This window comes from Lacerta agilis, chromosome 9 (assembly GCF_009819535.1).
Source record: "Lacerta agilis isolate rLacAgi1 chromosome 9, rLacAgi1.pri, whole genome shotgun sequence".
In the NCBI taxonomy this organism is placed as follows: Eukaryota; Metazoa; Chordata; class Lepidosauria; order Squamata; family Lacertidae; genus Lacerta; species Lacerta agilis.
In genome coordinates, this window is record NC_046320.1 from 61364444 (window position 1) to 61425391 (window position 60948).

Here is a 60948-nt window from a genome sequence, read left to right on the forward strand (position 1 = left end):
AGGGTACGTGGGTCTAGTCTGGTGACTTGAACAATGATGCTGAGTTTCTTCAACTGCTGAGCTAGGGGCAATACGGGAGTGGTGGCTGCAGGAATGGGAATTGCTGATGGGCCACATTCAGGCGACACTCCCACCCCCTTCTTAAAGCAGGCCAGCCAGGTGCTGACCTGGGCTCTTGCCCTGAGCTTTGGCCAAGGTGGTTGCTGCGTCAACCTGATCGACTTTTGCAAACGTAGCTTCATCCTCCTCGGAAAGATGTTCGCTGTGTCTCCCAGGTGCCAGTCACAAACCGCAGCATGTTTGCGAATTTACAGAAGAGTCATGTATGGTTGGAGGGGTGGGGCGGAAGGGTGGAAAGAGACGGGAGAAGGAGAAGGTTGAGAACTGCCTGCTTGGGAGTCTATACAAACTAAATCAAAGGTATTGTTCAAAATTTACAGCAGGTCACCTCTTCTTTTTCCCTCCCTCTATTTCTTTTCAATATCGAATGAAGGGCTGACCAGCAAGGTCATCCTTCCCTTATTAATGAGGCATCGCTGGAGCTTTGTCTCATTAGGGCACTCAGAACTGTGCATTTACTGCAATTTCTAGCACTTAATAGAGAGGGGTCAGAGCAGGTCATATTCAATTTCCACTTGGCAGAGGGAGGAAAAATGGAAGCGATTCATTTGCACAAATTTGAATAATTCTTCTCCGTCTCCTTTTCCCGGGCCCGCTCTGCAGATAATTCTTGCATTTGAGCATCACGTCCAAAGCTTTCCCGGAGGCCAACAGCAGGTCCTCTGCAAAAAAGCTGTATTGCAGCTGACAGGTTCCAAGAATCCAAGTGTCAAAATACAACTGTTCCTTATCTCCCTAATGCCACCTTTGCTATTCCTTCCCTCAAAGAACTCCCCCCCTCCTCTCCCCTCACAACTGGGAATAGCGACTGCCTCCAGCGAGCTCTTAAACTTATCATAAATGTATCAAGATTGCTGTGGGCCATGAAACAGCTGTAGACAATTAATCTTTCCACAATTCTCCGGCATAAGAATTGCTCTCCCCGCAAAGTAACATCTGCTGCGCCGAGGTGATTATTCATGGGCAGCGGGTGACACCATAGTTTTATGCATAGAGCCATCAGTGGCAATGAAGCAAAATTTATAGTTTTCCCTGGTTCAGTAAGAATAACATTTCGGCTGCATTAAAACATCATCCATCAGCATTGTCCCAAAGCTCAGGGCCTCATCTCATCTGGAGAAATTAAAAAGTATTCATTTTAATGCTAAGTTGTGAAGTCTACAGTGACATTGCTTTTTATTATTTTGTATTTTTTTTTTTAAAAAAAGCAATATTAGTGAGGATGTTGGAAAGGTGGAGGGGAGGGGAGGTTACACGGTGCAGCGAAGCTGAGGATTAAATGTGCTAGCAGGTAGTAATGATATCCCAATTATTGGGCTGCTTCTTCTTATTTATTCATAACCCTTGAATGCTTAATCAAAAATTCTTGAATCAAATGCAACAGCTAAAGAGGGAAAGTTATTTCACCGAGGCAATGTAATTCTTTGCCTTGGATGAACACAAACAGAGACGGGGAAGCAGAGCCTCTCTGCTCCAACCAGTGAGACAAATTCAGTATTTTAAACATGAAACCAAAACCCGGTAAGAAAAGATATTAGATGGTAGGATAAGATAATGATTTGCTAAGGGTGGGGGGGAGGGCCCGTTCCAATTTACTTATTTTAAGCTGATTAACCTCCTCTTTGGCAAGGATCTGGCTTAGGGGAAAACCTGGAAATTGCTTCTTATGTGCATTTAAAATAGCTTTAGGCGCAGCTGTATTAAGTGCAAGATTGTGAAACGTTTATGCTTTGGTAACAGCCATTTTTAGTCCATGAGCAAAGTTCAAAGCAACACAAGGAAGGTTTCCATGTCATAGGGAAAATTCACTTATTAGTGCCTTTTCACTGTCGCCCTGGTTTAATGCATTTGTCTCCCCCACCAGCCCTGCAGCCATGCAGAGTCAGTTTAATATCTTACCCATAGTGATTGGAAATGTTCATCCTGAATCATCAAAATTTGGGCAGGTGACACATCTGTAATCTTCAGTGGGAAGGTCATGACTGATGCTCTGCTCTATAGGAGCCACTTCTCATCATAGTTTTGGGTGCCAGCCCAGAATCTGCACTGGCAGATTGTCAGATATTACCATTCATTGATGTCAAAGCTTCCTAAATCACATCTACAAAATGATGGTGTATTGGAGCTTCAGGTTGGCCTATTGTTGCACATCTCAACATAACACATGCCCATCTTGCATTCTGTGTGCACGCCCAAACTAATATCCCATCATCTCTGTTTGAGAAGGGCCTGGTTTCTTGACAGATTAGCTCAAGCAAGGAAAATTCCAGGGGTGCTTTATGAAAAGCAAGAATGAATGCTATTGATTTTCTCCTTGAGATGACTAGAGGTGGCCTATATTGTATTGGGGGCGATACCATTCTGTCTAGGGAGAAAAATAGCTCTGAGGTGAAGTGTTTGTCTTCAGTTGCTTGGAGAACGGTCTCTAGGCAAGTGTTATAGAGATGCCCAGAGATGTCTATAATCTCTGTTTGATCAGCCAGGAAAAGAAAGCAACAATAATGATACAAAGCCAGGAATGGAACAAGAAATGGAAGGTGGTGGCCCTGATCCAATTAAGATACAATTAGCTGTGACTAAGCCCCATTGGAACAGGTTAGTCACAACTCACATTAGCAGGGCTGGGGCCAATACGTCTAATCTTTAAAGTTCAACTACAAGTGGTGTGCTCAAATGACTTGCTTTTTTGTTTAACGAAACTTATATACCACTGGATTGTAGTGAGATCTCTAAGCAGCTTTCTAGACATTCTAAAATCTGTTAAAATAAAATTGTCATTGATCTATGCAATTTTTAGGTAACAAGAAAACTCCAAGTGGTTTACATAAAAGCAATAAAAATACAGCAGCATTTCAGTAACGTTTCCTAATAACTTGTGCCTCAGCTCTCCCCAGGTGTGTTTTATTGCCTAGAGCTCCCCAGAAAATGAGATATTTCTTCAGGTTCCACAGTGCCAGAGAGGACACTCAGATGCAATATTGGCATATTGTTACAACTGCTGAGTGACCATTGCTGGTTAAGAATCCAGTACACGTGGCAACCATTTTAGGCTTGTCCAGTTGACCCATGCTTGCTGATGCGCAGGTCCTTTTGGGTTTGGAAGAAGGCAGAACATGGGCAGAATAGGAGTGGAGTGGAACAGGGCGGGCACACATATACATGGGGGCTTGGAAGGAACCCCTATGTGAAATGGTAGCTGCCTATATAGTCAATTGACGTATATCAATGGAAACTGAGAGTTCAAAAATTGTTTCCTGATAGCTGGGTGTCTCTTTGTGGTTTTTAATGAGATACATATCAGAAGCTGAATTGGGGGTTAAAAAATCCTGGGAAATGATATACGAATTGGAAAAAAAATGTTTAAAATAACATTTGTTTTTTTAAAAAAAAAACCAGAAGCTTTTTGGTTGGGTATTTTAGGACAAGAGCTGCCGAAAGAAAAATGGACATCATTTGTGTGTGCTACAACAGCAGCAAGAATCTTAATAGCACAAAACGGGAAGACTGAAGAAATACCATCAAAAGAACAATGGCAAGAAAAGTTGATGAACTATGCAGAGTTAGCAAAACTAACAGACAAGCTGCGTGAAAAGGACAACAGGGACTTTGAAAAAGAATGGGAACCTTTTATAACATATTTGCAGAAACAAACAAACAAACAAGGACTCATTGGCAGGATTTAAATAAACATTTACAACTTTATTGAAAGAGAACAAGAAATATATAACAATGGGACAACATAGTACTAAATACAAACAGCAGATTGTGCCATTTGATGTAACAAACCAGAAATGGAAGCTGGGGGAAGTCAACAGGGAGGGGGGAAATGGAAAATGAATGTTTAGTCATGATGATGGATATTTGCTGAAAGAAAGAAAGAAAATCAATTTTAAAAAATTATTTAAAAAAAACAGAAGAAGAAGAAGCTGAACTGGGTAGCAGCTTTCCAGGTGAGGAGATGGTGCTGAGAGAGATCAGAAATAGCAGCTGACATCTTCGGAAGACAGCAATACAAGAGACAGAGTACTGTGTGTTGATTAGGGATGGAGGAGAAATTCCATTCAGTGCTCATTCAAAGCCAAAACTATCAAATTTGCACTTTCAGAAATAATATGAAAACTGAAACATGGCTACCCCTCAAATTTTACACTTTTCTGAATTTTGCATTGCAGTTCTCCAACCGAACAGTCTTTACAAAATTCATATAATTGGGGGGGCACATGCATAAAAATGAAGGTACTGGTGAAAATAACATACAAACATGCATTATGGATGGGGAAATTGCTTGCAACAATGTGTACATTCGTCAAAATTGCATATAAAAATATGTTTATCGGGAGAAATTTGCAGTAAAATGTTGGTGAATTTTCATGAGGATATGAAACAAATCACAAATTGATGCAGAATGTGAAGAACTGAATTTAAGACTGGAATAAGTAGAAGCTAAGAAAACAGAAATGGGTGGCTCCTTTCCTCCCTAGAGTTTTTATTATTATTATTTATGATTTTCAGGTTTCTACATTTCAATCATTTTACAGTCATTTTAGCATTTCAAAACTTGACTCCCTTCCCCCTCCTTCTGTGGTTCCTTAAAGTTATTTTTGATATATTCTGCATATCCAAATTAACTTAATTTGTTCATTTATTCATCTACTTTAAATATATACTCTTATGAAACTGCAGGTTGCTACAATAATCCTGCCAATGTTCTTATCTGTTTACAATTTGTCTTTCCTCTCTAGCGTTGACTGACAGTGAAACACCATGGGGTTCTGGGTGTCTCTCTAAGGATGTTCTGCCATTGAAGCCTCTCCTTTGTACTGCTAAGGCCATCACATAAACAGAATAGTGGCATGCTCATAGCAATCAAGATTAACTGTGGTAGAGGAAGAAACTGAGCTTAGAAAGCCTTGCATTGCCCACTCCCACCCTTCACCAGTTCTCCTAAAAGACACTCATCATTGTGCTGCTCCTCAAAATCACAGTTTCTCAGCAGGATGACCTCATCTTGCTTAAGCAAGTAAGTTGTGAGGTAATGCTACTATTCCCCATCTCTTTAACCCTGTTGGGAAGAACTGCCCGATGTGCTGAACTGGAGAAAGCAGACTGTTCCTTCTCAGTTGTTTGCCACTCTGCAGCCAGCAGAGAAGTCACTCTGTGCAAACTGTATTCAGCATAGTGATCATTTTCCATGAGAAGAAAACATTTCCGCAGCAGCCAACTGGGGAGGAGTCGTAGCTCAGTGGCAGAGCATATTGTTTGTGTGCAAAAGGTCTCAGTTCAATCCCGGAATATCCAGGTGAGGCCAGGAAGGAGCCCTGATTGAAATACAGTCGTACCTCGGGTTACGTACGCTCCGGGTTATGTACTTTTCGGGTTACGAACTCCGCTAACCCGGAAGCACAACCCGACACGCGCACGATTTGCTCATGCACAGAGCGTTTTTCGCTGGGTTTTTACGGTTTTTTCAGGGGGTTTCGGTCTGTGCATGTGCAGAACGAATTGTTCGGGTTACATCCTTTTCAGGTTACGTACTGTAACCCGGAACAGATTAAGTAAGTAACCTGGAAAGCTGTGTAGGCAGGCCAGCTTCTTCTGACCAGATAGCAACTTTGGACTACATCTGAAACTGGGGGAGGCTAGTGTAGACTATACCAAGCTAGGTGGACCAACAGCCTAACTTGGAAGGAGAAAGTTTTATTAACTTTTTTCATCCGTGACATTTTCGATCCATTCAGTCGGGGATGGGAACTTGTGGCCCTCCAGACATTGCTGAACTATAACTTCCATCATGCCTGGTTTTTAGCCATGCTGGCTAGAGATGATGGGAGTTGTAGTTTAGCAACATCTGGAGGTTCTCCACCTCTGAATCAAATCTCCCTTGTGGGACCAGGTCTCTAAACTAGCTGTTTCCAGGGAGTGCAACCAGCAGAGAGACACAGCTAGTCAACACATATTATAGAAGTATAAATATTTTCATTCATTCATGTGTATTAGAAATTGAATTCACATTTGAAGTCAAAATTATCTGATTTGGACTTTAGGGGGGATATGTTATCTGAAGCACAATCACCCTTCAAAATCTGTACATGTACAAATTTTGTAATGCGGTCCTCCAAATTATGTGCACGAAAAAGCATAAGTGTGCATTAAAATGCATATATCAGTGAAAATAACATACAAAAATGTGCTATATTGGTGGGATTTGGTTTGCAACAATGTTTATATTGGGCAAAAATTGCATACAAAAGTTATATATTAGGAGAAATTCTCACTAAGATGCTGATATAGTTACCTGAGGATTTTTAAATTAAATTGGCAAACTGATACGGCAATGTAGAGAACTGAATTTAAGATTACAAAAATGAGAAACTAAGAGAAACAAAACAGATGCATTCACCCATTCCTTAGTGTAGATGCAGGGTGGTGCCCAGCTACATTCCACTCAGAGAAGACCTATTGAAATCAATGAATATGACTAACTTGGGTCTGTTCCATTACTTTCAACGGGTCTGTGCTAGGTGGATCTTAGATACATTCGACAGTGTTGTTGTTTCTCAGGTTGGAAGGACGAGGCTTTTAATATATGTAGCTAAGGTGAGGAAAGAAATAGATGGCCAAATTTTCAAGCATATTATACCCTTCCTTCTATTTGATTTTTTTTTTTTAATGGTGAAGCACAAATTACCCGAGCCTTAGCACTCCTGGTGTCTTTCCCAGGCCTCTGAAGTCAACAGTTATGGTGCTAAACTTTAATCAATCCCATAAAATGTTACTCAGAAAGTGACCCTGATGTTATGGCTGAAGTACATCTCCTACATTAAAAAGCACTTTTGTTTCAGCATGGCCAATATTATTGAGAGAGAGAGAGAGAGAGAGAGAGAGAGAGAGAGAGAGAGAGAGAGATGCTAATAAGGGGTGCCTAAGATAAGCGTGAGAGAGGGAAAGAGAGCCAGGGCGAAAGGGTGAAAAGAAACAGAACAAAAGCAGGGGGGGTCCCCATTAGGCTAGAGCAGGGGTAGCCAACATGGTGCCCCCAGGTGCTATTGGACTACAACTCCCATCAGCTACAGCTGGTATGGTCAATGGCGAGGGAGGATGGGGGTTGTAGTTCAGCAATATCTGGAAGCAGGGCCAGCCCAAGACATTTTGGCACGTGAGGCAAACCACCAAATGATGCCTCTCTCCCTGCCAGGGAAGAAGCGGTGAGTGAAGATCTCTATCAGGAACAAGGGGGAAAATCCAAAGGTCTGCATTGGTATCTGATGTCCCTATGGATACTGCCGCCTGAGGCAGTTGCCTCACCTCGCCTCATGGGCGAGCCGGCCTTGTCTGGAGGGCACCATCTTGGGTGGAGTCTATCAAATTGTTTTGGCAGGGTTGGATATATGTCGTTCTTCCCTGAAAAAGTGGGAATAATGTAAATGTGGTAAGTGGGGAGCCCAGAAAGCACCCAAAACTGGGCACTCAAAGACAGAGGCTCTGAAAACGCTGAAGCCATATTAGACACCGCAGTTTTCCTTTTTCAAAGCCAATGTTTCTGCAGTGAGAATAAAGAGCCACAGGGGAGACTCTCTGTTTGGGATTATTAAAGAGAAATGTGAGTCATGTTCATTAAAGGCAAGCTTGCAGAATGTTTTATATTAGTGGCTGTGTAATGATTAGAGCTTCCTGTAATAATGATAATGAGGATTCAACTATATGAATTGAACATTGTAAGTTAATTCACATCCTTTCAACTAATAAGCCCTTAAGGAATCAGCAGGAGGAAGTGATGGTTTTAGCTCATCATTTGAGTGGGCTGGAGAGAACTGAGTTGACACCTATATCAGATCTGGAATGGCTCCTAAACTGTGGGGTTCTCTGAGATCACACTCTTCATTTTGAAGGGGAATTAAAAAAAAAACCTATTCATTTTGTTGTGTCTGTCACAGATTTATTCAAAGGCTGTTTTATCCCTTTTATTTAGCCAAAGAAAGGCTCCTAGAGAGGCTTGCAGATCACCAAGGAGGACAGTCCCTCTTCTCAGGTTTACAATCTAAAAACAGATGATGCAAAAGGAAAATGGACTAGGAGGTAAGAGGAAATCAGCACACTTAAATACAAGTTCATACAGCGCAATCTAGCTCCATCAACACCCAACAGTGAAATCAGTGGAGGAGGAGCCTGTGGGTTCTCGGTTGTAGTTTGCTTGCAACCAAGATGTTACTTGCAGCAAACTTTCTGAAAAGTTTGCTGCTGGGGTTTTCATCTGTGTGACGTCTCCTTAATTGTGTTTGAGAGGGTACGGGAGACTGAAACTGCTCCATGGTGAGAGGAAAGCACTTAGTGTATGCTCAGAGGCACCTTCTTTTTCTTTACATTTCCAACATGTATTTGACCTGGTTTTGTACATTTTTGCCATTTTTACTGGTGTAATATACCATCTATACATCATTTTCATATAATTTTCCTTCAGAAGTGAGCAGTCTGTAAAATTTAAATCTGCCTTCCACAATTTTTCCCAGTCCTCAAATTGTATATTATGTCTATTAATAGAAACATTTATGCGCCCCCTTTCAGGTCAAACGATTGACCCTAAGGCAGGTCACAAACCCTGATACGCTAAATACTGAGAACAGTGAAAAACCTTTCTAGAAACCAACAAAAATGCCTTGATCGCCCGACCTGCCCATCAACAAAGGAGCCAGTTGGACCTCTCTTGGGAGAGAGTTCCACACCCAGGATGCTGCCACCTCTAGCTGTCAAGCTTCGGGGAATCAGTTTCCTCCCCCCATGGCAGTAGATAGGCAGAACAAAGGAAAAGGAGTCTTCTTACCAGTTAGAAACTTTAATAATCACAGCAAGAGAACAAAGAACACATCTCCTAGAATGGTGGTGCTCCCAATTAAGTATCCCACCCCATTCTGTCCCTATTAGTCTACATCACTTCCATGTCTTGTAATCTGAGCTTGTACCCTCTGTGCTTTCTGTTCTGCAACTTTCTGAGCTCTCCGTGACTTTAGGGGTTGAATGCTGTCCAGAGACTGTGAATCTGTTAACTCTCTCTCTCTTCTAGTGTTTCTTCTTCTTCTAGCTGTTCCCCATCCAGTATTTCCCAGCTTCTGCCTTCTGAACTATGTCCCTCTGCAAACCACTGTTCCAAATCTATCTATACTGTCCTCCTGCTCCTGGGAAGATTCAGGATGAGGGGGAGGGGGAGGCTCCCACCATTCCTCTTCAGTACAGCCCTCCTCAGCACGGTCCCTGACACTAGCCAATATCCCTTTGATGGTGGAACATAGAGCAGGACCCATGAGACCCCATTGGAGGAAGGAAGGTCCATGCAGGAGGAGGTGGGGAAAGCCTTGCTCCAAACACTGTCACTTTGCATCCATTTTTATAAGTAACGGGCCGAAACTTTAATATCAGACTTTTTATGTGGGTGTACGCCCCTTAACATTTGTTTCCATTATCGTGCCTTTCTTACGTGTTTCTAGGAAGAAGCGGGAACTCATCATGATTTTCAGCTGCAGGAGCAGAATGAAAATGAGCTTTGATAAGGTTTTCTGTAAACAAAAATATTGCATCTCTTGAAGTCAGTTACCTGACAGAAGACATTAGAGCAGAGGAACCTGAGATTGTGTTTAGACCTGGACATGTATTGTTAAATGTGACATGCTCAATTTATCATTAGTTATGAAGTGAAAACGGATGAATACACATTCAATTTAGTTCAGCTGCTTTCTTCATTTATCACACTCTTTCATCATCCATCATTCCCCCCCTTCGCACCCCTTTTGATTTAAACAAATAACACACTTTCATAAGTTTAATCTAATTAATCATAATTGTAATGTAATGTTCCCTTAATGAACCATACATTGGGCTTTATAAAGTTTGCTGCAGATTTTAATAAAATCAGCTCCAGATAGAATCTACAACTCATCTTGTTTCCCCCCAAAACTACCAACCTCCTTTCCTGTTATTGTTTCGGCTGATAATGGTGATGACAGATCGGTCACTCGAGCGTATTGTCCTCATAGAGAGAACAACAGTTCCAATATATTGGAAAGTGTTCATCATTATATGAGACAAGATATATATTTAAGGACAGGTTAATTGAAGCAGAAGCAAATCAGAAAACCAACCCAATGGATTTTTCCACTTTATCGCGGCAGAAGAGGCAATACTTCCTATCTCGCTGGGCCATCACAAACACCACTGGCTGGGGACAGGAAGTGTTAGCTCACTTAAGAAACAGGAGAAGACTGTTCAGATATTCTTCATCATATTTACCTCTTAATTTCTCACATTTCTATTGAATGGGTAGAACTTACCTCCTCAGAGCACAACTCTGTTGAGTTTATTTAAAGTCACTTCCTAACTCGAAAGGGAAGTAGCATGGCGGTTCTGAGGTCCTAATAGTGCAGCATATGGCTGTTTTGGATCAGGTGGCCAATCTTGTGGCCAATCGCAGCAAGCTTTTGCAAAGAGAACATGGCAAGTTGCATTCTCTGGCTGTATACACACATTTTCTTCTAGAATCAGTGGAAGGTGGGTACTTGTTTTTTTCCTACACCGTTCACACACAATCCGGATCAGCTGCATTTTTTTGGACACCCCCCCCCAAAAAAAAAACACTTCTGGAGAAATTGGTTTCATTCTGAAAATAAAAGCTGAGTGATTCCGCAGCTCCTCACTTGAAAGGTGGTCATAGCAATAAAAGGTGTGGCCACACCTGTCTAATGATGTTGCAGGTGAGCATATAACAAAATTGCAAACACCACTTTGAGGTGCATTTTGGCAGTGGGGAGCCCAAGCCCATAGCCAGGATGAGACGAAGGGCCAATTAAAATGATCAAAACAAGAAGTTGGAATGAGATACTGCAAATTAGCCAATTGCATTGAGAATGATGTCAGAGGGAGTCTGGCCAATAAGTGTAAGGCGGCTAAGCCCAATGGGTGGCTTCAGAACTAGAGGTACAAGAGGTCCATTGAAAAAGAAATTAATAATACAGTGGTACCTTGGTACTCGAACAACTTGGTTCCCAAACCTATCAGCTCCCAAACGCCGCAAAACCAGAAGCAGCCAATCGGAACCCGCGCTTTGGTTTTCGAATGATTTCAGGAGTCAAACCGACTCCTAGAATGGATTAAGTTCGAGAACCAAGGTACCGCTGTAAAATGAACTAAACCAAGTCCTCAGGGTCTGGTCACCATTGATTTTGCAAGGGTGCCTTGCTAGTGAGGAGCTCTTTGCTGCAAAGGGACATGTGACCTTTGCTGCTTCTTGTGTAGCTGGTGCTGTTTGCCCCCAACTTCATAAGCTCACTTAGCTCTTTCCCTCCCTATTCCCTACTCTCCTGTTTCTGGCCTTCCTTTTGCAGCAGAGAGAGATGTACGTGGTTTGTCTGTGCCTCAATCCTCTCCCGAGTCAGATGCAATCGTGGTTACATGGAGGGGAAGAGAAAAATCACCCCTTCGAAGGTTTCGCGCATCAAGTAGATGATCAGTCAAAGTCCTCCAAACGCTTCAGCAGAGGTTGCTGTCACTCTTCCCATTATCCTGGCTCTGTGGGCTCCAGTCCCCCTGTCTCCCCCGTGCTGCTCTCCGGATCACTTCCGTAATGCCCCTGACAAGCTTTGGCTCTGCAATCTTCTCGGTGACACTTTGCCCCTCTGCTCGTCCTCCGTTTCTCCTTGCGTTTCCTCCGGCACAGCTCCGCTAATGCCCCGAAAGCCGTTACTTGCCATTAGAAAATGGCCAGAAGCACGGCTATCAATTAACGTTAAGTGTAAAGCATGAGCTCTGTTAATCATTCATTATCCTCGCGGTGCAATAGCACAAGTTGCAGGAGTAGCCTGTCCAATAATCCTTACAGCCCCCAAGGTGCCCATCAACCGCAATACTGATTACTAAGCTCCTGCATTATCCGGAGGAGATATATATGAACAGAGTCCCGTACAATTTATAGGATGTCACGAGCAGCCAGAGAGTTCGGCCCCAGCGTCCCCTGTGACATTGCAAAGGATCCTGGAGCACACCTCTCAAATCAGGCTGTGTGGCCTCCATCCAGCCTTAGAAAATCGAGATGCTACAGCATCTGCGTTGCATGCAGACCCCAGCTACCATCCCTGGCATCTCAAGGCAGAGACGGGAATGTTCCCTGAAATGCTGCTGGCAGCCACTGTTGACCATACACAGCTGGAGGGACCAGCTGGAGGGAAGGCTGTAGTTCAGTGGTATCAGCATCTGCCTTGCTTGCATGTACAAGGTTCCAGGTTCAATCCCTGGAGTCTCCAGATAGAGCTGGGAGAGAATTGTGCCGGAAACCCAGGAGAGCACCTGTCGGTCAATGTAAACGACACTTAGTTAGATGGAGCAACAGTCTGACTTATTCAAAGCTAGCTCCCTATGTCCCTAACAGCAAAACTTGGGCCTGGCCCCCTGGGTGTCATGGCAGGACTAAAAGTCTGATGAACTGAAGGGCTGTTTCTGAAAATGGCAGCACCGTGCTATCATCTTACCCCACATAATATCTACCTGTAGTGTCACATATTCTCAACATTGAGAATGTTACAGGTTTCCTGCTGGCAGTGGAGGCTGGTCTGTTAAGGATAGTACAAAAGGATATATTGAATAAATATTATCCTAATGAGTGATGTAGCAGAGCAAATTCCCCTCAATGTAGCTGGAAGCTAGTTTGCATATTCGTTTGAATCTCTTAGTTAAGATTATTTCCTGGTAAGTCCCCTTTAATCCCTCTTAAAAGAATAAAGACGAGAGATTCTTTCTGAGTAAAGTAACAAAAGGTTTACTCACATTTCAGTTGACGATTAGATCCCTGAAAGAGACTCTTGTAAGGAGACTGAACTCATGTGCTGAGAGTCAGCAGAGAGCAAAATTACATTAAGATAACAAAATGGCTGCAGGAGAGCAGCAACAAGACAGCAAGACAACTCAAAATCAAGACTTAGAAGATGGCTGCATGACATGGCTCTTTTATGGAGTCAGCCAGAGACAAGCCCATCTCCCAGCCAGGTCACATGCAGGGAGAGGAAGCTCCAGACCAGTGGAACGGGAAGTTAAGCTGTGCCCACTCTTGGGAAATAAGGAATGTTGCATTTGACTGTACCAATGGATTACATCCCACATCATCCAGCCCCCACCTGCTTGCCTCCTTATTCAGTGAGCCTAGGGAGTGGTACTCTCCGTCAGGTTCCTCCTCCGTGGTCTCATTGTTGGCCTTGTAGAACTGAGCAGGGAGGGCGACTAAGACAAAAATTGGCTCTGCCTGTCGCTGGCTCTGGTTTCCCCTAATGTTGGTCTTCTGCCCTACCATTCTCAATGGGTGCCAGCCACAACCGCCTATTGGGTTTTTGCAAGTAGTGAAATCAGTGAGGGTTGCTCTGAGACAATGCCTTGGACTTGAGAAAATGTAAGGTGTAAAGGTAAGATGTATTCAGGTGATGTGTCTGTTGGGGTGTGAATAGATGCTGGGAGAGGATATATTTATTAGATATTATCCTTCCTTCCTCACGTTGTGAGTTCAGCACTGTGCCATCCCTTTGCAGCTTAAAAGGGGAAGCCCTTTAGTTTATGTAACCCAGGATGCTGTAAGGCAGACTAATATTTTCCCGTTTTCTGCCCTGTAAAACAATAATCACACAGGCAGTCTTGTAAAAGGTAAAAATAGCATTGACTCACTCAGAATATTTGTTGAAGAGTAATAGATGCAGCAGCTTTGTTCAGGCCGGCTTAAAACGGTAATTCAGTTACAAAGGCATGCTTAAGTCTAGCTTTAAATGGTGGCTGAGCTTGGAGCTCAGACAAAGCAGATGTTCGCACATTGCTGGCAGAGCAGAAAGAGATGGAAAGAGGAAAGTGATGTGCCCAGGCAGGTAGGAGAATATATAGCTATGCCCTCCCCCTGTCAGGGCACAGTGGGAGTGTCTCTCACAGAGTTCTCTCTAGGAAACTTAAGGAGGAAATCTGTGAGCTTCAGCTCCTATCATGTGCCCATCTAGCAAAACATGAATTGTTGGTTTGGCCACATTTTAAATATCCTACAGTGCCTCCATGGCAACTATGGTGGCCAAAGAAGGCTAGGTGATGGCTGACACTCTCAATGGCACAGATGTGGTGCAAGGCCTTTTCTGCAGTGGCCCCATGCATGTAAAATCCTTGGACAACTGACTCTGTGGTCATTATGGGATCAGTCATTTGAAAAGGAGCTTTTACCTCCTTTTCAAATGACTGTAGGTTGTTGTTTTGACTTCGCTTGGTTCAGTTCCTGTGAACAGTATTGTGTTTTGCGTTACCGTTTCCTCCTCTTCCTCCGCATTGCGTAAGCCACACCGTGGGGAATAAATTTGGAAGGGTGGACAAGATGGGGCTTTGGCCAAATCCAGAAGTGTTGTTGTTAAAATTTGTATACAGCCCTTCATCTGAAGATCACAGGGTGGTTCCCAACCTAAAAATACAAAATGAGGACACACAAAGTACCTAACAAAAGAACAAAAACAAACCAATAACCCTTGTCCCACAAACACATTGTTCCTGTGTTCTTATTGTCCCTGACTCTTGGCCATGCTGGCTGGGGCTGATGGGAGTTGGAATCCCAACAACATTTGGTAGTCCACAGGTTCCCGACCTTTGGTTTATAGCAAGCAGAGGCGCATTCTAAAACGCACATGTGGCAAAGCATCCTAGGATAGTAAAGAAAATCCGCTTGGCCACTGCCAATTGCTAAATAAGAGCATAATTAATTATTTTTTTCCACCAAATCACCCTGAATCCTACCACAAATCAATGGGCTCTCCTAGCCGAAGATGCACTGACTCTATTTTAGCTCAATGAAAACAAAATCAATGAAGGCCAATTATAGCCCATCTCATTAGAGTATGCAAATAATGGGCCATACAAATCAGAATTCAAATCCCTACTCCCTGTAGCAGCAAAGAGGAGAGAATCACATTGGAGGTGATTCAGAGAAATGTGCATGGTGATGCTGGCCTCTAGCTGTTACATGCTGCAGAATGCCGGCTTGTGTTGTGGGATTTCCTTCTAGCGCATTCAAAAGGAACAGGCAATAGGTTTTCCTTTTGAAGAACATCCATTCTCTGCTTGCAGTTCACTCTGCATTCTGCCTCCCGATAATCAGGTACCTTGGTCTCCCGAACATATTTCAGCATAGAAATTTCACAGATGGCCTACGCTGCTGTAAAATGCTAATGCATGCATCCGAGGAAATAGGAGATACCTCTTTTTGAAAAAGCTCAACGCTTCCTTAATCTTCATGCTAATACCTGGCGAGAAGCCACTTTCTGGAACATGAGATTGTTCGGCAAGATAGACCAATGACAATTACCTAAATTTCTTGGGAAGCAGCATTATCATTTTCGGCCACAGATTGCAGCAAAATCTTGTCCAACAAGGCACAGGGCAGGGGTGGACCTTGGTAATATGCCACCCTGTGCTAGGCCCTCCCACCAACCCTCATGGTGCCAGCTTAAGCCAGGCTTTGGGGGTGAGTTAGGAGGGCTCTAGGAACCTGCCAGAGCCCTCATGCCCCCTAGAATCATAGAATCATAGAGTTGGAAGAGACCACAAGGGCCATCCACCCCTGCCCGGAGCCAGGCAAGTGCTTACCGGACTTTGAGAATGAGCCCTTCTCAGCTGTGCACCCGGTGCAACCGCGCAGCTCACACTCCCATAAATTCGCCCCTGCACAGAGGTGTGCATAGAAGTGTTGTGAGTTTGGAGAGCAAAAGTAGGCTGTAGGCCAAGACCCTTCTAATGCCTGGATCCAGCAAGTGTAAGCCAGGGTAGCATCCTAATGAGGTGATCACCTGGGTGATGGGCCATTAAAGGGGCTCTGTGCGAGACGGCCAATGGATGGGCCCTCAACCTGCAAATCGTTAGAAAGACACAGCTAGAGTTGAGAGCAGAGAGTTGCAGTGCTGTGAGCTAGAAGCAAATCAGCAAGCTGGAGAGAGAGTCGGAGCGATGTTTGATTTTTATTTGAATCAAAGGCTGCAAGATGGCCCTCTTGGAGGGCTAATGCTGTGAACCTCTCCATCATAGGCTCAGGTTGTATATATTTGTAAATAAACCATAGACCATAAAGACATCATAGTCTCCACTGTGCCTCATTTCCAAAAGGAAACATTAACCTTGAGTAAGCGCCTGGGACCCCTGCAATCTCACACCACTTGGAGATTGGGGTGGCATGCAACAGTAGTATATGTAGCTAAATCTTAGAATCATAGAATCATAGAGTTGGAAGGGACCCCAAGAATCATCAGGTCCAACCCCCTGCAATACAGAAATCTCATCTAAAGTATCCATGGCAGGTGGCCACCCAACCTTTGCTTAAAAACCACCAAAGACAGGATTCCAATGTCGGAAGCAAAGCAACAACACTTGGAACATGTTACTGAATCAGTGGGGAGAGATAGCAAGGCAAAGCCTCTCCTCCTTCCAGAGGGGAGGAGTTGTGAGCGGGAGCCGGTTCCCACGTTGGCAGTGGGGCATCTCAGCCCCCTGCCTCAGCTGTCCCAGCTGCCACGCCCCCTTCAGCCAGCCAATAGGGCTGGCTCGGGGGCGGGTTTTAGCCGCACTTAAGCGGCTGCGTGGCCGATATCATCAAAAGTCTTAGGGATTGGTTGCAGTTGTGAGGGTATTTGGCAGCGAGCCCTTTGGCTCGGGTGGCGGTTAGGCATTGGAATATGTGTGGCGTATTGGAAGGCAAGGTTCTGGTCATTGCCTACCCCTCCATTTTGTGGGTATTCAGTTAAAGGAATTCGGCAGTCATGGCTCCTGTCCGACGCCCTGCTGGTGCCTAGGGCCTTGGCACGACCCCCGGTAACATCAGGGGGAGCTTCCAGTTGTATTTGCATCAACAAGCTCCACCTTCTGGTTGTTAACCCTTGAGTGACTCCCTGCTGAGCGGGGTGGAGTCATGTATAGCTTGTTTGATCCAATGCCTAAGCCAATACCACTCACATGCTGTAACCAATAAAAGTTGTGGCCTTTTTTTCGCCCATTAACCTAAATACATCGTGTCCTTGTGTCTTTCTTTCTTCAAGCAGATGGCGGGTCCTCGACTCACAGCTTATTCTTCCCTTGCTGATTCCTTCCTGTGTGGCCGCATGCTGCTCCTTCAGTTAGCTAGTGTTAGACCCAAGGCTGGCCTGCTCATGAGGTGGGCTCAGGCACCTGCCTCGGATAGAAACCCAAGAAGCTATGCCCTCACACGCACCCCACCCCACTGCTTCCGCTGGGGAAGGGTCATCTGCAATGACAGTGGTTTCCAGTGAGATCTCGCAAGACCTTGTTTGCTCTGCAAGAGCCAATGAAATCTCACCATAACTCCCCACTGTGGCTGCCATTTTGCAGGAGCCGCTACACAGCGTAGGTAAAGGAGGCTTCTGGAGGTTCCCTCACTGCAAGAAGTGAAGTTACAGGGAACCCGGGCAGAGGGCCTTTTCGGTAGTGGCGCACGCCCCGTGGAACGCCCTCACATCAGATGTCAAAGAGATAAATAATTATCCGACCTTCTGTAAATATCTGAAGGTGGGCCTGTATCAGGAAGCTTTTAGTGTGTGATGTTCTGTTGTGTTTTTGTATATTCTTTTGGAAGCCCCCCAGAGTGGCTGGGGCAACCCGGTCAGATGTGTACACACAAAAAATAATATTATTGTTATTATTGGTGGCAGTTGGGAGGCAGCAGCAGGGCAAGGAGGCACCTTCCCATATTGCCTCGGACGGCAAAATATGATGTGCTGCCCCTGGTTTGACCTTCCTCTTGTTAACTTCTGGTCCCATGTTGGCCACATGTAAGCTTGTGCTCGTAATAGTATAATTTGCCGGGAGTGATAAACCCGGAAAGATGGAGGGCCCAAGAAGAAGGGGACGACAGAGGATAAGATGGTTGGACAGTGTTCTCGAAGCTACTAACATGAGTTTGGCCAAACTGCGGGAGGCAGTGAAGGATAGGTGTGCCTGGCGTGCTCTGGTCCATGGGGTCACAAAGAGTCGGACACGACTGAAAGACTGAACAACAACAACAATGAGGGGTAAACTGCAGTACCCAGAATTCTTTGAGAGAAAGAAAATGCTTTGAATGTACTCTAAGTGTATATATGCAAACACAAGCAAATTTATCCAAGGGTGAAAACCTCTAAGGGACCAAGCTGGGGATGATACAAACTTTCAGGTACAGTATTTGGAATCCATTCTATACTATACAGTTAAGAGTCGCTGGCCCTTCCTGTGTCCTACTTTCCAAGTCTTTCAAGGTGCTTCTAAAAAAATATTTTTTTATTGCTGTTAGATTAATGGATCCACTTTGACAAGTTCACCATGACCCAGGAAATGGAAGCAGCTAAACATTGGAGTAAGAGTGAAGTTGGTGGAAAACCTAAAAGGAATTTTATGTTCCTTGGGTGGTAATTACTGTATAGCACTATGATATTTTTTTTAAAATGTAAAAATCGTGCTGAGAGTAGGAAAGCTCATAGAAGAGAAGATATTTTATATGCATATGTGAAATCTCAGAGCTGACGCTCTGAATCCGAAAAGCCCCTTCTTTATCCTGGTTCGCTTTCGCCCTTTATGTCTGCCCATTTATGTCTGTCCTCTAATGCATAAATATATGTATACATATATAAAGGTCCTGATTGGAACGATCCCCTCTGGTCTGATCGTAAGCTCTACTGTATAAAGGGGAAGAGAAGGTGGAAGCTGGAAAGGGCTTTGGATGTGGGGTCAGGAAAATATTGTGCTTCCAAATAACCCCCACGGATGGAGAGGTGCTGCAGCGAGGGGTTTTGCAAAACTAGACTTTGAGTTTCTGTGAGATGATCTTCATAGCAAACAACTGCAGCTGTGTAGCCAATGTGGTACTCTCCAAAGGCAAAATAAAATAAAAAAAAATCCTTCCAGTAGCACCTTAGAGACCAACTAAGTATGTTCTTGGTATGAGCTTTCGTGTGCATGCACACTTCTTCAGATACCAAGAACATACTTAGTTGGTCTCTTAAGGTGCTACTGGAAGGAATTTTTATTTTATTTTGACTATGGCACCAAAACGGCTACCTACCTGTCTCCAAAGGCAGTTGGACTACAGCTCCCATCATACCTGACCATAGGCCATGCTGGCTGAGGCTGACGGGAGCTGGAGTCTGAAAACATCATTAGAAGAACCTGCTGAATCAGGCCAATGGTCCATCTAATCCAGCATCCTTTTCCCACAATGTGCAGCAGCCAGATGCCTATGGGAAGCTGCCAAAGCAGGACCTGAGCGCAACCGTGCTCTCCCTACTTGCAATTTTCAGGGCTGTACATTGGCTCACCCTGAGCTGTGTTACCTGTCAGCAGCCAAAGGCCCCCATACTAAATCTGCCAACTGAGATGTGGTACCCGTTGAGGCAAAAGAGCTACAGAGAAAGTAGCAGCTGTGGGAAGGAGGTTAGTTGTCAAATGAGGGTGCTCAGTGCCATCCTCAACAGCCCTCACTCCCTTTTCAAAGTGTTCCTTCAGGAACAAAGTAGTGTTTTGGTTTGGTTTGGTTTGGTTTGGTTTGGTTTGGTTTGGTTTGGTTTGGTTTGGTTTGGTTTGGTTTTCAGGTCCTCTGCTGGGTACTGCTGGGTTCACCATTGCCATTTCAGCTTCCCACAATGCCCCAGGACAAGTTTCTGTCAAGGGCATTGTGGGAAATTAAAAGAGTGGCTTCCCCCCAGCAGAGCACCACAGACAGGCATCTGCACAGAGATGCCACTGAGCCTCTTGGGCTTGCCGATCGGAAGGTCGGCGGTTCGAATCCCCGCGACGTTGCTCTGTCCCAGCTCCTGCCAACCTAGCAGTTCGAAAGCACGCCAGTGCAAGTAGATAAATAGGTACCGCTGTGGTGGGAATGTAAATGGCCTTTCCATGTGCTCTGGCTTCTGTCACAATGCCCCTTGAACCAGATGCGGTTTAGTCATGTTGACCACATGACCCGGAAAGGTGTCTGTGGACAAATGCCAGCTCCCTTGGCCTGACAGCAACATGAGCGCAGCAACCCCATAGTCACCTTTGACTGGACTTAACCATCCAGGGGTCCTTTACCTTTTACCTTACCTAATGCCAGCTCTGTCGGATTGCTTTGAAACTATCCTCATATTTAAAGTCTCTCTGGCGGCTTCTTTGAAATGCCAAACGGAAAACAGCTATAAATGTGCTCAGTCTTAACAGAAAACACTCTCAAGAGGTTTGGAGTGGATTTTTTTCCTAAAGAAAGCTTGGTTTAAAACAAAAAACAAAAGAACCACATACTGAATGCGGAACATGGACAGAACAACTTGAGAAAACGTTTTATTTTTGGCAACTTCCTCCAAAAAGGAAGAACAAGGAAATTGCAGGGCTAGATCTCTCATTAGATCCTATTAGAATTTTATTAGGGATAAAGAGATAATTATTGCATCACCTCCTGATGGCAGCAAAAATGTTAGCAGTGCAACAGGGGGAAAACAGTTGAAGTACCAAGAGTTTATATATATATATATATATATATATATATATATATATATATATATATATATTCACTTTTACAAAAAACACAACAACATTCATCTAAATATAATATACACATTTCGAAGTACCAAGAGTTATTTATTGGGAATACTGTAAAGAGTTGGAAATGAATTAAATCTGCAAAATCAACTTGTAAAAAATAAGGAGTGAGGATGAAAAGGTTGAATACATTATTTTGATTTCGTTTTTAGATATTATATTAAGGATTCTATTGTAGGTGTGATGAGTTGGATAAAATTATTGACTAAAGCATTTTTAACTAAACCACTTGATTTTTTCTTTTTAATCGCTAAGTGCTGTACAGAAATGCAACATAAAAACAATTCAGCAGTTTTCACAAAAACAGAGAGAGAAAAGAGGAAAAACCAGCAAAATAGTGCTATAAAAACAGGAGCTCAGTAATAGAGTCCAATCCTATGGCTCAGGGGAAATCTTGGCAAAAAGAATTAGGAAACTAATTGAAATGTATATAACATGTTAAACCGAGGATTAGAGGCTTAATATATGTAATTACTGATTTAGTATAGGTGGAAAAGAAATTATAAAGAAAAGTAATTGGGTATGTGTGATTAAGAGGTTGGCATTGTATTCCACCATGTTGATACCTATGCTTTTATTTATGAGTGTACACTATTTAAATATGAAATAAATTTTACTAATTTTTTTAAAGTGGCATTTATTTTATTTTATTTTTTGCAGCTTTCGGGGGAGGCAGAAGAGCTAGAGGTGACCAGCTTCTGTGCACAGCAAATCAGCCGATGACATCAAGAAAGGCAGGGCAAAGAGAAGATAGCTCTGCCACACCCAGGGGGCCAAACGTCTCCCACACTTGGTATAACTATTTGACTGGAGAGCAAGAAGGCAAAATGTCAAAGGCAAACTTAGCATAGGTGGCAGCAGGAGGAGAATGAGAAGACCAAGGCCAGCTTAGGCCAGCTTTGCCAAACTGTTGCACTCCAGATGTTTTGGACTTCAAGACTGCCCACCCAACTTCCATATCTTTCGTTCTTCCTTCCTTCCTTCCTTCCTTCCTTCCTTCCTTCCTTCCTTCCTTCCTTCCTTCCTTCCTCTTTCTTTCTTTCTTTCTTTCTTTCTTTCTTTCTTTCTTTCTTTCTTTCTTTCTTTTAATATAGGACAAATACAGGACAAAACTTTCTCCCTCCCCCCCCCGGCTAAAAACAGACCCTCCAAGTGTCCCTTTTTCCAGGGACACCCCTGATTTGGAGAAGACGTCCCAGTTCCTGATTGGATCCCCGAATGTCCCGCTTTTCCTTAGGACATCCCTATTTTCATTGGAGAAATGTTGGAGGGTATGGAATTATCCAACCCCTGAGTTGTCTGAAGGCAATCCTGTATAGGGAAGTTTTTTTAAAAAATGTTTTATGCAGTGCTTTTTTCTGGGGGGACGCAGGGGGACGCTTACCCCTAAACATTTTGTGAATCTTTGTACTTTTGCCCATTTACTGTGTTTATTTTTCCCGATTTGAACTATAAAATGGTGATTATCTTGAGTCAAAATGAGAGTATCCCTAAACATTTTTTTATAGAAAAAAGCACTGGTTTAATGTTTTATTATGTTTTTATTTATGGTAGAAGCTGCCCAGAGCGGCTGGATCAACACAGTAAGGTGTGTGTGGGTATAAATAGCAAGAAATATCATTATGGAATGGGACGTCGCTATTTGCACCGGGGAAATGTTGGAGGGTATGCAAGAAACACACTTCTCCCATTCTGTGCTCCCCCCCCCCCAATATTTCTTTTTCAGACACCACCCCTGAAACTGGAGACAAAATGGGCCTCAGCAGCCCGCAGTCTCCCTCCGAAAAGAAATGTACAGTGAATTAAACCGCTTCTACGTCTTGTTGGCCACGTGTGCTTCAGCTCCCTTCTCTTCTTTTTAAACCAATTTTTCTTAAGAACCCATTTAAAGAGAGGTCACGCTCACGACGACAGAACATTGAAGGCTGATATGATGTCTGTTTGTGAGGGAGACGGAGGGAGGGAGGGAGACCGTCTGACTGACTGAATTAGCTGGGTGAGCAGGGAAGTTAGTGTCATTCAAAAACGAGGCCTTACAAGCACCGGCTTCTTCATAAAGTAAATTTACCTTTTCGTTATTATTTACTGAGTACGCCTGGATTTCATTTGTATGGATTTTTATTCGACAAATAATAAAAAAATGAAATAAAAACAGTGCAGGCGATCTAATAAGATGAGGATGGCAAACATTATTTGGAGTCTGTATTATGATCCTGAGGTCATGATTATTTCTTTTCTCCCCCTCCCCCCTTCAGTTTAAAGCTTGCAGTAGGTTATGGGTGCAATTCTGCAGGGAAGTTCTCTTACGCAAACCCCACAGAAGTGAGTGGGAGCTCCTGAGACCTGCACCATACTCTTACCTGGGAGTAAACTTGCATCCACGCTTACTCATACTTGTTGTTTAGTCGTTCAGTCGTGTCCGACTCTTCGTGAACCCATGGACCAGAGCACACGAGGCACCCCTATCCTTCACTGCCTCTCGCAGTTTGGCCAAACTCATGTTAGTAGCTTCGAGAACACTGTCCAAACATTTCATCCTCTGTCGTCCCTTTCTCCTTGTGCCGTCCATCTTTCCCAAAATCAGGGTCTTTTCCAGGGAGTCTTCCCTTCTCATGAGGTGGCCAAAGTACTGGAGCCTCAACTTCAGGATCTGTCCTTCCAGTGAGCACTCAGGGATGATTTCTTTAAGAATGGATAGGTTTGATCTTCTTGCAGTCCATGGGACTCTCAAGAGTCTCCTCCAGCACCACAATTCAAAAGCATCAATTCTTTGGCGATCAGCCTTCTTTATGATCCAGCTCTCACTTCCATACATTACTACTGGGAAAACCATAGCTCATACTAGAAATTAATGAACGTTACTACTCTGAGTAGAATTTAGCTGTCAATTTAAATCATTCTTAAACCACTTTTAACCCTCATAGTTCCTCCACAAAGAATTATGGGAACTGTTGTGTGTTTAGGGTGCTGGGAGTTGTGGCTCTGTAAGGAGTCTCCTAACTAATCACAATAATAACAAAATGACATCCAATTGCATCCAAACATTGACCGAAATCTGCTCCTTGTTTTCCTGAGCCACCATGCAAAATTCCATTGTAGTATCTTAAGAGGCGTTAAATGCTTAGCAAATAACTTCCCAAAAATATATAGGAGATGCTGGTAGATGCTTCTTCTTGTCCATTCATTATTATTTTTTGAAAAAAATTAGCTGATGGTTTATCATTTTCTTTGCATTTTTATTCTCTGCTTAGAAAACATGTAGCACAGAGAAGTAGATTATGTAAACCTTTGTACACTGTAGGATCGCTGGAACATTTTTAAAACGTTTGAGGTGTTAAAATGCCTTTGCATTTGTGCTTTTACGTGAATTCAATTTATTACGCCAAATTCGTGGTTCTAACTGAAAAGGTGTGCAAAGGTTGTGACAAAGACGAGAAAGAAAAGTAGATTATGGCTTTTCTCTGGTCCACAGGGTCACGAAGAGTCGGACACGACTGAACGACTGAACAACTAACAACAACAAATATAGGGAAGGAAGGACATTTTGAAGTAAAATATGATGTAAGAATGGTTGGGACATTTGGGACATGAGATGGTAGTTAGAATCAAGAGGTTCGGTGCATTCATTTCAGTAAGAGTGTGAATAAAGACTGTGCCATTGAAATTAGTGGGACTGCAAAGCCCTGGCTGATATCTGTATCCTCCTAAATTTTTAACCGTAGATCATTTTAACCGTTGCTTTGTAACATTTGCAATGCAGACAGGAGTGTGAGAAACAAATGGAGGAAACAAAATGGATTTTTCCATAAAATTCCATCGTTTTGTTATTTTCTCTGGGTATATACAAAACCACACACTCTGCTTTTGGCTTGGCTGTTGGATAAAACAATTTACAACACTGCCACCTTGTGGCAAAAGAACTGCATTTGTTTATTCTGAGTTTATCTTGGATCTTCCAATGTTTGCATTCAAAGGCGTTTGCTAAACTCGGTCAGCTTTTTTTACACTTGCTCTATCTAGTGCCGTGGTTCCTAATGTGGGGCACATGCCCCACAGCGGGGCAATTTGATTTTTAAGGGGGGCAATTCGTGAATGTGTTATTAACCGTTAATGGCCTTTTAGGCTTCCTCCACATGAATGTTGTTTAGTCGTGTCCGACTCTTCGTGACCCCATGGACCAGAGCACGCCAGGCACTCCTGTCTTCCACTGCCTCCTGCAGTTTGGTCAGACTCATGTTGGTAGCTTCGAGAACACTGTCCAACCATCTCGTCCTCTGTCGTCCCCTTCTCCTTGTGCCCTCCATCTTTCCCAACATCAGGGTCTTTTCCAGGGAGTCTTCTCTTCTTATGAGGTGGCCAAAGTAATGGAGCCTCAGCTTCAGGATCTGTCCTTCCAGTGAGCACTCAGGGCCGATTTCCTTAAGAATGGATAGGTCTGATCTTCTTGCAGTCCGTGGGACTCTCAAGAGTCTCCTATTCCACATGAATAGGAGTTCACTTTTTGAATAATAAGAATTATATGTCACTGGGGGGGGGGGGCATCAGGATTTTAGAGATGCTTAGGTGGGGCTTGGCCAAAAGAAGGTTGGGAACCACTGATCTATTGCAGTTGATGCCTCAGCTGGTCACCATTCTGTGCAAATGAAACTTAACTAATTTCACAATGGCAACAGGCGTCTGAGAGATCTGTCTTCGTTAAAAGTCTGCAGCGTCAGAGCTGGCTAAAGTTTCAGAAAAATAGCTCAATTACAATCAGTGGGTCATTTTAGAGCAGACTCTAAAATGACCCACTGATTGTACTTAAGCTATTTTTGTTATTTTTGTTAATATTGTTACTAGAGGTGGGGTGTGCTCTTTCAGGCCCGTCTTACCCATTAAGCCTAGTGGCGTGGGGCGCCGGAGCGCCAAGTTCTGGAGGGCGTCAGGCGAGAGTCCGGGGAACACCGAATGAGTGCGCTGAGTGAGCGAGGGTGCGTGTGCCGCTCCTACCGAGTGTCGGCTCACTTTTTTCCCTTTTAGCCTGCAGGTGCCGAATTCTGTGGGGCGCCAGAAGGCTAAAAGGGGGGAAACCGAGCCGACACTTGGTGGGAGTGGCACACGTGCCCTCTTACCCATTTAAATTCTAGATTATTATACAACATTTAAATGTGGTTCCCTCCCTAGGTTTTAAGGGGTCGTATAAGTTTGAAGAAATCGTAGAAGAAGAAGAAGAAGAGGAGGAGGAGGAGGAGGAGGAGGAGGAGGAGGAGGAGGAGTTTGGATTTGATATCCCGCTTTTCACTAACCGAAGGAGACTCAAAGCGGCTAACATTCTCCTTTCCCTTCCTCCCCCACAACAAACACTCTGTGAGGTGAGTGGGGCTGAGAGACTTCAAAGAAGTGTGACTAGCCCAAGGTCACCCAGCAGCTGCATGTGGAGTAGCGGAGACACGAACCCGGTTCCCCAGATTACGAGTCTACCACTCTTAACCACTACACCACACTGGCTGTCAACCTTTTCCTTTTTTTGCGGGAAATTCCCTTATTGGGAAACAGCAGGGAGGGTTGACAGCTATGTATAAGTACATCCTGTTATCTTCTACGTTTCTCAGAGATAACAACTGAAACTAATGAATTATAATTACATGCGTTGAATTGAATTGAAAACTCTAAGGCAGCATATAATCATATATGAGGAATCATATGATTATATGCTGTCTTAGAGTTTTCAATTCAATTCAACGCATGTAATTATTATTTTCAGTTGTTATCTCTGAGAAATGTAGAAAATAACAGGATATACTTAGGTAAGGAACCACATGTTTAAATGTTGTATAATAATCTAGAATTTAAATTTTAATCTATGCAACCAATACAAAATGTATTTTCATTCACGAAGGTAAATACATCCAAACAGGGCCCTGTCCTGGTTTCTGATCTGTAACTGGCTTCTGACTTCTGCTCAATGATTGAAACTAAGATCTTCACATCACACCTGACTATGGATTAACATGAACCTGTCTCTATTCAAAGACTCTCATTTCCAATACTGTAACGGATTATTGTGTTGTACATACCCCTGTGAGTTTGAATTTGTAATCTCTGTCTGAATATATGTATTTTAATGGATTAGCTTTTGTTATAATTTACTATTGATTTGCGAGTAGGGACTGCTCCCACTATTGACACTTATATTGACCAGAGTTCTTAAGATCTGGAACCGCATCCCTGCCCCATATCTGCGGAGGCTACATAAGAGAGTGGGTCTTCCCTGTGATGGTACCTAAGACCATGGGACGCCCACGCTGAAAGCCAGTGTAACGTAGTGGTAAAGAGCGGTAAACTCGTAATCTGGTGAACCGGGTTCGCATCTCCTAGTCCCACTTCTCTGAAGTCTCTCAGCCTCACGCACCTCACAGAGTGTTTGTTGTGGGGGAGGAAGGGAAAGGAGAATGTTGGCCGCTTTGAGACTCCTTTGGGTAGTGATAAAGCGGGATATCAAATCCAAACTCCTCTTCTACTCTTCTTCTTCCTGCACTCTGCCAACTGCTCAGCCCCCACACAGTACAGACAAGGAATCCCATCCAACTTGCTGTGCTATGATGGATAGCATCGTCCTTTTCCTTGTGCTGCATCCTGGAATCCAAACAGCAAGAGTTCTCCATTCCACCTATGCCCTCCTCGAAAAGAGATACAGCCTGAAGGGCCAATTCGCTAGCACATCTACAGCACTGGTACCCTCGCCCCATTTCAGTTGTTTGCAAGTGGCATGTCAAAGAAGGAGAATCTTGCGTCTGTTGGTGAATGGTGGGTGCACATGACTGACGGGTCATCAGGACCCACAGGAGTTTCCCATGAGCGCCAGGTGGCAAAACGATCCAGTTAAAAGGCGGCAACGGCCTCCCCCAAAATCTGTTGATTAAGTAACTAAGAGCTTTGAAAGGGAGAGCGTGTGGCCATCACTTCTGCATTGGTTGAAGAGCCGGAAGCCGCTCTGGGAGATCTTTAAACTGAAGATTTAGGGTGCTTATAATAAAAAATAAAACCTTCCTCCGTGATGAGATGTGTTGTGCGTACAGGTCTTAATTCGGGGGGTGGGGTGGGAGAAAACAGGGGCAGCAAAAATGAGCTGGAGCACAAAACAATATGCAATCTTGATTACAGAAATCAGCTTCCCATGAAGCTCGGCTTCAGGTTTTTTATTAAAAAAAAACGGAGATATACTTGAGAGACAGTGGCAGCACAGGGGCAAACTGTCAAAAGCCACAAGGGAAATACAATTGCCACTGATAGGGGCTGAGGCTCCAGGAGCTTCTATTAGTTCCCTGGTCCCTCCCGACAAAATTATGTAAAAGGTATTTTAGGTGCATAATTCATACAAGCTGAATGTTTTGGGTGACCTTGGCCCAGGTTTCTATTTTAAGTGCCGACTATGCACAGCTGTGGGGAATGAGTATAAAAAAGAGGGAGGGAATGCTACCACTAGTAGAAATATAGAATTTATTTCAATTTACAATAAGGCAACATAACATTTCTCATACAGGAAGTGACAGATACACATATAGGGCTGCTGCTGCCAACACAGACCACAGAAGAAGTGCATTTCATCAGACACTGTTTACCTCCAATATTTTTTCCTGTTCCAACTTTTTAGCGTTTTATTACAAAGGGAGCAGCGATATATTTTTTTTAAAAAATGAGCGTTTCAACCACTTGCTCTTCTCTGTTCTGCGAGGGGTGAGACAGCGCCCCCCCCCCCCAGACTAGATCAAACATTTTTCCAGACAGTTCTTCTGGAAGATGGAGTGGATTTCTACAAGAAGCAACCTTTTCCAAAACGAAAACAAAAACAAAACCCAATGTCTGCAGGCTGTTTTGGTTCCTCACTGCAACTGTCAAGAATAGCCACTAGTCAAGGTTTCATTTTTCTAGCTGTTCAGCCTGGTAACACTAAATGACATTCACTTCCTCCCTAAAAAAACTTCTCGGCAACAACAAGAATACACCCGTCAAAAAACAAACCATCGAAATGTTAGACCGCCTACTCAAACAACCAACACACAGCAATCCGTCAGAGCGACCGTAGAGGAGGAGGAGTTTTCCAAACTTTCCATAACCACTTAAACAACGTTGACTGTTATTTGTACAAACTACATAACTTGGGCTTGATTTTTATTATTATTATAATCATTATCTACAATCCCCCTTGGGCAAACATTCAGAAGTTGCTGCCTGGGATTTTCCATTCTGCTTCAATCCAGTCCTCTTTCCCAGACATCAAAAGCAAGAATTCACCGGCGGACAGTGGCAAAACCAACAAGCCACAGCTGAAGGGAAAACAATGCGATGCCTTAGCTCTCCCCACACTTGGTGCTTTGATTTCTTCTCTTTTCTAATGGGGGGGGGGAAACAATCCACACGTTTCTATAGCGATGAGGCATGGAAAGCGTCCACCAGAAGAGATCAGTCAGAGTCTGCTGGTCGACTCGACAAGGCTCCATTTCCTATTATCATCTTGCTGTAGTTCTTCTGCTCCTCTTCCTTGAAAGTCTCCTTCACTTTGGCTCGTTTCAAACCTCCATCCCTTAAAAGAACAGGGCAGAAAGGGAAATACATGAAACAGGATAAAGATGGCACTCCTAAGAAAGCTGGCTAGCGCAAGGATTCCCACTTGGGCAACAGAACGTCTCCCTCTTCTCTCCCCAAATCATAGAATTGGAGGGTTGAAAGGCCAACCCCCCTGAAATGCAGGAATATGCAGCTGTCCCATACAGGGATCGAACCTGCAACCCTGGCATTATCAGCACCATGCTCTAACCTACTGAGCTATCCAGCTGATATGCTCCAAAGGATTGGAGGAACTTAAATGGGTATGTGGAGAGAGAGAGAGAGAGGTGAAAGGAGAAGGCAGTTGCACAACCAAAAGTCATTGCACTCGCACATCTGTTCAGCTGGAAACCAGAGCCAGTGTGGTGTAGTGGTTAAGAGTGGTAGACTCGTAATCTGGGGAACCAGGTTCGCGTCTCCACTCCTCCACATGCAGCTGCTGGGTGACCTTGGGCTAGTCACACTTCTCTGAAGTCTCTCAGCCCCACTCACCTCACAGAGTGTTTGTTGTGGGGGAGGAAGGGAAAGGAGAATGTTAGCCGCTTTGAGACTCCTTCGGGTAGTGAAAAGCAGGATATCAAATCCAAACTCTTATTACATTTGTTGGCAGTGCTCAGAGCAGATCAAGACTGCAATCCTAAGTGCCACTTACTTGGGAGTAAGCACCATTGAACTGACTAGGGCTTACTTCTGAGCAGACCTGGTTAGGCTTGCACTGTTACTTCTAGAATCATAGAATTGTAGTGCTGGAAGGGACCCCGAGGGTTGTCTAGTCCAACTCCCTGCAATGCAGGAATCTCAACTAAAGCACCCAAGACAAATAGCAAACTGAATTCTAGGTCATTACCACCCAGTGCTGAAATTTAAGGCACTAAATTTTTGCAGAGTACTCTCTTAATTCTCTCTCAATATCTCTCTCTCTCTCTCTCTCTCTCTCTCTCTCGGACACAGTCTCATTTTTCTCACCAGGGCAATTCCGTAAGTCCTCCTTGACGAGCAATAGCAGACTTCACCCTGTTAGCAAACTGAACAGCATCTTCTCCTTCCTGCAAAGAAACAGAATGCAGTTGTTTGTAACTCACATATAAACCAATAAGGAAGTCAACTGTGTACTTCTCAAGTTTAGCCAGGAGAGGGAGAGAAGGGGGTTGAGAATCAAAACAGCATCTCTGGTTAGCTGCCCCAAAAAAGTTATAAAGGCTCCTCCTCCTGCTTATTAAACGGCAGCGTCTGTGCCAACCCGCCAACAATGCAAAAACGGCAGATACCTCTCTCGTCACCGGTGGCAGGTACCAGACGTGGCACACGATGGCCCAGCTGGTCATGATTCGCAGAAGGTAGCTGACGATGCCATGCTTGCTGCTGTTCCAGAAGGCGTCGCCAAACTGGGGGTCGTACTGTAAAAAGAGGAGGACAGCTTTTGAGTCACGCTCACGGCCAATGTGAAAAGGGCCGTTTCAGTCGTGCAGATGGAGCATTCTTGGAAGAGCAGAAATCCCCAAACAGTGTAGGGCTGTGAGAAGTTAACCAAGAGTTCTAAGGGCAAGGTGCAGCCCATCCGTTAGGCCAGCGGTGAGACAACCTCTCGCCTATGGGCACAATGAGGTCTGGCAGGCTCCCCACATTAGGCTTGCAAGGTTAGCATTCATGCAAAGCGCTGTGGTTATTGAGTGGTTAATACTCTGTATTAAGTAGGCATGGTGAAGTATGGTGGGGAGCTGGCTAATTAGTCCGTAGCAAGTTAGTATAGGTAAAGGTAAAGGACCTCTGGATGGTTAAGTCCAGTCAAAGGCAACTATGGGGTTGCGGCACGCATCTCGCTTTCAGGCCGAATGAGCTAGTGTTTGTCCACAGACAGCTTCTTGGGTTACGTGGCCAGCATGACTAAACCGCTTCTGGCGCAACGGGACACCGTGATGGAAACCAGAGCGCACGGTAATGCCGTTTACCTTCCCACCACAGCGGTACCTCTTTATCTACTTGCACTGGTGTGCTTTTGAACTGCTAGGTTGGCAGGAGCTGGGACAGACAGAGCAACGGGAGCTCACCCCGTCGCGGGGATTCGAACCGCCGGCCTTCTGATCGGCAAGCCCAAGAGGCTCAGTGATTTAGACCACAGCGCCACCCATGTGCCAGTTAGTGCAGAGGGGTGCTCGACTCCCCTTGCAGGCTTCTCCCCTGTATGTGATCCCTCCTGTGTGCCCAGTGTGTTTGCGATTCCTGGATGGTGGTACTGCAAGAAGACTGCAATGTGAAGCCTCCAAAACTGCATCAGGAATACAGCTCTTCTTGGAACTAGGTTTGACTCCCGAGTGCTTCATGGGGGTAATTTCCATCATTCACAATCTCCTACAGTTTCCACCAAGCCAAGTCCACTTACCCAACACCTTATGTCGCATATATCCTAAAATGTCATGAACCACCCTTTTCTTTGAACTCTTGTATCAAAAGGATTAACCCTTTTAAAATCTGCTTCCCGAATAAATGTGGGGGAGGAGGGGCACATTCACAAACAGATTATTCAAACTCGCAGCTTCAATCTGCGTTATCTTGTCCTTCGTGCACAGATATTTGCCTCGCTGCCAGGACCATCATCATCATCTTACAGCAGCGCGTTCCGCAGGTTAAATCACATACTGTGCGAAACAAAACTCTTGTTTAGCTTAAGCCTATCTGCTTCAGTGGGGATCCACAATGGTTTTTAACTTGAGTGAAAGCAAGTATTTTTTTTTTTTTTGGAACAACCCACCAGCAGCTTTTTGTTTTTCTTAAAGGAAACATTGTGATAATACAACTGGTCTCCACGCTAAAGAGTAACTTTGTGGTCCTAGGTGTTGGTCCTAGGCAGTGTCCCAGGGACCTCTCTTCTGCGCCCACATTTGTGAAGCTAACTACTGGACTTGGTGCCATGGGTTTATGGCGCACTGCTCTCTGGAAAGAGACAAATCTGCTTTCAGGTGTAAGAACAGGAAAAGACTGGTTGCACTTCATTCATTCCACTGTCCAGTCCCTCTTTAGCAATAATCATGGATGAAGGAAGCTGAGCTCCCTGAGGCTGGCTCTCAATTGCATCTTCATGCAGTTTAATGTATCTTGAACCTGTCTGGAGGCATCTCCAGATTTCCATGCCTGCATGAGAGCCCATGAGATACAGCAGCAGCCACACCTTCCTGGGAAAACATGGGGAACCTGTTGCCCTCCAGATGTGGCTGGTCTCCCAACTCCCAGTGGCCTCAGCCAACATAAACCTGTGATCAGGGATGATGGGACGTGGAGTTCAATACATCTGAAGAGCACTAGGAAGAGCTGTCCTTGGAACTGGCTGGAAAACCTTCTAGAACCTAGAATATTTTTGCCTGTTCTTACCTTGATAGCAACTGGGTAGATTGTGCCACCGATTTCAAAGCTTCCCTTTTTAAACATCATGACAGAGGTGTTGTTTATACAAGTGCCTGGTTTTTTTAAAAAAAAATTAATAAAAGACAAGAGCAATCAGTAAACACAAACCCAGATGGAACATTATTTGCATTAGGCATTAAAGTCCTGAGTTGCAGAAGGCTGTATCGAACTAAGTTGACCCAATCATGTCAGGACTTCTGATGGCTCAATGGATCTTTCTCCTCTCCCTACATCCTTACCAAAAAATTTAATTATTATTTTTTTGTGGGGTGGTGGTGGGAGGCTGGGGAAGAAGAGGGAGGGAAAGTTCCATTGTGGAAGCTGGAGTCCTTCCGTGAATGACAAAGGAACACAGGGAGCTGCCTTATGCAGAGCCCGGCCATGGGTTCATCCAGCTCAATAATGTCTACACAAGGGGCAGGGCTGTCTTTACCCAGGGGTGCAAGGGGTGCGGGGCACCCGGACGCCAAATTCTGGGGGGCACCAGGCGCCTGCCGCTGAAGCCCTTAACTATCTACCTGTTATGAAATAATAATTTTGATCAAGCTAGAAAAACAAAATACATATATACAGGTGAAATTCAAAAAATTAGAATATCGTGGAAAGGTCCGTTTCTTTCAGTAATTCAACTTAAAAGGTGAAACTAATATACGCGATAGACTAATGACATGCAAAGCGAGATATGTCAAGCCTTTATTTGTTATAATTGTGATGATTATGGCGTCCAGCTGATAAGAACCCCAAATTAACAATTTCAACTTTGGGGTTTTCATCAGTTGCGCGCCATAATCATCACAATTATAACAAGCAAAGGCTTGACATATCTCACTTTGCATGTCATGAGTCTATCTCATATATTAAACTCCAGTAGCTAATGAAAACAATTGCTTACATAAATGGACTTTTCCATGATATTCTATTTTTTCAAGTTTCACCTGTACCTAGGTATTACTGAAATGTATACCTGTTTCACTAAAGGACTTTCGACTTTGTGCGCTCATTTACCAAAGATGCGCCTTGCCAGCAGCAGCACTTGTCATTTACTATGGCATCACTTGTCAGTAAAGAAGAAGAAGAAGAAGAGTTTGGATTTGATATCCCGCTTTATCACTACCCGAAGGAGTCTCAAAGCGGCTAACATTCTCCTTTCTCTTCCTCCCCCACAACAGACACTCTGTGGGGTGAGTGGGGCTGAGAGACTTCAAAGAAGTGTGACGAGCCCAAGGTCCCCCAGCAGCTGCATGTGGAGGAGTGGAGACGCGAACCCGGTTCACCAGATTACGAGTCCACCGCTCTTAACCACTACACCACACTGGCAAAGAAAGAAAAGTTTTTTTCTTTTTCCTCCCTTCTTTCATAAACAAGAGATAAGGCGTAAGCATGGTGTCTGACATAAGAATAATAAACGTTAATTTGGGGGCTAAACTAAATTTGGGGGTGCTGGGCGGATCTTTGCACCCCGGCGGCCCATATGCTAAAGACTCCCTTGACAAGGGGTACATGTTGGATGCCAAGCCACGTATCAGGGGGCACAACAGGGGCAAGGTCAGAGAGAACCTCAACCACATCGCCTTTATCATTTATATATTCATCATTATTATTTGTTGAATTCGTTAGTCGCATTACCTTGCCCAGGACAACCCAAAGCAACTTACAACCATCCAGACAAAAACACCCCATGCAGACACATGGAAACCAAGAGAAAATAAGAAATTAACTTATTTCTTTTGGTTTTCATGTATCTGCATGGGATGTCTGTGGCCCGCTTCTAAGCGGCCACAGATAGTTAAAGGCCAAAGGCCTGGTTATAATGTTTTCGCCTGGAGTCTAATGAAAGGCACCAACTGAACTTCCCTGGGGAGAGCATGCCACAAACGGGGAGCCACCACAGATAAGGCCTGCTCTCGGGTTGCCACCCTCCGGACCTCTCATGGAGGAGGCACAGAAAAACGGGCCTCATATTAGGATCTCACTGTTTACAGTCATATTATGCTGTTTTCCTCCATAAGACTGTCACAAGAAAGGTTGTTCTCGTAGGAATTTGATGTAACCCACCTGAGGAGAACTCCTCATGGCGAGGGAAGAATCCAAGAGCAACTTAGACAGTTAATTTTTATGAACCCACAAATGAGGGAACAGAAGCGCGTGTTTTACCTTCTGGAAAAATTAAAATGGGCAACTTCTCCTTATCCGCAACATGTTCCCTCAACCTGAAAGAAAAGGAGAAATATTTCAGCCATTGCCTCAGTACTTGGGGGGGGGGGTGTCTCTTGGAATTACTCTGTCTCCAGTAACTAAGGACATAGGTAGAGGGTTGCTGGATCAGGTCAAAGGTCTAATCCAGCACCCTGTTCTCACAGTGGCCAACCAGATGCCACCATGGGAAGCCCACAAGCAGGATGTAAGTGCAACAGGACTCCTCCAACCTATGATTCCCAGCAAAAGGTCTTCAGAGGCAGAATATATGGCTAGTAGCCTTTGATGGCAACATCCTCTTTCAAAGCCATCCAAGCCGGCGGCCATCGGCAACACCTTGCGGGAGCAAATTGCACAGCTTAACTCTGTGCCGTGCGGCGAAATATTTAAGAGTCAAGCGAGCTAAGTGCTTCTCAGATCGGGAGGTACCTTTCAAGGTCCTCCTTTTCAAAGCACCATTTCAGTTTGGTGCGGGTGGGGAAGAAATTTTAGCAACAGAAGGAAGGCAAGGTGGTTGGCAGTGACTGCAAAGCAGCTGCATGGACTTGCCTGAGGGGTTAGGTTTAGTAAGCAGGGACATTCAAGGAGCTGCATTGCATGTTTGCAAAGCACTTTTGCAGCTGCTTCACTCCAGCCAGCAGCTGAACAAGCAATAATAATTAATAATAATAATAAATTATTTATACCCCACCCATCTGGCTGGGTTTCCCCAGCTACTCTGGGCAACTCCCAAACGAATATTAAAGACACAATACAGCATTAAACGTTAAAAACTTCCCTAAACAGGGCTGCCTTCAGGTGTCTTTTAAAAGTAAGATAGTTGTTTATTTCCTTGACATCTGATGGGAGGGCGTTCCACAGGACGGGCGCCACTACCGAGAAGGCCCTCTGCCTGGTTCCCTGTAACCTCAATTCTAACAGTGAGGGAACCGCCAGAAGGCCCTCGGAGCTGGAACTCAGGCTGAACGATGGGGGTGGAGACGCTCCTTCAGGGATACTGGTCCAAGGCAGTTTTGCCAGTTTTGCCTAGAGATAAGGCAGACCAGGGTGCTAAAAAAACCTATGTTTTTATAAAATTAAAATAAAATCAGATTTTTTTCCATTTAAATCAGATTTTTAAAATAAAATCCTTTTGGGGGAAAAATCTTTCTAAAGATAGTTTTCTATTTAATTTACATTATAGCCCAAAGGCTATTCGTCAGGCAACATTTTTCATGTGTGCTAAAACTCAGTTTTTAAAAAATATTTTTTTTTAACCACATCAGTTAACAAACATGGATACATATGCTATAATTTATTGTTTTAGTTAAATAAGTTGTTTAATAATGATTATTTTTCTCCTTCCAATAAAGTACAGCAGAAAAATTGTCGAAATATAAACAGTTAACTCATTAAACCTCAAAATAATTTCCTATTTATCTGTCTATGTATTTCTAATAGTATAACCAAATCAGGAATTTCTGATGCAACTGAAAAAACTACTATGAAAATTTATCATTCCGAAAATGAAACCTTCATCTGGTTGTAAATATTAAGATTATACCAGCAAGAATGAGTCTTTCTGTTAAAAAAAAATAGATTTAAATCAAGTCTTACTGACTAGTGATTTAAATCGTGATTTAAATCGATTTGATCTAAATCAAATCCACCCTGAGGCAGACTATATCCTACCTTAATTTGCATTTACATGACTTTCTTATCTTACTTTTCTAATCCCCAATGTCAGCTAACACAAGGAGCGCCACACTTCTCCATGCAGTAAATAAGAAGCGCACAATATGTTAGCTTTCGGGCAACCCGCAGCCATTTGTCTCTTGGCGTTCAGGTAAATACAACAACAACGAACCCCATACCTTTCCGTCACCAGGTGGCGATCTTTCATTTCGGAGCGTTCAAACCAAACATGTGGGCAGGCTTTGACGGTGGCTCTCTGAATAACGCCCATTAGGCCCCCATGAGCTTGGCCCACCTGTAAGGTCCCCCCACCAAAAAAAACCACAAAATTGAATCAACAGGGAGTTCCTTCAAAATAGTTCCCTTTTAAAACTATAAAGGAGCCTTGTGAGTGGAGTTGATCTCCCCCACCCCCCATGCATCGAAAGTGATGTCATTCTTGAAGGACATGATTATGTCATCTTTAAGTGCCCACAATCTGTTTTTTGTTTTTTTTGAGCTTCCATTCCGATCTGTTTGCTGGGAGGTTAACAACGTTGTGTCGGGGAGTTGGTTATCTAACACTTTCTACTGCATGTTACCTTATTCACGGAATCACAGAATTGGAAAGGGCCCCCTTGAGTCATCTAGTCCAACCCCCCTGCAATGCAGGAATCTCAGCTAAAGCATCCATGACAGATGACCGTCCAACCTCTGCTTGAAAACCTCCAAGGAAGGAGAGTCTACAACCTCCCGAGGGAGACCGTTCCACTGTCAAACAGCTCTTCCTGTCAGAAATCCCTTCCTGATGTTTAGTCAGGATCTCCTTTCTTGTAACTTGAATCCATTGGTTTGGGTCCTGCTCTCCAGAAAACAAGCTCGCTCCATCTTCCACGTGATGGAACATTGCTTTAATGGCAGGGTGCAGATGGGGCCTTTGCCACTCATTTGATTAACAAAGCCTTCGTGGCAGTGAATTGGGCAGGCACGTCAACAATATTTGTTTGTTTTGCATGGGGAGCTACTTTTCTGGCAACCCTACGCACAGGTAAGACACAGCCTCTGAATATCTGCCTCGATGTAGCAGTAAACCTTCCTCATTTCCTTTCCCTATTTCCCCTCGCATTTTCTTTCTCTGTTTCTATGTGTCAGCTGTAAGCTCCTCGGGACAGAGACCTGCTTTCTTAAGCAATGTCAAGTGTTATCCACATTGATAGCATTATCAGGTGAAAACTATTAAAAGTGCTTCTGTGCAGCTGCACAGCTAAATCAGTTGCACCAGTTCCTCTTTGCGTCAAGAGTTTTCTCAACTCAAGACAATGCAAATGACTTATTCAATTACTAACAACTAGTAGTAGCTACAGTTCAATGCTGGCTTCATGTATAGAGGTCTTTGCAACCCTCGGTCCTTGCAATTGCAAAACTCATGAGACTTAAGACGTACCATTGCGTAACAGCCATCGTTGGTCAAGATTATGACGTCTATTGGAGATGTGTGGTTGGCAACACAAATTCCTCCTTTCTTAGGCTTGTTCTCCCTGCAAAATGACAGGAGGACACCACAAGTTTTTCACAACTTTGCAGTGGGGGACGAGCGGTTGCGAGGTGCCCACAAACCTGCAGCACATTACACATGAGTATTCTTCGCTGTAAAGGCTTAATCAGCAGGGTTGCCATTTAAAAGTAAAAAGAAAACGCATTCTTTGTCAACATTTAACATTTCTAAGCTGCAATTCTCAGCCACAAGCAAGACATTTAAAACAGTGCACAGAATTTAAAAAGCATATTCTGAAAGTAATTGGACTTGGCATTTTTTAATGGTGTTTAACCCCCAGAAGACTCACACACAGGCACTACACAGGCAACTTGTGGGACCTTTCAGCTCAAGGTAAGAGGGGGCATGACAGACTTGTATAAAATTAAGTATGCTGTGGAGGAAGTGGATAGAGAAAGGTTTTTGTCCCTCTCTCATAACACTCAGGCATCCAGTGAAGCTGAATATTCAGGACAGATAAAAGAAAGCACTTTTTCACACAGTGCATAGTTACAACTATAGGACTCACTCCTATGGGAAGCAGCTTGGATGGCTTTTAAAGAAGTTTAGACAACTTCGTGGAGATTAAAGTTATTAATGGCTACTGGGTAAGTCTCCCCAAGGAGAGCATTCCAAAGCCAAGGCGTCACCACCAAAAAGGCCCTACTTCATGTCACTACCCACTGCCCCTTCCAAAGGCAGTGGCGCCCACAGACTATACTTGGAAGGGGATCTTAACATCCAAGCAGGGAAAGATAAGCCCAGGTAAGCCCTGCTCTTCTTACTGGGCGGAAGCATCAGGCAGCTAACAGAGCCCAGAGATGACAGAGTGGGCTGTGCCACTTGAGACAGCTGGCGGAAGATGCAGTTTCTGAATCCATCTCACAACAAAACACAACAGGCCCTTCCAAGTGTCCTTTTCACTGTGTATTCATGATGTTTTCGGGGCAGTTATGTGCAATCCCACTTTGCACACCGTTTGCGCCTGCAAAGATTTTAGGATGGACATAATTTCTTTTGTTTTCAATCGGTGGCTGCCCTTTTGCTTCCCACCAAAATTCTGTAACTTTTTAGACCACAAATGTACCGGGGGGGGGGGGAGGAGGTTGTCCCAAATTTGTTGTGCTCCAGCGCAAAAGTACAATAATGCAGTAACATTGGAGAAGCATTGCAGGAGTGGAAGGAATGTGTGGACAGCCCAGTATTAATCCACCACTAGGGAACTATTGATGTACCAAAGACATAGTGCAGAATGCACCTGCGAAAACAACACACCTGTCTGGAGGGGCCAAAACACACACACACAAAACTTGCTTCAAGTTAAACAAATAGCCCTTCAGCTTAAGAGAGCTGAAGCACCATCCACTCCTTGCTGTACCAGCAGTCTACTTGCAGGGGTGTTTGTTTTTTTATGCAACAGAATGTTAAAAAGATGTGATCCCAGACTTGTAAACTCTGGTGGTACAATTCATTCTACCACTTGATTCTGCCTGATGTTTACATCAGCAGCAGCAACAAAATAAACCATGGTCTACTCAGCACAGCACCATCAGAAAAGAACTTATCCTAACTTTAGTCCTGGGAAGGGGTTGTGCTCTCTTTCACTCACTTGTTGTGGTAATAAATGTTGCCAGATAGCGCTCTGACAAGAATACGGGAACAGGTGAGATGGACAAGGTCACTCAGCCAGTCTTTGGTTCTGCAAAACAGGAAAAACTGGGTGTAACAGCAGCCTCAGAAATCTAAGTTAAGTCCACATTTCCCAGGATCTAAGAGTTACAGAACTGGTTATTTATAAAGCACAACCTAATTTCAAATTCTTAATAGCAAAGGAGGAAGTCTGCATTCCAAACAAGCTGAAGGACAAACAGTTCAGCAGCTCTGTCTATAAAGATAAAGGGTAAAGGGGACCCCTGACCATTAGGTCCAGTCGTGTCCGACTCTGGGGTTGCAGCGCTCATCTCGCTCTATAGGCCAAGGGAGCCGGCGTTTGTCTGCAGACAGCTTCCGGGTCATGTGGCCAGCATGACAAAGCTGCTTTCTGGCGAACCAGAGCAGCGCACGGAAACGCCGTTTACCTTCCCGCCGGAGCGGTCCCTATTTATCTACTTGCACTTTGATGTGCTTTCAAACTGCTAGGTGGGCAGGAGCTGGGACCGAACAACAGGAGCTCACCCCGTAGCAGGAATTCGAACCGCCGAACTTCTGATCGGCAAGCCCTAGACTCTGTGGTTTAACCCACAGTGCCACCTGGGTCCCTGTCTATAAAGATACATATTCAGAAAATGGATGTTTTGGAAAAGTGGCCTCACAAAAATCATGGACACCCTCTTCTGCACAAAATCCAGCAGCCCCCTAGCTTAGTTCTCACTCTTCTCGTCCTTTCAGCTGCTTTTGATCATGCTCTCCCCTTATCAATTACTTTTACACCCCAAGTCTCTAAGATTATGTCGCCAGCTGGTTCCCATCTCTTTGCTTGTTATTTCAATGTTTCCATAAATGGAAATTCCCCCTTTGCCTTCCCTCTTATAAACACAGTCATGTATGTTTATAAGAACTTTTCTTTTGGCAAAACTGATGGGCCATTACTTTTACACAGGGCATAATGAAACTTGCTCCCACAAGATTATAAAGTTCCGCACGGCATAACGTTATGCTTTGGCAGGTGAATCCCAGCTGTCAATAGGGCATTCCAGTAATTCTAAGAAACAGCTTGCGCTGGCGCAAGAGGCTGGGCCCAAGGCAGAGGTGGAGTTCCATTTTCTGTTTCGTAACCTCTTCTTTTCCTGAAGCTACTGATGCAAAGGAGATCCACTTACTCCCCGTTTGGAAGCTGGCCTACCAACGTGGTGCCGCAAATCATGGAAAGGATCCCAATGTGTGCCAAGGTAACCCTGGGGGAGGAAAACAGAAGGGAAAATCCAAAATGCATTATCCATTCAAGACCGTCAGATCCTACCTGGAGCATCTTCAGATAATTTGCAATTGGGAATTCTGACAGGTGAGTTTGTTTGGAAAAGAAAGGCTTTCCTAAAGTGCATACTTTTGGTCTCCTGGTGAGTTTTTAAAATGTAACCATATCCATAACCATGTAGCATACTTGGGTTCACAGGGAAACCCAGCCAGATGGTCGGGGTATAAATAATAAATTTATTATTATTATCATCATCATCATCATCATCATCCTCCTTCTCCCATCCAGGCACTGACCACCTTGGCTGCAGCAAAGTACTGCATTGTATGCCTTCAGGCAAGGGCTTGGGTCACGTATCATGGTGTAGATTACTGCTTATAGCAATATTTCCCAAACTTGGGTCTCTAGCTGTTGTTGGACTACAACTCCCATGATCCCTAGCTAGCAGGACTAGTGGTCAGGGATGGTGAAAACTGTAGTCCAAAAAAAGAGCTGAAGGCCCAGGTTTGGGAAACACCGAGCATCAGACAAGGGCATGGGTAGGCAAACTAAGGCCCGGGGCCCGGATCCGGCCCAATCGCCTTCTCAATCCAGCCAGCGGACGGTCCGGGAATCAGCGTGTTTTTACATGAGTAGAATGTGTGCTTTTATTTAAAATGCACCTCTGGGTTATTTGTGAGGCATAGGAATTCGTTCATTTTCTTTTTCAAAATATAGTCCGCCCCCCCACAAGGTCTGGGGGACAGTGGACCGGCCCCCTGCTGAAAAAGTTTGCTGACCCATGGACTGTGTTTCCAAGGTTTGATGGCTCACAACACCTGACTGGCTCTCTAAACACTCATGTTCACTAGATACATTTAAATGATGGAAAGCTTCTGCATATCAACCTAAGCAAGTTGTGCTTCCTTTTTCTGGTTATTTGGCTATAACTTTTGACAGAATACAGATAACTGAACACACTTTGTTGCGTTACATTCTTCATTATATTATCTTTCCATTGATATATAATTTTATGGAGTTACTCAAAAGAAAAGTGGTGTTATGAGCCATCAAACCTCAGAAACACTTTTTCCAAAAGGTTTCCACACTTTTTCCAAAAGGTTTCCACACTTTTTCCAAAAGGTTTCCACACTTTTTCCAAAAGGTTTCCACACTTTTTCCAAAAGGTTTCCACAATTTTGCCCACAAATAATAATACTTAAATCAAGCTCGTATGTTATTTGCAGCATTCCTGCAGAGTCCAAGGGTCCATCTCAGCTCAACCCCAGCGACAGAATAGCAAAGTAGAGCAGTTATGGAGGAATCATCCAGAAAACCGAGACGCAATACCACATTGGGCCATTGGTACGCTGACTGGCCACTGCTCTCCATGGTTCCAGCCCTACTTGGGAGATGCCAGAGGTTGAACCTGAAACCTTCTGCGTGGAAAACAGGTGCACTGCCACAGAGCTACCGCCCTTTGCCAAATAGACGTGCCACATCCTTAAGTCGCAGCTAGGCTTGTTAATCCACTCTATTAAAAAAAATAAACCAGTGCTGGCTTGCGCATAACCCTTCAAACTGGCATGCAGTTTGGGCTTGTTCTCAGCAGAGAACAGTGTTTGTGCATCGGGCCCTTGCTCATTTAAATCTGCTAAAGCTCGAGTGGTTCCTAAATAAATGGGAGGTTTTTCCTCTTTCTTTCCTTTCACACAGGGTGGATAAAAATCAATGATTTAATTTTTTTTAAAAAAATCAGATTTTTAAAATTTAAATCAGATTTTTAAAAAATAAAATGCATTTGGAGGAAAAATCTTTCCAAATATAGTTTTCTATTTAAGTTACATTATAGTCCAACGGCTAGTCATCAGGAAATGAGGATTAGTTTTTAATTACGTAGCATGAGGCTTTATATGCAATGTTTAATTTCTTTGGTAAATGAATTCAATTAATCCATTCACAATGTCATGCTCTTCCAGAGGTTTCTGTAAGATTATTTGGGGCAGTTTTCCTAATGAGACGATATTATCACAGATGCTTGTTTTTGCAGTTCTCAAAAGTGTGAATTTGTGTCTGCAGAGATAACATGCCTTTTCTTCACAGGAAAAAATGTTATAAAAGAAACAGAGTTGAGGAAAAACCTTAATCCCATTGTTCCTTTGCAAATCTATATACACAGAACCAATTTTTGTTAAACAAATTGTTTAAATTGTTATTAAGGAAATTACTATTTTTTCCTCCTTCTAATAAAGTACAGCAGAAAAGTTGTACAAGTATAAACAGTTAATTATGAAATTATTGTGAGGTTTAATAAGTTATCTGCCTATTTATTTCTAATAGTATAACCAAATCAGTAATTTCTGATACAACTAAAAAAAAAACTACTCTGAAAATTTATTATTCCAAAAATGAGACCTTCACCTTGTTGTAAACATTAAGATTAACCCAGCAAGAATGAGTCTTTCTGTAAAAGAAACAGTTATTTAAATCAAGTCTTACTGACTAGTGATTAAACCATGGTTTAAATTGATTTGATTTTAAAATAAATAAATTGATTTGATTTAAATCAAATCCACCCTGCTTTCACATTATTCATCTTTCTTTTCTTTCACATTATTTTTTCACTGAATTCTTTAAATTTTAAGATTAGATAGTCTGGAGAGGTTGCCCACTGGCTACTCAAGGTGTGGACAATGGTGGACGTGGATGGGCCCACGCCCTGACTCTGTATAAAGGCAGCTTCCTACGTCCGCACACGGAGAGAGAGGCTCACCGAAGAGGCAGCAGCAGACAGTAGCGCACGAAGACGCCAATGCCCCACACGATGGTCAGCCGTAAACTGATGTAGTGAAAGTTGACGTTGGTCCTGGTGAGGAGGTTCCAGGAGACCAGCTCCTCCGAGGTGAACCTTTGGGTGACTTCGTCTTCCACAATCGCTTCATACCCCTTTTTGCAGAAGTAAAACACATCGGAGAGCTCAAAGTCCCCGTGCCGCAGGCCAGCAATGGCTTTCTCCATGGTGGTCTGGTCCCTCTGTATGATAACTTCAGAGTAAAGGGTGGGGAAATAAATGAATAAAAAGCACATTAGAGCTCAATGAGAAAATGAAGCCGGGCAGTAGGCAGGTCAGCTATCCGTAACACAAGTTCCAGGCAACCCCTGGTACCATTTCCACAAGGTCAGTTTATACATACCTGCCATTAAAGGGATCAGGCGGCAACATTTTATCTGGGAGATCAGCAGGAAATAATTTCGCCATTCAAAGTCCCATTAGCCCGGTGACTCCCTGGGCGGGAAAGCCTTGTTCCTCCACATGTGGTTTGGCTTAAACCAGACGTCTCCAAACTACAGCCAGCAAGGACTCAATTATCCGGCCCGCAGCGACCCCTGCCAGCCACTGCCGCCGCCCGCTCTTACCAGCACGGCATGGCGCGGCTGCCAGGTCGGCGGATCACCGGAAATAGGTTGTGCACATGTGCGTCATTTCTGGTGCACATCCAGGTCTGAGGAGGCCCATGCACATGCGCACACGCTATTTCCGGTGCTCCGCCGACCCAGAAGTGCGACGGAAATAGCATGTGGGCATGCGCAAGCGTCATTTCCAGTGCACATCCGGGTCTGAGGCCTGTGCGCATGCGCACAAGCTATTTCCGATGCTCCACCGACCCAGAAATGCGACGGAAATAGCGTGTGCGCATGCGTATGGGCGCACGCTCCCTCACCCTCTGGTGCTCCACCACGCGATCATCGCTGGAGAAACCGGCCCAAGGACCGGTAAGTTTGCAGACCCCTGCCTTAAACCAATTGGAATTACTTCATCCATAATCAGCTTTCCGCAACACAAATAATACACCAGCTTTCAAATAACCAATCGCATAAATTGATTGGGAATGTGGAGGTGGAGATGGTGCTTTGATCCTACATCAACGGTTTGCTCCGTTGAGAGGGGATTGCACTTCCAGTGTGCTTGGCTACCTAAAAGACCACCTGCCCCTGTATAGACCTGTAAGATTACTTAGAGAATCTGAAAAAATTATACTAATGACACCACGCCCTACAGAATATCAGAGGCAGTGACCTGAAAATGGGTATATTTTGCTGTGGCCTTAATAATAATAATAATAATAATAATTATTTATTTATACCCTGCCCATCTGGCTGGGTTTCCCTAGCCACTCTGGGCGACTCCCAACAGAACACTAAAAACACAATAAAACATCAAACATTAAAAACTTCCCTAAACAGGGCTCCCTTCAGATGTCTTCTGAAAGTCAGATGGCTGTTTATTTCCTTGACATCTGATGGGAGGGCGTTCCACAGGGCGGGTGCCACTACCGAGAAGGCCCTGTCACCTCACTTCTCGCAGGGCGGGAACCACCAGAAGGCCCTCGGAGCTGGACCTCAGTGTCCGGGCTGAATGATGGGGGTGGAGACGCTCCTTCAGGTATACTGGGCTGAGGCCACTTACGGTTTTAAACGTCAGCACCAACACTTTGAATTGTGCCCAGAAACATACTGGGAGCCAATGTAGGTCTTTCAGGACCGGTGTTATGTGGTCTCAACCCTACACTGTGTTATGTTCTTTGCTCTGCCGTATGTGAAGCAGTGGCTTCAGTTGTCTTGTAAAGACTTATATTTTTGCCCAAGCGTTTTCCTGACCCATGAGACTGGACCCCGTTTTCCATGTCTGAATCCTCTGAATTCGTTTTATTGACTTCCATATTACCGTTTTACTGGTTTTGTTTTTGTTCTAAAAGTTTATTCTGTGGTTTTTTTTTTAAAAAAAAAGATGTATGCTGCCTTAAAGGTAAAGGTAAAGGGACCCCTGACCATCAGGTCCAGTCGTGTCCGACTCTGGGGTTGCGGCGCTCATCTCGCTCTATAGGCCGAGGGAGCCGGCGTTTGTCCGCAGACAGCTTCCGGGTCATGTGGCCAGCATGACTAAGCCGCTTCTGGCAAACCAGGGCAGCGCACGGAAACGCCGTTTACCTTCCCGCTGGAGCGGTCCCTATTTATCTACTTGCACTTTGACGTGCTTTCGAACTGCTAGGTGGGCAGGAGCTGGGACCGAGCAACAGGAGCTCACCCCGTGGCAGGGATTCGAACCGCCGACCTTCTGATCAGCAAGCCCTAGGCTCTGTGGTTTAACCCACAGCGCCACCTGGGTCCCGTATGCTGCCTTAGGGATCCTTAAAAACATTACGCAGTAGGGCTACATAAGTACTTTTTAATTAAAGAAACAAACAAAATCTACCAGATGACTGTCAATGAGTTTGTTGCCCCACCTTGGCTTTTAGAAGTCCTCTTCACACCTTTCAACTCTTACTCAGATGCCAACTGGGTCAAGGGCTCGACTTGAGAACTAGCACCATGAGCCAAGACAGAACTCCTTAGGCACCATCCGCACTGTATATTTTGGGCAGTATCATCCCACTTTAAACACTCATGGCTTCCACCCTAAAAATCCTCAGAACTGTAGTTTGCTAGTCCCCTAACACAGCTACAATTCCCAGAATTCCCTGGGAAGAGCAACTGAGCATTAAACCACTGTGAGGGACACAGGAATCTGCTAACAACTTATTAGCCTTAATAAACTACAGTTCCAGAATTTTTTGGGGGGAAGCCATGATTGCAAAAGCAGTGAGTGTGAGAGTGCTTTAAACATATGGTGTAGGTGTCGCCCTGAATTACCTGTCAGCTGCTTTCCCCCAGAGCAAAATCATGGCTGCTTCAAGCAGAACCCACCCACTTCACCATCTGTCCTTCCACCTGCAGCAATGGGAAAATTCAGGTCAGCCAGCGAAGCTTTTGTCTTCCTCCTAACTACATATTTACTATCTTTCCCGAGCCAGGAGGAAAGGCTGGGTTTCTGGCTGCCGCACCATTGCCCAATGCGCTGGAACCCGACCCGGAGGAGAGATGACACGGCAACTCTGGAACGACCCGAGGTCCCCAATGCAATGCATGGTGGAAGGAAATGAAAGAGTTGTTGCTTCTGTGGTCTCGAGAGAATAATACAATCCCTCCAAGTCAGCAGCTGGTGAAGGGAAGAGCCTCCCCACAGATCTTGTTCCTCGGGGCTGGCTTGACAGTGATGAATTATGCAAGCCCAGGGTGGCGTTTTAGCTAACAATGTGCTACAGAAGGAGGAGGCGCAACACTGAGTAAAGCAGGGGTCACGTTGGCAGAGAGAGCTGGAGCAAGACTCAGAGGGATGCCAGGGAAGCATGAAGCTGAGACAGCACAGGGGTAAAAGAGAAGAGAGAAGAGAATCCACCCTCCTTTCACCCTCTTCTGGGTGGGGTAGGGATGTCAAGCAGTAACAACAAAAGTCTTCAAAACCTCACGCCAGTGACGACAAAATTAAAAGCAGCGTCATTCTTTTCCCTCCAGTCGGCCAAGGCCTATTGACAACCGCAGTGCAGTGAAACCACAATTTCAAAATCTTGGTTAAATGGAAGTTCCATTAAGCAACCACCTTTCCTTAAGTGCAAAGGAATCGAGATGGGGGGGGGGGAAATGTGTTGCAACTAAAGATATCAGAGCAAGTAAAATAAATCGGATAAAGGACAGATTTAACCAACTTATTTCAATATTATGATGTTGCTGTTGTTGTTGTTTTTTTAAAAAAAACCACCCTCCCACCAAAGGAGCTTAGGGACTATCTTCTCTGCCACACCAATTTTCATTCTCACTACAGCCCTGTGAGTCAGGATAAGCCGAGAAAAGGTGACACCTGCAAAGCTACACTGTGAGCTTCACAGCCAAGCGCGGATTCGAATCTGCATCTCTCCACTCCTAGTGAAAAACTGTGTTCTGTACCAAACTGACAGACCTGTGGGTCTCGGTTTGCAGGCAGGCACACACAAACGATAGTTTGATCATTTGGGGAAAATAACAAACTATGGTTTGCCTCAGACCAAGACTGGGAATTACTTTGTGCAAGAAGCACACGAACTCTTCAAGGCTAGTCTATGTAGTGCCAAAACCATTATTTGGTATTATGTTTGCTTGAGCCCAACCTTAACACACACCACACCAATTAATCAACAAAATGTTTGTTTGTTTGGTTGATTCATCTCCTAATTAAAGCTACCTGGAATCCAGTGGGTGCATCTGCATCAGAGGTGGCTAAGCTGTGAGCCTTCCAAATGCTGATGGACTCCAAACTCCCATGAGCCCCAGCCAGCATGCCAAATGGTCAGCGATGAAGTGAGTTGTAGTAGTAGAAGTCTTTATTACGGTCACCGACCAGCACAGTAAATTGCATTACATCATCAATATTTAAATTTTTGGGAGTAAACTAAAATAACTTATCTAAAATAAACTAAATAACTTATCTAAAAGGGATCAGTCATTTTGATCCTTAGATCTATATTAATTATTTACTAAACACTATAAGTTAAATCTGTCTGGCTCTGGTCAAGAGTTGGTTTATGTGCCTCCTGTGTAGGCGCACCGAATTCTGATAGCGTTGGCGCAAAATCTTGCCACCATAGCGGTGACCTCCGGATTAGAGTCTGACAGGAGCCATTTAGCTAGCAATTCGTCCGATCGTCCAAGTGACTCATCAAATATCTTTAGGTTAGATTCTTTCCGGAGGTCTCTGTAAAGGGAGCAACAAAAGAAAACATGGGCGGTGGTCTCTATTTCTCCGGAACTGCATGGACAGAGTCTGTCTTTAATGGGACTTGTCTATACTTCCCATATAGAACCGCTGACGGTAGAACATGGAACCTGGCCAGAGCAAACGCCCTTCTATGTGATGGTAACTCTAGATGGGTCAGGTAGTTAGCTGGAATCGACAAATATCTTCGTTCTTCTGATATTGTTGGAAAAGATGGAACTCTGTTTAGATCATTTTGTCTCTCGGTGTCCAATTAATCTTTGGCTGTATTGTAATCGCCGAAGATGAGGTGAGTTGGCTGAAGGCGTATAGTTAATAGCTTGTTTTCAATGGCTCTGGACCAGGGAGATTGATAGTTGTCTTTCAGTATCAATGGGGCCAGGCCCTGTGGGCTAAGGTGTAATTTCAGCCATAAATTGCACGCCTGAATCCAAATTTTGGTCTCCACCCTTGTCGTTCCTAATTCTAGCCGTAGCGCGGCATTTGGCACACAGGGCGGTATCTGTAGAGCCGCCCTGATGAACTTAGACTGGACTGTTTCTAATTGGATTAGACTTGGGGTAGGGGCACAGAGTTGAGCCCCATAGAGAAGCTGAGCCTGTGCCTTCGCCTCATAAAGCTTTAGTGCCGCCGGAATATAGTGCGCCTTTTGTTCTTCGAAATCTTTGCAAATGCGGTTTTATTAGCTTCTGTTGTTGCTTGAGTTATGTGGGATTTTCTTGATCCTTTATCATGGAAGATTACTCCTAAATACTTAAAGCTGCGTACTTGTTCAATTTTTCGGCCATTTATAGTCCACGTTCGAATTTTGGGGCGTTTTGCGAAGGACATTATTTTGGTCTTTTGATAGTTAACAGTAAGGTGGTTCTCTTGACAATATCCTGCCAGGGAGCAAAGTGCCCGTCGTAATCCAACAGGAGTCCTAGACAGTATCAGGGCATCGTCCGCATATAATATAGATTTTTTTTGTCTGCCAATTGAGGCGGATGGAACTCTGATTTTGATTGTTTTGCTACGACATCATTGGTGAAATAATTAAATAGTAGAGGTGCTAGAACACAACCCTGTTTGACTCCCCGCTTGGTAGCCACTGTACTCGTTAGATGGCCCTGCTTCGAGCAACGTACCACGAGTTTGGTATCTGTGTATAGCAATCGAATAAGCTGGAATAGTCGAGGATCAATTGTGGAGGCTTTCAACTTTTCCCAAAACTTAATTCATAAAATGGAATCAAAGGCGGTTTTTAAATCTATAAAAGCCGCGAACAGGGAGGAGGACTTAGCGGTTGAGCATTTCTCAATTAGATGTTGCAGGACTAAGCAATGGTCGATAGTCACTCTTCCTTTCCGAAATCCTGCCTGTTCGTCTGCAATTAAAGACTCCTCCTCGAGCCAGTCCAAAAACTTTTCTTTGAGTTGAGAGGCATACAGTTTACTCACCGTGTTGAGTAAACTTATTGGCCTATAGTTGCCTGGGTCCAACTTGCTACCTTTTTTGTAGATGGGAATAATAATGGCTGTCCCCCAGTTCTTTGGTATCTGTCCTGTGCTATCAATATATGTGAATAAGGCTGCCAGTACCGGGCACCACCATTCTTTGTTCCCCTTTAGCAGCTCCAAAGGAATTAAATCCTCCCCCGGCACTTTCCCTAATTAAGATCTGGACAGTAGTGAATCTTATCTCCCTCATGGTGACTGGATTCCATTCTGGCAAGTCTTTCAAAGTTGTCACATCTTGGGTCTCTTCAGAATCAGAGTCCTCCTACATGTGCCGGAAGTGCAGCTCCCATCTCTCAGGGGAGATAAATATTTCTGCATCAGGACGTCTACTCAAGTGACTTGTAGTTTTGCAAACCTGACATAGAGGCCTTATTTACTAAAGGGGACATGAGTTCAGCTTGCAATCCAAAATTATAAAAAGGAAAGGCAACTAGCAAACAAAATTTCCACTGTCTTTAAGAAGAAGAAGAGTTTGGATTTGATATCCCGCTTTATCACTACCCAAAGGAGTCTCAAAACGGCTAACATTCTCCTTTCCCTTCCTCCCCCACAACAAACACTCTGTGAGGTGAGTGGGGCTGAGAGACTTCAAAGAAGTGTGACTAGCCCAAGGTCACCCAGCAGCTGCATGTGGAGGAGCAGAGACACGAACCCGGTTCCCCAGATTACAAGTCTACCGCTCTTAACCACTACACCACACTGGCTCTGTGAGCCAAATAGATCTGCACAAGCTTGTAAACAGCCACTTGCCAGGGCACCTGGGGCAAGAAGGAATCTCCTCTAAGTGTCCAGGAAGGAAAACATTGCAGAAGTTGTTTTACTTAAAAGCCACACTTAAGGGTCCCAAATGACTAACACAGGCAATTGTGGGTCAGGCATGCAATCAGGGATCCAGGACTATCACATTAAGACCCCCACACAGAGGACTTGGTTTAACACCCTCGATGCACCCACATGGGTGTCTCCACCATTAGATGACAGCCAAGTATTGTAAGATTTTTACATCAGATTTCAGGAACAATTTCCCCCCTTCCAAACAGCCATTCTTGTTTATAATGGTGGAACAGTTCTAATTTTTAAGAAAACCCTTACCATTTGAAGAAGGAAGTCTCTGTGCCTCTCTCTGTTTCTCAATACGCAGTGTGGCCCACTGTTTTGGAAAGAAGAAAAGGGAAATGTAAGGCCTATGTGCAATATTAATTCTGATTTAGTTCATCTTCCCGAACTAAATATTGCTGCAAGAGATGCTCGCTTTACCCTTTTATCATTTCTAACATCTTAGTGGTATGTGTGTTTTTATGAGGACTATTACCCATCTCATATTGAGGGATGATTTCCAATCATCATGGGAAAAGGAGATTATAAATGAAGTACAGGCTTGCGGATTATCGCATCTTCACCTGGAATCTATGACATTCAGTCAAGCTAAAGCTGTTATCTCTCAAAGATTGAGGAACATTGCAAGACAAGAGGACACTGCTCTTGTGAAACCTGGGGTGTTTTGGGGGGACCAGGTATTCCAGATTTCACCAGCCCCTTATCTGGCGGAAATCCACTACATGGAGTACTGGAGGCTCTTCACAGCTGCCAGGTTAAATGTGCTGGAATCGGTGGATTTGTTGGGAAGGTACAGGTGGGTCCCATATGCCCAGAGATCTTGTCCCTGTGCCTTGGGAGTGGTTGAGTCAACTGAACATATTCTTCTGATCTGCCCATTTTATGCAGACCTTAGACAAAAATTTATAGCGCCACTTCTATGCCAACTTAGTCCTGTAGACAGAGAAAGACAGGTTTTATTTTTGCTGAATAACTTTACCAGACCAACAGCATCCTTGGTGGCCAAATTCCATTTTTTGGCCCTTAAGCGCCGTAAGGTTAAAATTGACAGTATTGACATGGGTTTAAATGTATAACCTACTTCTTATTGCTGGCTTAAGTGTCATGTTCCTTTAGATACTTAGATGTTTAAATTTTTGTATGGATAAATCCTTGTTTTCTGACTGACGGTCGAATAAAATTTTGATGATGATGATTACCCATCTCAAGAGTTAGTTGCATTAAGAAACGAAAACAAGGGATATATTTATTTGAATTAATACTGTATTTGTAATGTTCTAGTAGCTACTTGAGCATTCAGTTCCCCATTCTCAAGTTTTCTAAAAAAAAAAAAAAAACCAGCACCACACCTCCAATCATATTCATTTTTTTAAATATCTCTTTATTGTTTAAAATCACACAAATAAAACATACTCATCACATATAACTACATATTCAAACATATTCAAACATAATTATTTATATACATAACTTCAAACATAAATACTTACATGCACACATTTATGCTCACATACCATACATACCCACTGTCAACACTTGGACACACACATTCTCAAACTTCCAATTATCCTCTTTGTATTTCGTATTACTTTTGTTTTTGTTTAACATAACGTACAGTTATAATTCCCATTTGTTACTCTTCTCACAATCTCTATTTGCTTAATCTAAGGTTCAATCTAGGTCTGCTACTAGGATTCCGTTTAAACCACTATCCATTAAATATTCTTTAAATATCCTCCATTCTTTCCATACCTTCTGAATCATCCGTCCTCTTATTTTACCCGTTGTTTTGGCTAACTGCAGGTATTCTATCATTAAGTTTTGCCAATCGGCTACAGTTGGTACAGCCTTATTTTTCCAATTTCTGGTACACCACCAATCATATTCTAACTGTTACTGTGCCACAGAATTAAAGAATTGGAAAGATCTCAAGGGTCATATAACCCCTGTCAATGTTTTTTGTTCTCTTTGCTGGCTTTCCGTGGACATCTTCTTGGCCACCGTAAGAACAAAGTGCTGGACTAGATGGGCATTTGCCCCAAACCGGCAGCATTCTTCTGATATTAAGAGCCAAACCCCCCCCCCCACGTTAGATATGCCAAGCCAGGTCCATAGGAGGAACCAATCCTTTCAGCCCCAGCTCATGCTTACCGCCCTTTGCTATCTATAGGCTTGTCACCACAGCCCAACTCAAAAGAAACTTCTGCAAGTAGGGCATCGCAGACACCAGAAATCTGCTTCCCACATAGACCAGTTGGACCACATGGCTGTGACAACACCTGTAGTGCGAGGAGGCCTCTCAAGAGGTGAACTTGGGGTTGCCATGCATAAGAAAAGTGGCATGTTGGGAATGTGGGCCTGACTCTGTGCCTGGCTCTCTCTTTAAAATAAACTTTCCCCTCATCCTCCTTTAAGGGGCTATCTGGAGTCGAACGTGGATTTATGCTAAGTGGTAAACTTGACACAGCTGGGAGGGAGAGTTAAGGATCAAACAGTGACCATCAATTTGGGAAAATAGGGAGGAACCAGACATTCGGAGACCTGTGAATTAACATTCTCACAACTGCAGTAATTACTTGACAACAGTGAAATACGCTTGAGGTCTTTATCCATTGGTGGAATTATATTAAAGATCACTTGTATTTGTTTTCTGATTGTACTCTTTTCTAAGAAACGTGTAACCTTTGTTTTTTAATCTTTTACTTTTAATAAACTTTTGAACTATAGTTTTGCTTGCCGTGTTTGCCTTTGGTTAAAGTGAAGCTGAGTCCAGCGCCAAACCAACTCAGACCCTACCAGGTTTTATGAGTGTTATTTGGCTACACGGTAAAGTGTGCCAAGGTGTGATGTCTGGGTAATTAAGGTAGAAGTGTGTCTCCCTGAAACTTCTATCGGACTTCACAGAGTGGTGGCAGCCTACTGTGAGTTTTGTTCTGCTAAAGGATTCTGTGAACCTCCTCTGCATTGTTTAAAGCTCCACTGGGCTCAAGAGGTGGATAATTGGCTGGAGGGGGTTGCAGGACCGCTACAACACCACACAACCAATCAAAGTTGTGGCAGCTAGCAACAACCTCCTATTGGTCCAGGAATTTCTACTGCATCTGCAAAGGGTGGTCATGTAGGGTCAGCTTCAAGTCTTCTAATGAAGAGCCGTCTCTTCCACTGTCAAGCAGTTCTTCCTAATGTTTCGTCTCCATCCTCTTTCTCGTAAATGTGAACCTACCCCTCTGGACAAAACAGAATTTGCTCCCATCACCTATGGGGTCTAGGCGTTGCAGCATGGCTGGTTGCAATCTAGGTATGAGGGTTGAGCTACCAGTCCAAGATAAATGGCCCAAAGATGGATCTATAAATGGATTTGAGGAAAGAGCTTGAAAAACAGCCAGCAGCACCTACTCAAGGGTTCTCCCATTCATGTTATGTCAACTATGATCTGAAAAATTGAAAGGCATGCCAACTGCTCTCATATGTTCCATGTTTTAGGGAAAGGAAGAAGTAGAGCAGGAGGGAGAAAACTGTCCTTGAGAAACCAACACTTGTGCTTGGAATCTCCTTCCTCGCTGGCAGTTTTTAAAGCAAATATCTGGACATCTTTGTAAGACTTTTGATTGCATTTCTCAGTAATCTGAAACCTGCATGCAGATTGTAACATGTGATCCTCATCCCTGTTAACTGTATATCTTTACTAGTTTTAAGGTGTAGTTGTTGTTTAGTCGTTTCTCCTGAGAAATCTCTATGTGGGACAAGAAGCTACAGGTACAGTTAGAACTGGATATAGAATAACTGATTGGTTCAAAATTGGGAAAGGAGTATGACAAGGCTGTATGTTGTCTCCCTGCTTAGGTGAAACTCGAAAAATTAGAATATCATGGAGAGGTTCATTTCTTTCAGTAATTCAACTTAAAAGGTGAAACTAATATATGAGATAGACTCATGACATGCAAAGCGAGATATGTCAAGCCTTTGTTATAATTGTGATAATTATGGTGTACAGCTGATGAGAACCCCAAATTAACAATCTCAACTTTGGAGTTTTTATCAGCTGTGCACCATAATCATCACAATTATAACAAAGGCTTGACATATCTCGCTTTGCATGTTATGCGTCTATCTCATATATTAAACTCCAGTAGCTAATGAAAACAATTGCTTACATAAATGGACTTTTCCACGATATTCAAATTTTTCGAGTTTCACCTGTATATGCAGAATGCATCATGCAAAAGGCTGGACCGGATGAATCCCAAACCGGAATTAAGATTGCCGGAAGAAATTTCAACAACTTCAGATATGCTGATGACACAACCTTGATGGCAGGAAGTGAGGAGGAATCAAATAATGAGGGTGAAAGAGGAGAGGGTTTAATGAGGGTGAAAGAGGAGAGCGCAAAATATGGTCTGAAGCTCAACATCAAAAGAACTAAGATCATGGCCACTGGTCCCATAACCTCCTGGCAAATAGAAGAAGAAATGGAGGCATCGAGAGATTTTACTTTCTTGGGTTCTATGATCACTGCAGATGGTGACAGCAGTCATGAAATTAAAAAACGCCTGCTTCTTGGGAGAAAAGCAATGACAAACCTAGACAGCATCTAAAAAAGCAGAGACATCACCTTGCTGACAAAGGTCAGTATAAACTATGGTTTTCCCAGTAGTGATATATGGAAGTGAGAGCTGGATCATAAAAAAGGCTGATCACCAAAGAACTGATGCTTTTGAATTATGGTGCTGGAGGAGACTCTTGAGAGTCCCATGGACTGCAAGAAGATCAAACCTATCCATTCTGAAGGAAATCAGTCCTGAGTGCTCACTGGAAGGACTAATCCTGAAGCTGAGGCTCCAGTACTTTGGCCACCTCATGAGAAGAGAAGACTCCCTGGAAAAGACCCTGATGTTGGGAAAGATGGAGGGCACAAGGAGAAGGGGACATAGTAGTGATATGTAATCTTACTGGTTTTCAAACGACAGACTACTTCAACAAGGTAACACCCAACAACTATAATAACTTAATCCCCACAGAGTACACAGGAACAGATGGTGCAAACCAGTTTTAATCAAATAGGTTTCAACAACTCAACAAAAACTGATGTTTCCATTTTGGGGCAAGACGGCTCTAAAGTCTTATTTTTCAAATGACTGACTGACTGTGATTATCAGTTAAACATCTGGCTAGGCTAGTTCAGATGACAACCTTGAGCTAGGTGAAGAGCTTTGAGAACTTAAAAGAAGAAAAGCCACTTGATCCAGGGACAGTCTGCATATATATTGGCCTGTTCTGACCTCTTTTTTCTCAATGGTGACTGCTCAGGCTGCACAGAAAAAGCATTCTGGATTCAGAAATTCATTCTGACTGTGCAGATAAAATGTAAGTTTGAATTCTACAGGATGGGGTATAGTGTGTGAAAACAGTCCAGATCCAATGATCCCCAGATGGTGGAGATGTCAGGCACCATCCTGGTACCCAGGCATCTTCCCCTGGCTGCAAGCGGTCAAAAACCAGATGCAAAATGTGCTTGGTGCTTGGCTAATTTTGAACACTGTGCAATAGGTACCCAAACCCTTACGAGAAGCCCACAAGCAGTTCCTGAGCACAATAACACTCTCATCACTTCTAATGGTGGAGTAACAACATCGTGGCTACCCTCCATTGTGTGGAGTAATGTTTTGACCCATATTTTTCGGTTCCGTTCCTTTTCAAACCTGTCTCCTTGCCTACTGTCAGGAAACCCCCCACCCCGCAATCGGTGGGATAGCGGGAGCGTTTGCAGTATAGGGAACCCCCTGTGCATTTCACTAGTTCGTCCTCCCCCTCCTCCGCCGGAAGCTACCATTCCTCCAGTGGGGAGGGGGAGTCGGAAGCAGGAAGGCGGTGCAGGGGGGGGCTCTGACAGGATCGCAGAGCCTCAGCATCGCGGGGTTAGCGAGGAACGGGGTCAGGTTCCCACGCTCCGAAGGGGAAGGCAGGAAGGACATGGAAGGGGCAGGCGGGGGTTCAGGATCCCGCGCCTTTTTTGCTGGAAAAAGAACCGGAAGGGGTCATTCCTGGACTCTGCGGAGTGAGGAGATGGACGCTGAACTTTTTGCTCCACTGTAAATAGTTTTGCACAATAAAGAACTTAGCTTAGAAGTTCTGCGTTTGGCTGATTCTTCATGAGCAACCACTGAACGTCCTAACACCTACTTCCACACAGCTATGACAGCAAAGGAATTAAGGCTTCAGCTATGGCTCTTGGGTCTCTAGAGCACCCTCAGGAACTGTTCACAGGAATACAGGAAGCTGGCTTCTATCGAGTCTGATGACCATCCATTGAGCTTAGTAGGCAGCAGCTCTCCAGGATTTCAGCAGAGGGTCTCTTACCTGGAGATGCTAGGGGTTCAACCTGCGAACTTCACCTCTTCTTGGTGAACCAGAAGGAGGCTCTACTAATCAATCACATGCCTCCTGTTCTACTGTCCTACAAGCCCTGCTCATGCCCTTCTCCAGAGGCTTCTCCTTCGTTACTGGGGAGCAGAAGTCTGGGTTAGCTGGACCTTTGGCATGATCCAGCAAGCATCTTCATTTCCTCTCTGCACTGACATGCCTAGTCTCACCCTTATTCCCAGCTAGCTTGTTTTAGCCGTGTTGAGTCCTGGAATCAAACCAGTATCTGTTACTTTTCTTCCACCAAGGAGTCCAGGGATGCTTATTATGGAGTTATCTAATTTCATCCTCATAGCAACCCCGTGAAGAAAGTAAACAGAGACAGCAGATTGTTTTTAAGGCTCTACTATTCATAGTTGACCCTGCGACGAACAGAACCCGGCTAATTCTTGTCACCTCCAACACAACTGTGTTTTCATTTTGTATTTTTATGTTGTGAACCGCCCTGTGACCTTGTGATGAAGGGCGGTATACAAAATTAATCATCCTCCTCCTCCTCCTCCGAAGCACACTGACTTGAATGAAAGCCTCACTGATCTCAACAGAACTTATTTCCCAGTTATGTATGTTTATGTGTCCAAGGCCTGGATCGCAATGTCCAAGCACTAGTCAATAAATGCTTTCAGGGTGTGGAAACTCCAGATTGCAACAGTGGTTGAATGCATTTAATCATGACTGTTCCATGGCAAGGCCTTCAGATCCAGCAATGTCATGATGTTTAGCAATGTTATGAAGTTTAGTACAGCAGTATGAACTCTGAACGATGCTCTTGAAGACTTATCTAGGTACGCTGCGGCTGATGCAGGACAAAACCACCCTGTATCTTCAGGGCAAGATCCAGTGCAATGAAGTTGCTATGCTCATGAAATGCCACAACTTCACACGGCAGACCACAGCTATGACTCCTAGGTCTCTTTCCACGTAGACATCACGATTTGTTTGCGGGGAGATTAGATCGTGTTGTGTCAAGCAAGCGTCATCTCACACTTTCCCACCACTGTCCTTACCCGACCTTTCGGGGAAGCAGTGTCATTGCAAAGAGAGCTCCAAATCAGCTTTAATTGCACAACCTGAATTGGCCAGTATGTGACTGAATCCCACCCAAAAGGAGGGACAGTCTGGAAGCATCCTTTGCATCTTTACCAAGCACAAAACTGACTATGGACATCACCCCTTTGCATGATGAATTAGGACTTCATCGCAAGAGCGTAAGCACGATTCTGGGTCTAAGGCCACCTTTATACAGGCAGAAGGACAATAAAGTCCATTCTCTCTCCCAGCACTGTTAATTAAAACCTGCTTCAGATGAAGAAAAATATCGCAGGACGGTATTTTGCTATTCCACCTCGAGTCAGTAAGTGGAGTCCAAAGGGCAACTCTTTATGTCCACCTCCAGCCTTAACTTGTCCTCCTTTTGCTTAAAGCACTTTTCCTTTAAGTTCCTGGTTTTGTTGCCCAACAAACAAGATTCATTAATAGCCAGATGCAACTCCAAAATAAACCAAGATCCCATAACTCATCTTCCAACAGTGAAAGGCAAGCAGGGCAGTTTAAGAAGAGGACACTGAGTTAGTCGCGCTCCTGAAGATCAGATTTCAATCTGTGGAGAGCAACTGCATTCCACACATGGTGGATGGATTGTTAGCTGGCCTTGGGAGCTGCGTGGCTCTGACAAGTGACTGAATTTACAACCGCAACAACTCCCTGTAATACTATGCATTTTGTTAAGAGAAGACAAGGTTTTTGTTTACCTGCTCCATGAATAGTCTCACCAGCGATCTTTTCTTCTATTGGCTTGACTCTGCCATTGTGTGTCAGCACAAAGCATTTAATGAGAATCATCAGAGCCAGCCTTAACCAACCTGGTGCACTCCCGATGTTTTGGACTACAACTCCCATCAGCCCCAGCCAGCACTGATGGGAGCTGTAGCCCAAAACATCAGGGAGGATAAGGGTAAAACCAACCCCCTAGAAAAACAAGGAAGCCAGACGGCACGCAAAAATAAGGTAGAGGGGCCAAATGGGAAGCATGCAGATGCTCTGCATTGGCAAGAACAGATGCCCTTCAGGCTTATTTAAAATACTAGTAGGCCGGTTTTCCCCCTAAGAAGAAACTATCCGAGGCACTGTAGACATCTAGAGTGAAGCCAACATAAGCTCACAAGGCAGAATTAATAAACATATAGCGTATTTTATGGGGGCGGGCAGGTTAAATGCACTAACCTGTCGGTGGAACACCCCATCTCTCGAGCCTATAGCCCTTTATTATCTTTGGGTGTGTGCGTATCTGCGTCCCTCCATTGGCTAACGCCGGGGATGCAACGCGAAAATTGATTTTTTGGGGGGGAGAAATGAATGACAGGCGCAGCGACGAATTGGAGGTCGGCCTCACGTTCGCTCCTCCGCAGAACTGAATCTAGGGTTTTAGGGACGGGGGGTGGGGTTCCCTAAAGAGCTGCCATTGTTCGCGTCCAAGACCCTTTCCAGGCTTCCCAAAGGCCCATTTCATTGAAGTGCAAAAAAAAAAAAAGCATCGCGGATGCGAGGACTCCACGCCCTCCTCCGCGTTGCAAACCGCTGAATCATGCAAGAAAGGTCAGCTGTTGTTTATGGCATGGGGAGGCGGGTAGGGGGGAAGCGCAGCAAGGAGAAAGGAGGCGGCGAAGCATTGGGGGGGGGGGTCAGGAAAGAGGGAGGGAAGCTCTGCTGCTCCTTTCGGAGAGGCAGCCCCGAGGGGGCGGCACGCGTCGCCCTTTGCGCAGGTAGCGCGGAGCCCCGACTCACCTCCAAGGTCTTCACCAGGACTTTGAGGTACAGCTCCGAGATCCCCAAGGACACACCGAAGATGGAGGGCAGCACGATGAGCAGGAAGACAGCGGAGAACCAGAAGCCGAAGAGGCGCAGCAGGAGATCCAAGAGGTGCTCCATCCCGAGGGCTGCGGGCGCCGCGCTGGCTTCCCGAGACGCCCTACTATCTGCAGCGCCTGAGCCGGACGCCGGCTCGCCGCGCCCCGCCTCGGCAGGGGGAAGCCGTCCGTGCGGGCTCGCCAGGAGAAGGCTGAGCAAAGAGCAGCGCCGGAGAGGCCGCCTCTTTCTCCGCTCGGCTCCGGCGCAGCGCAGCTCCACCCACTTAACTCCTTTGCGCCCAAGGCGCGCTGCTGCTGGTGAGGGTGCCGTCGCCGCCAGGCGAGCGCTTGGGCAGGAGGGAGCCTCCGTACAGGAAGGCGTCGTCGGAGCTGAGACCCGGGTTGGTAAACGAAGAGCGGAGCTCCTGCCGAGCCCCGCAAGAGGCGAGCTTCCCCGATCTCATGAGCGGCGTGGGTGTCTCCCTGCGAAGGCTCCTGGGGGCGCGCCATCGAGGCGCAACTCCGGCGCGCGGCAGAATCCCGCCCCTTCGATTGTTCGCTCACGGCCGCATTGTGATCTCAGCATAGGAGACAATAGTTGAGGCTGCCACCCCTAGCCACCCCCCCCCCAGCCCCAGTTGATAGCCATTGCCATTTAAATAGTGTGGGTGTGTGCCCCGTCTTTTGATCGATTATGCGGGATCTGGCATACTTGTCCCACCCCCCCCCCCACTATTATA

General features: G+C 44.5%; 1 protein-coding gene across 1 annotated transcript; it reads right to left on the bottom strand.

Annotated features, from left to right (window-relative positions):
- Positions 1-28865: 28865 nt before the first annotated feature.
- Positions 28866-60426, bottom strand: GPAT3 (glycerol-3-phosphate acyltransferase 3). The gene is made up of 12 exons (XM_033160730.1): positions 60147-60426; positions 51198-51255; positions 43753-44023; positions 40906-40980; positions 39696-39785; positions 37997-38090; positions 36753-36868; positions 34858-34913; positions 32671-32756; positions 30573-30701; positions 30271-30350; positions 28866-29281 (listed from the first exon to the last, which is right to left on the bottom strand). The coding sequence occupies exons 1-12, from the start codon at positions 60288-60290 to the stop codon at positions 29161-29163; spliced, it is 1320 nt and encodes a 439-aa protein (XP_033016621.1). The 5' UTR covers positions 60291-60426; the 3' UTR covers positions 28866-29160.
- Positions 60427-60948: the final 522 nt, after the last annotated feature.

Excerpts from the sequence above, each read along its gene's own strand:
- GPAT3 (XM_033160730.1), bottom strand. The coding sequence starts at position 60,290 with ATGGAGCACCTCTTGGATCTCCTGCTGCGCCTCTTCGGCTTCTGGTTC. Across the intron at positions 30,702-32,670 it reads TCTACCCAGTTGCTATCAAG|TACGACCCCCAGTTTGGCGA; the intron begins GTAAGAACAGGC and ends CTCTTTTTACAG. Across the intron at positions 30,351-30,572 it reads TGCCACCGGTGACGAGAGAG|GAAGGAGAAGATGCTGTTCA; the intron begins GTATCTGCCGTT and ends GTTTCTTTGCAG.